At 36.6% G+C, this 72,089-nt stretch overlaps 1 protein-coding gene across 1 annotated transcript; it reads left to right on the top strand.

Annotated features, from left to right (window-relative positions):
* The first annotated feature begins 22,878 nt into the window (after positions 1 to 22,878).
* On the top strand, positions 22,879 to 51,523 carry ehd3 (EH-domain containing 3). Its single transcript, XM_056269078.1, has 6 exons — positions 22,879 to 23,631; positions 29,435 to 29,611; positions 32,083 to 32,180; positions 45,458 to 45,870; positions 49,621 to 49,785; positions 50,317 to 51,523. The coding sequence occupies exons 1-6, from the start codon at positions 23,405 to 23,407 to the stop codon at positions 50,842 to 50,844; spliced, it is 1,608 nt and encodes a 535-aa protein (XP_056125053.1). The 5' UTR covers positions 22,879 to 23,404; the 3' UTR covers positions 50,845 to 51,523.
* The last annotated feature ends 20,566 nt before the right edge of the window (positions 51,524 to 72,089 follow it).

The following is a 72,089-nucleotide window of genomic DNA, read 5'->3' as shown; positions in this document are numbered from 1 at the left end:
GGGTCCGCCCGGACATAGAAATTGAGCTTAGCGCCGTCGTGACCGTCCGCTTTGGGTAAGTTACACTTTGAGTCCGCCGCGGTGTTTGGGTACGCGTACTCGGTCACACAATAGACTGCTCTACTATGGCAAGCCGTTTTAACTTTTATTCATTTCTAGGATATGAATCCTTGATCTCAACAATTCAATTTTCACTAGTTAAAATTATAATTATTGATATTAGGAATAATATTTCTACTAGTAACAACAATGGCAATTCTTGATATCAACATTTACATTTTCACTAGTAAAAATGATAAAACTTGATATCAACAATTGAATTGCAACTAGTAAAAACTATAATTCTTAATATCTGTAATTGTTCACTAGTGAAATGTCACCATAGGCTGCCATTCAAAATCAATTGTTGATATCAATAATTTATTTCTTACTAGTTAGAATTTCAACTTCACATATTAGAAATACAATTCTTACTAGTAAAAATCTTTATTTTTGATATCAATAATTCAATTTTCACTAGTGACAATGTTCATTTCTGATATAATGAATGTGATTGTTACTAGTAAGAAAGCCATTTCATATCTGAAATAATATTTATATCAGAAATACTTTTTCAGATATCAAAAATGAATTTTTTTACTAGTAGCAATTCAATTGTTATCAAGAATAGATATTTAGATTAGTGACAATTTAATTCTCTCCCCTGAACTAGCTACAACAGCCTTACTTTACAGTGTGTAAAGTATGATGTAAACAATAAGTACCCCACATCATCTCCAGACTCCATCTGGAACTTGTAAACAAAATAAATGCATCTAGTGCATTTATAGGAAATACAGCATCTCTGTGTTTGTAGCACTATGTTGTCATGTTGATGTGATCATGCCCTGTTCCTTTTTTCAGGACATTTCAGGACGAAGGTTCGTACAATGATGTGCCAGTGGGGATCCTCTGCCATGAACAGGAAACATCACTCCACACACACAGTCCCTTCACCACACTGCATCTTCAGTGGGAAACATTATGATGGATGTTGAGAGCCTGCCCCAGGCCATGTACATTGTCTTCGGACTTACCTATGCACTGCATCTCAACTACCCAAAGTACATGGAGAGTACATGGAGAACACTTTAGATTTTATTCAACAGGTACTTCTGAACTTAGGGAAGACTGATCTGAAACCTAAACTTCAAACACTCAAGAATCATCTTGCAATGTAAGATCCAGCATCTCCTCTATGGTCTCTAGATGGGTATCTACTGTTTTATTTAAGTTTATGTAAGTTTTATTTTTCACCCTTATTCTGTCGCACACATGCTTTTTTATTTTATCCAGAGAAACATTTTTTGTTAAAGGAACTCACCAACTTTTTGGGACTTTAGCTTATTCACTGTATCCCCCAGAGTTAGATGAGTCCATACATACCTTTTTCATCTCCGTGCGTGCTGTAACTCTGTCTGACGCACCCACCGCTAGCCTAGCTTAGCACAAAGACTGGATGTAAATGGCTGCAGCTAGCATACTAATCCCAATAAGTGACAAAATAACGCCAACATTTTCCTATTTATATGTTGTGATATGTGATTTGTATAGTCACAGTGTGTACAAATAACAAGGTCATATGATACACAGCACCCTTATAACCATATACATACTGGGAACTATATTCTCAGAAGGCAAAGCCCTGCTACTTGGGCGGAGTGATTTGCTTGCAGCACCTGAGAAGCCCCGTGGTGAGGAGCAGAGAGTTCTCTCAGAGTGTTGCGCTAATCACTCCACCCAAGTAGCAGTGCTTCGTCTTCTGAGAATATAGTTCCCAGTATGTATACGGTTATAAGGGTGCTGTGTGTATCATATGACCTTGTTATTTGTACACACTGTGACTATACAAATCACAACATATAAATAGGAAAATGTTGGCGTCATTTTGTCACTTATTGGGAGCAGTATGCTAGCTGGAGCCATTTACTTCCAGTCTTTGTGCTAAGCTAGGCTAGCGGTGGGTGCGTCAGACAGAGTTACGGCACGCACGGAGATGAAAAGGGTGTGTATGGACTCATCTAACTCTGGGGGATACAGTGAATAAGCTAAAGTCCCAAAAAGTCGGTGGGGGTGGGGGGGAGAGAGAAAGGGAGGTATAGGTGGAAGGGAGAGTATGGGCTCTCCATACAGGTATCTACTCTTTTTTTTTTTCACCCTCCCGTTCTCTTTCATTCTCATACACTTTTTTGTTTTTCCATGGACACATGACATTTGTTAGCCTATTTGTAAATGTTAAAGGTTTAGTTCACCCAAAAATGAAAATTATGTCATTAATGACTCACCTTCATGTCGTCCCAAGCCCGTAAGACCTCCGTTCATCTTCGGAACACAGTTTAAGATATTTTAGATTTAGTCCGAGAGCTTTCTGTCCCTCCATTGTAAATGTATGTACGGTATACTGTCCTTGTCCAGAAAGGAAATAAAGACATCATCAAAGTAGTCCATGTGACATCAGTGGGTTAGTTAGAGTGTGTTGAAGTATCGAAAATACATTTTGGTCCAAAAATAACAACTACGACTTTATTCGGCATTGTATTGTCTTCCGGTTCTGTTGTGGATCCGCGTTCAGTGACGCCGCTGACGTGTGTCTGGTGCGCCCGTGTATTCGGGTTCAAATAAATATGGCTGGGCAAAAAAATGCAAGTCTTCCTCTGTGTGGAAATCCTTAGACATGTTTGCGAAGATTGTTTTGTTTCCAGCGTGCGTCTCCCTCAGACTGTAAACGAAGCTCGGACGCACCAGACACACGTCAGCAGCGTCTTACGTCAGCAGCGGCACTGAACGCGGATCCACAACAGAACCGGAAGACAATACAATGCTGAATAAAGTCGTAGTTTTTGTTATTTTTGGACCAAAATGTATTTTTGATGCTTCAAAACATTCTAACTAACCCACTGATGTCACATGGACTACTTTGATGATGTCTTTATTTCCTTTCTGGACAAGGACAGTATACCGTACATACATTTACAATGGAGGGACAGAAAGCTCTCGGACTAAATCTAAAATATCTTAAACTGTGTCCCGAAGATGAACGGAGGTCTGACGGGCTTGGAGCGACATGAGGGTGAGTCATTAATGACATAATTTTCATTTTTGGGTGAACTAACCCTTTAAGCTGCCAGTGTTCAGCAGGGCTGAGTTTTATCTTGCCAGTTTGTCAACCAAATATGCAGTACAATATTGTAATGATTGGAGGTAAAGACGAAGAGACTTTTTTTCTTTTCATGCCATCACTGAGGAAACTACACACTAGAAACCTATTAGGCCATGGCTTTGTTTCTGTTGTTGCTGAAAAAAGACATGTTCAATAAAACATTTTTTTAAACAGTGTAACGTTGCAGTTGTATGTATGTATTTTACATGGCTCTATTGATTGAAAGCTATTTTGAGTTTCAGGAATTTAAAAGTTAAGTTGGGTCAGTTAGAATATACAATTTAGTTGAATTGGTAATGGAGTAATGCTTACTTAACAAGCTGAGTTAAATAAATGGGTGGGGAATGATTGTTTAAACTAAGTATCTTCAGTTACTGTAACTCGGTCATTAGTACATTCAACTTAAATGTTCTATTCCATTCCATTATGGACTTAAGTACATTGAACGTAATCCACTTCACTTATTCAACTAATGCTTCATTACTTAAAAATGTTAAGGCAACGAGTTACCTTGGTTTTTTTAAGTAGATTCTACTTATCCGGGTTTACAGTTGTCCTTCAGCCATTAAATGCTTTAATAGGGCAAAATCCGTTTATATTGCAGTTATCGAGATGCCACTCCTTATTTATGAACTGAAAGGTCCATTTTTACTAATTACTATTTTGTGATTTCGCCAACACTTTCAACCACAGTGACACAGTAGCTACAAGGATAGTCTGCCTAAAGTGACATGAGATGGATATACACAGACATATATATTGTCTTTGGTACTAGTAGAGCTGACCTCAGCTGGACAATGATACAGCAGAATTGAACTCTGTTTGCATCATGGATCATTATTTTACTTTTTATCCCTGTAAAGCTGGTTTGAAACAATCTGTATAAAGCGCTATATAAATAAAGTCGAGATGACTTGATTCATACACAAGCTGGATGCATAATCTGCTTCAAACCGTAGAAGACATTTCCAAGTTTTGTTTCCTAAATATCCACCTCATCCGGCGCTCTTTATATTATCTGTCTTATAAGTCCTGTTACTATTTCGATTTGAGAAACCGCTGGAAATTATTCAGTGCATGAGTGATTCATTCGCGAATCTGGCATCGTTTGAATATGGTTTATGAAATATTGCAAGGGTATTTAAGGGTATAGGGGGCAATTTTCGGACACAGCCAGTAATCTGTTTGGCTCCTGAATGAATCAGTGTTTTTGAATGAATCGGTTGAATGAATGATTCGATGACGCACTTGTTTTGTTCCTTGTGATTCAGTGTTTTGAATGCATCGACAGAATGAATGAACCAGATCGGTCTCTTGTTGCCACTTACCGGTGTAACTATGTAACCTGCAGAATGTGTCACTGAAAAGTCCCCGCACTTATCCACACTACAGTCTATCGACTGGCTAAAAAATGATGCAATATCCAAAGAAAAAGTATAAGTAAGTAAATTTCCCACTTTATAATTCTAGACTGGGCTAAATCAAGCACATGTTTGTGTATTCACTTGAATTGGTGTATTAATATGTGAGTTATAAGGGATATAAAGAGAGAGACATCACAAATAATGAATGAGATCTATAAAATACGCAGGCTCATGCTCGTCTTGTTGACGCATTCGGATCATCCTAGTGCTCATTGATTTACTCTTTAGTTGTGAAATCAAGCTGAACAGACCATGGGGCAGTCTGACCAGCCCATAATAACCAAGGTTACAGTCTGAGCTCAGACTCACTGCGAGGTCATGCGAGACAGATTTGATGCAATGACCCATATCATTTATTCTCAATTAGGTGCAATTAAATACAGCAACAATCTTAAGTGCTTGTGTTGAACTACGCAATTTAAGTTGAACTAAGAACAACAACTACAATGCAATACTGTTTGTATAAGCTATTTTCTGATCAATGAGAAATGAAGGAACTGTGTTTTGTTGTATTATTTTGTATGGAGATAGCTTGAATCAGCTACAGCAATACTAGTCAAAATAGTTTTAAATATAAAACAATATAAACACAAATATACAAGTACTAACACACATAAAAAAATGTACAAGATGATTAGATCAGTTCAGTTACTTTCTTCTCCTGCTCCTCATGCCATCTGAAAGAGACGATTTCACTATCTATTCAGATGCTCAAACAGTGCCCATAAAGAAATGTCAGAGTCAATAGGGATAATAGCTCCTGCCTAGCTTAGATTGATCAGTTTAATTATTCATGCAGCTATAGCTCATGACATGAAAAAGATGTGGTGTCAATAGAGCTTCATTGATCCGCTGAGCTTCTTAGCTGCTGACTGCAGCAGAAACATTATTGTGCGATACTGCAGCATTGTACCTATTTTTACATTTTGACTGTGCGTTAATGCATCGTATGAAGCCATACACTTCATCTGACTTTTTAATGTGTTTTGGGACTGGCACGGTACAGAAGGAAAATGTGAAAATGGATTTCTCCTTTTTGGACGTGGATGTTCATTATTCTCCAAATGCAGGCCAAAATATTGGCTTTGATTGCCTTATTATACCTCTAGAAGTATATAGCCTCAAACACATGCATGCTTTCTCCTGAGCTCACAATGGGCCAATCCACAGCAATATACATTCTTAAGCTGTACTTGATAAATCTATGCATGAATTCTCAATAATTATCCTATGAATCCCATGCCGAGAAACTTTTAAAGAAAGCTATATAGCAACTCAAAGTGAGTTATTAGGACATGTGTATATTACATCACTGCTGCTGTTTTAGATTTATATTTGCTAGCCTATCTTGGTGGAAAAGCAGTTACTGCTGCATGGCAATAATAGCAAGGAATGACATTCATGCTCTCAATAATGAATTGGCCCGGGAAAAACTCTCTCTTTTATTGTAGACGCACTTACAGGGGAGAGAGTGAAAGAAAAGACTGTCTGTCTGCACATGTTACAAAATGATAGAGGGACTATTTATAAAGCAACCATGCTTGTTGAATATAGCAACCAAAACAGTGTAAGCCTATAGGTTTTTTTTTATTTTACAGTGTGTATAAGCTCCTGTGAATATGAGATGATGTGATTTAAAATAATCTTTCACGCTTAAAGGATTGTTCACACAAAAATGAAAGTTCTGTCATCATTTACTCACACTCACATCATTCCAAACCTGTATGACTTTCTACTGTGAAGCTGTGAAGCTAGAATGTTGATTGTGTGCTGGTCTCTCTTTTTTGCATGCACGTACAATGGGGACTGGGGGTTTTGAAGCTACAAAAAATATTATTTAAGAGGTTGAAGTAGACTTGTGAAATAAATGAGTTGGATTTCATGGATATGAAATATAGATGAAAATTGAAATTGGCTACTATTTTACTTGTACATTATCCTAAATATGCAGGCGCAAGTTGCATTTGTATGAAACGAACGCTGAGTTTGCGATGACACCACAAACCACAACCATCCAATCAAGTCCCGCCCCACATTTTTTCTTGTTCGAGAAGCTGTTTCACTCTGATATACATCACAATAGGGAAGAAAAGGCTATTGCATTTTCTGTTATGCTGATTTTTAACAAAAACATTCACTCAAAACACACCAGATTCAAACACAGGTCGCCAGCATATAATTCCATTGCACACTACCCACATTTCTGGCCTGTCCTGATATTTTTATCACTGTTATCTGGTCACCTCATGTGGCCCACTGATCATTTAGAACATCACCTTCTCTATCCTCAATTAGAATGTCATCCATCATGGCTGTAGCACCAAATTCCCACTCCAGTCAGAGAGGTGACAAAGAGCTGAACTGTGCGAGAGTGCCTGAGTGTCTGACAGAGGGACTCACTCCACATGAGTGCACCTGACTGGCAGTGGCAGGACGTCACCTTTAATCTCTTTACTGACAAAACTCAACAACAGCTCATTTGCATCATGCTACATCACATACAGAATGTGTTGATATTAAGAGTTCAAATTGTTTATATAAAAACGGTGTATTCTTCTGTGAGATTGCTTGCATTGATTTAGCTCCTCCATTATTTACAGGTGTTTTGTCTCTCTCGGATGAAGCTGTCTTGTTCCGTGTACGATGAATTAATCTGCCATTCAAGCATCATTCATTCACTCACATTTCACATGTTCTTGAAAGCAGAAATTTTGCAGACATTAGTAACAATGACCAAAAACATCACACTTTAAACAGCCATGAAAGGTAACCCTTACAGACTTAACCCAGCTATCAACTTTGGATAATTTTCTGGCAGGGTTCTCTCAAAGTTATGAACAAACTTTCTTACAGTAACGTTAACAGAATGTTCTTTTAAAGTTATTTGGTATTAAATAATGTCCTCAAAACATTAGCACAAAAAAAACATTATTTATACATCATTCATGGAACCTTTTTTTCCCTGAAACGTTTTAGTTGGACATTCATCTAATGTTTTTTTTTTTTTTTTTTTTTATGTTATAGCTACTTGTTACTTTTGAATGTTCTCTGAAAATTCTGAAACATCCCCATAATGTTTGCAAAATTATAAAAATGGAATCTTCTCTTAACGTTTTGGCTCTAAACCATTTTAACATGAAGAAATAACATTAATGGCAACATTATCATTCTTAAAACATTTTGGTTAGACGTTATTTCGATGGTCCACTTTAGACAGTCTACTAACTAACTGGACAACATGTCAACTAACTCTCATTAGCAGACTGTAGTTAGGCTAGCGTTAGGTGTTAGGGTTCAGGTTAGTAGAATAAGTAGTTGCAAAGTTACTTATAATCAGTCTGTTGGGGAGCATCAAAATAAAGTGTTAGCAGATATGACTGTCTACTAATACTCAACACTCTAGTAATGACTGATAGTTGACATGTAGTTGCAAGTTTAGAATGTCTAAAGTGGACCGTCAAAATAAAAGTGTCGAAATTTTTGTTAGCTGGGAAAGACTTGTATGCATTTCAAAATCAGTCATGTCTGGCAGGATTAGGATGTGAATCTATACACTAAACCAGTCATTTCATAAGTCATTTCTGCAGTTATTAGTCTGCAGGCAGAGTGAAAAGGCCTTCAGATAAAAACTGAAATCTCATCAACCACTAAAGAAGCACAATAAGATCATAATGTATCCATCTAAAAGGCAATAGAGAATTTAGCGTAATAAAATCAGTGTTATTTCTAACATTGATCTTTTGCTGAAAGTCAGGCAGGAAAATCGGAGCCACACATGCAGCAGCAGGCGTGCACGGGAAGTGATTCTGGACATCGTGGGAACACTGAATTGCCTTAATGGCCGTAATAATGTTCAGCTATTAGCATAGGGCAGTAATATTTGATACAGGCCACACATTTACAGTGCTGTTTAATCCTGCTGCGCAGTGGATGGCAGTGCTTTGATTGACCCACTAATATGCCTGTGATTCTGACCCACCTGCAGTTTAGTCCATCAGTCCATTAGCTTGCTCACCATTAGTGATCAGGCTGGGTGACTTTCACATCTCACTCTGTCCTCCTTTCAAACCCTCCATCACTCCCACCACCATACATTTGCATGCATATTATGCCTTTTTATCTTATTTTAACCCTTTACTCACTGTGCATTTATTTAGTTTTTTGTCTAACTTCTGATAATAGAGTGTGAATGAAAAACTAGCAGTCCTCCCAGAAGAAATGTTATTGCTTTACATGTTGTTTGCATTGCTCAAAAGATGTTTTATTCAAAGTCAACATGAAACAGCATTCACAATACACAAATAATCCCATAATGTGATATATTTCTGTGTAACAGGATATTACATGAGAAAAGAAATGTAGGGTGGGACTTGATTGTATCCACTAGAAACTGATTGAATAATGAAAAATAATAAGAGCACAGTTGTGTCAGAGGCAGAGCAAGATATATTTTGATTAAAAATAATATTTGATTTGATTTGATTTATTATACACATGATTCCTTCACAAAAGGCTCAGGAACATATATCAAAGAAAATAGTTAATCAAAATAAAGTATTTTAGTTTTGTCTTATATTTCTTCTAAAATCCCTTTAGGAGAAATAAAAGAGACAGTTGTTGACAAATCTAGTTTAGTCACGAAACTCTGGAGGGTGCAGAGTGATCGTGCTTGACATGCAATCTACAAGCAATCACATAATTACTGAATGGCACAAGCTGATTGGCCTATGTTGATCCTGCAGTCAATGAGAGTCAACATTTAAATAGTCTGGTTCATTGTTTGCTGTGAGCTAGTCCTGCAATGTTGATTTATTTTATTCTTGTATTGTATTGTATCGCTGCCATACTAGGCCACTTGCCTAGGTATTGTATCTGGAATTATGTTGTAGACTGAATTTTTGATTGTATAACTGATTGTATCCTTGACCCATTGTTTTGTCCTTTATGTGTAACTTCTTGTTGTCTGCACCTTAATGCTTTATCTTGGCCAGGTCGCCATTTTTAATCAGAATGAGTTCTCTATGTGCCTACCTGGTTAAATAAAGGTAAAAAAATAAAAAAATATTTAAAAGCGCTATCAGAGTTCCTGTAATGCTGGTAGCAGGAATGAAGCAGAGAGTGAATCCAAACGCAAGCACTTTAATAATCCAACACACAGGTAATCCAGGGTAAACGCAGAACAAGGAACAGCTACAAGCAAACATTAAACAACAACCGACAGCAAACAACTGAACCACAGGGGTTTAAATACACAGACAAACAAGCTAAACAAGATAACAAGGGGGCGTGGTTAATAAGAGACACCTGGGGAGACTAATAAACATGGACGAGGAACACCTGTGGACACTGAGCAACAACATAACAAAAGACAAGACACATGGCAGGCTCACATGACAAACAGGGAATCACGTGATATACAAGACAAAGAAAAACCCACACGTAACAGTTCCTCTGAAATCCTCCACCTCCCCCAGCTCCACCTGCCTAGATCTGCTACAGGATTTCTATAACTATATGCAGCAGCAGCATATCTTACAGTATGCCAAAGTAGAGCTATAAAATTCAAGTAGACAATCTGTGACTGAGATAATTTGGTTTAAAAATCATTTGAATACAAAACGTTGATCTTGCTTATTTTTCATTGCATACTTCAATATCTTGGCAAATCTGTGCACAGTTTGAGACACTGATGAGGTCTCATCTGAAACAATGACTGGGGCGTTTGAAGTCTTCTTTTGGTTTCTGTAATCTGCTGTCTGTGAATGCTGTCTAGAAGCAACAATTGAGATATTACTGTAAAGAGATCTCATTTGTGATATTTCTTTTCTGACTGGATTACCCAGAGCTAGCCGCAAAACCCCCAACATCTGATATGGTAAATAAAACATAATTTTAACAGGATTGAAAAATACGCCTTGGCGTTTATGCTATTAAACACTCCACTGTATGGCTTAATATGTGTGTATAATTGGATCCTTGTGGAGCCACTCAAACTGTTAAATGCTCAGAATGAGCTGCCAGCCCACATCTCAGCTCAAGAGGAGAGTGAGAGAATTTTATTTCTTTTTTCTTATCGACAGTAATGCTACACAAGCATGAAATGTTAGGAAATTGGACGTGTGACAAAAGCGCACGAGATAAATGCAGGATGGCAGATTCTTGAATTTAAGTAAGCTCTATTTGTGATACCACTATATACAGATCTGCCCAGATAATTCAAGAGTGAATTGGCACAAACAGGTAGCAGGTCTTCATAGCCTCGTGGGCTCCACCAAAGTGACAGAATCACACAAACACACGCTAGATGCTATGCCTGGCGAACTCATCAAGATGTATGACAGATTATAAATCAAGTCTGCGCGAGCTGCCCCAGAGATTTAGGCCTTAAATATGATAAGACAGATGGAGCATTGCACTCCCTAGGTATATCCACCTCTCTCTGCCACTTTATGAGACTGTCTCCTTTCATTGTTCCCTCAAAATTTACTCGGACACTTTCTGCGGTTTTTCTTGAGATTGCATTCCAATGTTTATTCTAAGGCTGCATTAAACGAATGGTTCATCCAAGAATTACAATTATGTTATCTCATCCTCATTATTACACGGCACATTAGAATTCTTGATTCTGATTGGTCAATTACTGCATTTCACAATTTCCTAATTCTTGATGTTGTCCATAACACTGGACTGTACATCACTCTGATCGCCCTCAGATCACGCTGCAAACTTGCACTTTCTTGTTTCATACAAATGCAGCTCCATCTAGTGTCATTTTCACAACAATCAGTTTCACCATGAAAATTACTGTAATATTGCTGCAGCATTCATCAATTTTTTTATACATTGAAATGGATTTTTTTTTTTTTTTTTTTTTTTTGGGGAAGGTTTTAAGATAATAGGCCTATACAGGTAAATAAAATAACTTAATCTCAAATTAATATTTTATGACCATGCATTTATTCATTGTGGGTCATGTAATACGATGGAAAATGGATAAATCTGGTCATTGTTGCAAGTGAGTTTTGATATGTGCATTTTGGAAAATGTCTCCTTTTGTGTTTCACAGAAGAAACTAGGTAATAGAGGTTTGGAAAAATGTTAAATTGAGTAAATAATGACTTTTATTCCTTTAATAACGGCCAACTTACTATGATATAACTACCCAAGAAAAAAATGATAAAAGCACACAGTGGATGTTTTTCACATTAACCCCTTGATAGGCAGGGATCACTGGTGATCCCGGATTAGTGTTGTTCAAAATTCATTACTTGTCAAAACATCTCACTCTTACTTGATCTGGACGAACTCAGCATCATAAGAAAGGTTGAAGTCTACAGCTTCGATGTTTGACCACTGTTTATGATTTAACTGGTTTGCAGTGATATTAATTTCTTAATTTATGCCAGGAGTGCAAAATAATTAATCTGTAATGTTCGTTATTTTGAATAGAAATCATCACTCATAAAACATTAATTCTCGTGTTCTCCGGTTTATTTGTGTTCAAATACATACAATATACAGCATCCGCCAGGGCTATTAGTCCAATGGTGCGCATATTTGGAGAAATGATTAATAATTATCACATGCTAGTAAAATATTTCTTCATAAAGAATAACATTTCTATTCATTTACCACTGAAATGTGCGATCTAAAGAGCTCAGACAGCGAACGGAGCGAGATGTGTGTCTTCTCTTCCTGAATCGCGTCACATTTGACCTCAAAGCTATATCATTCGCTGTACAGCTGTCAATCATCTCACGTGGTCCAGCGTGACCTCTTCTGCATGACGCGTCATGTGTACACTTCCTCATACTGGACATCCGTGATAACAAAGCGAAACTGACATTAGTAGTGGGAAGTTCGGATCATTTTACTGACTCGGATCTTTGAGTCTCGTTCAGCAAAATGAACGAATCTTTTTTCGAGTCATTTCGTTCATTTCAGCATAATATAATTAAAATGGCATGTTAAATATCCCAACACATCTAGAACTTACGAAAATGTTGATTACATTTGTAAAAAGAATAAAAATAAATTATAGGGTAATGCAGCCAAAGCCAAATTATAAGAAACCGAAATTTTTACGAATTGATTAGTTGTTGGGTTTTAAGTTCAGGCTATTGCAGTCTGATTCTGTTAGTTCACCTCACCTCCTCATCCGAGACGTTCTTTCCTTTGCAACTTCATATTTATCAGGTTTGTTCTCCTCCTCTTGTGTCTCGAGACGTTAGTTGTCGACTCGTCAGTGTCTGACTCTGATCTGTCTGCTGGGCCGTGCCGTGTGTGATACAGCAGGGCCGGAAAGTAGTAGTGGGAAGTTCGGATCATTTTACTGACTCGGATCTTTGAGTCTCGTTCAGCAAAATGAACGAATCTTTTTTCGAGTCATTTCGTTCATTTCAGCATAATATAATTAAAATGGCATGTTAAATATCCCAACACATCTAGAACTTACGAAAATGTTGATTACATTTGTAAAAAGAATAAAAATAAATTATAGGGTAATGCAGCCAAAGCCAAATTATAAGAAACCGAAATTTTTACGAATTGATTAGTTGTTGGGTTTTAAGTTCAGGCTATTGCAGTCTGATTCTGTTAGTTCACCTCACCTCCTCATCCGAGACGTTCTTTCCTTTGCAACTTCATATTTATCAGGTTTGTTCTCCTCCTCTTGTGTCTCGAGACGTTAGTTGTCGACTCGTCAGTGTCTGACTCTGATCTGTCTGCTGGGCCGTGCCGTGTGTGATACAGCAGGGCCGGAAAGAGTAATGATTAGTTCATCTTCGAGTCTCGAGTTCGGGTTCGGCCGGGTCCGAGTCTTTCGTTCTTCCTGTCAGTCCCATAGAGGCTATGCTGTCAGTACCGGAAAGAGTAATGATTAGTTCATTTTCTTCGAGTCTTCGGGTTTGAGTCCTTCGTTCTTTTGTCACGTGACCGCTGGTATCTCGCATCAAATACAATATTAGATTCGTATTATTGACTGCGTCTGAATGTATATTGTTTTATATTTAGGAATTAAAATACAAAATATGTGAAATAAACATTATCTGAAAAATAAAAGTTCCATCTTATTATTGTCCCTGTCCGTTTCTTTAAATGTTTCTTGTGCATCTGTGGTGTGTTTTATTATATATTATACATTAATTAACTACTATTATATTATACATTAACTACGTGCTTGTTTGTAAAAAGGTTGTGAATTAGTAGGCTATTCAATACGGTGACAAGTCACGTGACAAAAGAACGAAGGACTCAAACCCGAAGACTCAGAAGATGAACTAATCATTACTCTTTCCGGTACTGACAGCATAGCCTCTATGGGACTGACAGGAAGAACGAAAGACTCGGACCCGGCCGAACCCGAACTCGAGACTCGAAAGATGAACTAATCATTACTTTTTCCGGTACTGACAGCATAGCCTCTATGGGACTGACAGGAAGAACGAAAGACTCGGACCCGTCCCGAACCCGAACTCGAGAGAGATGAACTAATCATTTCCAGTACAGATTCAGAAACCATATGTTGCGCAATGCGCATGCGCGATCAACACAAAATGAACGAATCACTCTCTGAGACAACTCGGTAGTCCCGAGTCATATTAAAGATTCGTTCAAAATGAACGAATCGTTCATGAACGACACATCACTACCGGAAAGAGTAATGATTAGTTCATCTTCGAGTCTCGAGTTCGGGTTCGGCCGGGTCCGAGTCTTTCGTTCTTCCTGTCAGTCCCATAGAGGCTATGCTGTCAGTACCGGAAAGAGTAATGATTAGTTCATTTTCTTCGAGTCTTCGGGTTTGAGTCCTTCGTTCTTTTGTCACGTGACCGCTGGTATCTCGCATCAAATACAATATTAGATTCGTATTATTGACTGCGTCTGAATGTATATTGTTTTATATTTAGGAATTAAAATACAAAATATGTGAAATAAACATTATCTGAAAAATAAAAGTTCCATCTTATTATTGTCCCTGTCCGTTTCTTTAAAGGCCATGGTGCAGGTTAAACACCACTGTCGATTAATGGGTACATAAAGCAGTTAAGATATGTATATAAAGTTAGAAATGTCTCCAAAATTGTGTTAAAGTCCAGTTTTTGACGTTTTTGGTTAGTAACGGTTATTTTTTTACGCGACTCGGCGATGACGTCACATGAGGTAGACGCAGGCAGCGGCGCGCTTGGTTTAGTTACAGTTCTGATGGTTCACAGCCGAGGAGATCGATGTTCTCGTCAGGGCCGTAAAATAAAGAGAAGTGACATTGGGCCGGGGATGGGACAAACCCACCCAAATTAGCTTCGGTTAAACATGCACATAATAATTTGGGTAAATGTGTACGCTTTATGCCTATTTTTCCTATCGTCATGAACACAACAATGATTTCACTCGTGTTTAAATAGTTTTCCTTATAATAATGTATCATTTGCAAAAAGTAAAATGCATCTGTGTAGATGAGAGAAGATGAGAGAATCATCTACAGTGTATGCGCGTTGTTCATTCTGTATTATGGCCAAGCATGCGCGCTTAAAATAGCATCTGAATGTACGCGCTAGACCTAGACTTTAGACTAGGTTAGGGTGACCAACAGTCCTGTTTTCACGTCCTGTCCTGGCTGGGTTTTTTTTTTTAATTATGAAAATGTCCTGGTTTTCAAAACTTCTGGGAAAGATCAGCTCTAAAGCAAAACAGATGGGCAAACAAGGAGAATGAGGAAGAAAAACAGGATAAAAAGGAAGACTAAAGATACATTTTGTTAGTTTGTTTTTGTAAGCTTGTGAGAGCTATTTTTGTTAAATTTGGAGGTATTTCTTTTAGTTATTTCTTATTTATATATTTATTTTTCTAATACAGAAGAGACATTATTTCATTCATTCAAACCTGTAATAATTATATTTTTCTTTTTCTAATACAAGAGACATTTCATTCATTCAAACCTTTAATAAAACAGGCTCTGAGAAGGCTATCTGAATTTGTGTCTTGTAATATAACCATTTTCTACAGAGGAGGCATAGGCTACTTTAAATATACTGAAATTAATAAGGCATCGAGTAAATTTCGAGTTTAATTTGAGTATCTGTTTGCCAGGCCGAGTGTCCTGCTTTCACCTCTATCTCCAGTGAAAATGTTGTTTGCAAACGTAGCTGACGACGAGTAGGCTGGTCATGTCTTCAATCAGTGTGATTATTGTTGATAGTGCTAACTAGTTTTCCTCATGACTGTCATTGACACCGTCAGGCTTACCAGGAGAGGGAGTGAGTTGTGGGCGGTGTCGTCCCATGGAAACTGTGGTGGAGAGCTTGTGTTGTAGGGAGGTGAGCGCGTTTTGGTTGCTGGTCGAGGACCTCACCCCGCGCCCAGCAGTTGTAACGTGCCTAACGCAGCATCCTGGATATGAGGCATAATGCCTGAATCCATTTGTGCTACACATAGCATACTCACACTTCATGCAGGATAATGCTCCCCTTCAAGCCAGCACGCACGAGTATGTTCATGGTTTATGTTTACTTTACCTTTTTATTTTTTACACTGAGTCCTTTGAACAACAGCTATAGGTGACAGGAGATGTGTTGCATACACAATAAACATGCATCAGAGACGTTTCCAACCTACTTACAGAATTTAAAACTTAAGAATCTTTCCTACTTATCCCTAGGCAATACCGGTACACTGCGTACAGGCAGGCTATACGCTGGCCTGGGCTTGGAGTTTTAGGCAGGAGTATAAGAAGCCTCTCGTGTGGTTTCAACCATCAGACAACAATTCCAAAGTCGTGACCAGACCTATCAGGGCTTTCAATCGCCTCGTTTGGATCAAAATGTATAAAAATAATAATTGCTTATTCTGTTGTGATCGCCCAATTTGCCCTCAAAATGTTATAAAGTACACAATTGTGTGTGTGTGTGTATATATATATATATATAGTTTATATTTACCGAACATTACTGCAAATTTGTACATGCACACTTATATTTTATGTTGGTTGTAATTCTGAACAGACCGCCTCTCCAGACCTCTTTGCGTGATCACGAAGGTAGGCTAATGGCTGAATCGGAATTTATAAGCAAGATCACGGGAATCAATAGCCTAAGAAAAAAAGTAATGATTTTGTGCAAAGTAAAACCAAAGCAACAGCACACAAAGAAAAAAAAAACATGCAGAATGCAGGAAACCACCACTAAATGAATACTTACAACTAAATCATTGGACTTGTCTGTGGAAAGAAAATAATGTGAAATTAGGTTCTTGTAGTGTGACTGCCGGGCTAGGTAGAGGCTGACGGCCTCCTCAGGAACCTGTTTGAAGGATGTGGCGATGGGGGCGGGTGCATCAGGACAAACTGGCGCTAACCTCTCAAAGAGCTGCAGGTGAATTGGTGTAGCTTTCCCGAAGGGCCTTCATTAATGATGTTGCATAACCTGCAGACATAATAATAATACTGTATAAAGATCATTGACACTAATGGAAACACATGAAATTGTCCTACATATGAATTATAGCAAACATAAACAGTAAACAGAATGTTACGAGATTGCCAGGGAGATTACAGTACAGTGGACCCTGATATGCGCTACTAAATGTTTTAAAAATACATAAAAGAAATTCAGAACATATTTGATTATTTGAATGTTACAATTAAATGTTTACACCAATACTAGTGGTAATACATGTGGTAAAGTTACATAAACTCTACGAGGTAGTGAATTTACTGAGAGGTAGCTAAACTCTGAAGTGAGAAGTGGATAAACTGTTTCTGACATAATTTCAGCGGTGGGTAAACTGCGTTTAGCCTCCACTACAGCCCTGACGACACGGTCACGGTCAAATGTGAAAGAGAACCGTAGCAGTCTAACACAAAAAAAGCAAACACACGATTGCGAAAGCCGCTTGATGATCATCACCACTGATCCAAACACTAGCCATGAAGCTTTCATGACGATATGGACATTTACTTCAGGGCAATTTTGTTTTGGCTCAAATTCGTGAATCACGAAAAATGCTCTTCTAATGTCAGAGTGATCGTGCTTGTAGTGGAGGCTGTGTCAAAGGGAACACGGTAGCTATACAAAATACACACAGAGCTAGCTAACACGCAGCTTGTAAACATTAACGTTAGCATGAACTTACCGTGGCAATATCTCGCTTGCGGCAGACGGTGTCTCTCGACCTCGGGACAGGGCAAGCAGAGAGGTTTGCATTCACAGACGGCACGGCGGTAGGAAGTAACTTAGCCATCCTCTCACTCTTTAAACTAAGTGAGACCATCTTGGCATCCCCTGCGTGGTAAATTAATCCTCCTCTTTGAAATGCGCGCTGCATATTCTCGAGTAGGCGGCGACAGAGCTAACTTAGCTGAAAAATCTGCTCGCCTAATCTTGACAAATTGCACCCAGCTTCGGAAGCTCCCTTTGTCCTTGGGGAAACAATGGACCCCATGTCCAGTTTTGATAAAGTTTTTGCACCCGCCACAAACACAGTAATAAACCATTTTGTCTACTTATTATCTAGCTTACTCTTCTCTATCTCTAAGCTGTTATGCTATGCTATCTCTCACTATCTATATATGTTATGCTTATGATATCTATCTATCTATCTATCTATCTATCTCGATATATTTACTTATCTGACACTGTCACTCTTTCACTAGCTACCGTTAGCTAAGTTACTACTCGCGGGCTTTCGTCTGTTGTCCAACAGCGAGTACCTCATGTGACGTCATGCAATGCATTGTGGGAGAAATTAGAATCCTCGCTAGGCTAGTGGTAAATGCTAACACATCACCGACTTTTCCGTATTATATTTCTTTTTTGTAATCCCCTACAACATAAAATACAAAGGATAACTGTTTAAATGTTTATTACCAACTAGAAAACTGGCAAAAAAAAAAAAAAAAAAAACCTGCACCATGGCCTTTAAATGTTTCTTGTGCATCTGTGGTGTGTTTTATTATATATTATACATTAATTAACTACTATTATATTATACATTAACTACGTGCTTGTTTGTAAAAAGGTTGTGAATTAGTAGGCTATTCAATACGGTGACAAGTCACGTGACAAAAGAACGAAGGACTCAAACCCGAAGACTCAGAAGATGAACTAATCATTACTCTTTCCGGTACTGACAGCATAGCCTCTATGGGACTGACAGGAAGAACGAAAGACTCGGACCCGGCCGAACCCGAACTCGAGACTCGAAAGATGAACTAATCATTACTTTTTCCGGTACTGACAGCATAGCCTCTATGGGACTGACAGGAAGAACGAAAGACTCGGACCCGTCCCGAACCCGAACTCGAGAGAGATGAACTAATCATTTCCAGTACAGATTCAGAAACCATATGTTGCGCAATGCGCATGCGCGATCAACACAAAATGAACGAATCACTCTCTGAGACAACTCGGTAGTCCCGAGTCATATTAAAGATTCGTTCAAAATGAACGAATCGTTCATGAACGACACATCACTAACTGACATCTCTTCACCCGAAACAAGGAACTAATAAATGCACGATTGAAATATTATGTGTTTTGTGTTTGATTTTCGTGCGATTTGGGGTTTTCATATCAATACAGAATGTTTACAGAATGCATATGCTAGGAAATGCTAGCCCATAGCTTCATCTGAAATGCTAAATATAACATATTTCAAAATCTTTTCATGACTTGAAACCATTTTAATCCGCGACCGGCATATGATACAAATACTAGATGTTGTTTTAAAGTGAACTTTGAATAAAAGTGTAATATTAATACATTAAATTGTGTCATGTAGCTCGAGGCTACTTGTGCTAATGCACCTGCTTGCAGAAGCTATTCCATTTCATACAATCATTTAAAAATAATAATAATTCGCATTTAAAGTTCCAAGAATTGTTTGTTTTCTAACAAGACTTAATATAATAGATGGATTGATCATGTAGGGTGGAATCAGAGAGGTTTAGATGGCCAATATAGGCTATAATGGCTGAATTCAAACAAAAGAATAAGGATAAAAGAATAATGAAGATTAAGTCTCATACCGGCATAGGTGTGAAAGGTTGGTCGATTAAATGAAAAGAACATGAATGGGCCAGTTCTCCTCGCCAGACATTAGTCAGAGACTGTAAATGGGTGTTTACAGGGCAATAAAATATTTGATGAGAATCTTATATTAGCATCCTATAAAACTTCTCTAAACTCTCTCCTGACATGGTTTCACAATAGGCTTAATAAAATGCATAATTTTAGAAATATCATCCTCAGATTTTAAATGAAGCATGACCACAATTGTGGCTACACTTTAGTTGTGGTTTCAAGTTGCTATCCTAAATTCACATAATATTTTTATACATTTAATAAATATGTTCTTAATATTTGTTGTTTTTGTTTTTATGTTTGAGCTTATATATCTCAATATTAATAACAGTCTGATTAATTTTGAGTCTTGAAATGTAAACTCTCAAGGGTTGGCTTTCTAAATATATGTTGGTTATGTGTCTATTCAGAATGACTTAAGAGCAGCAACCTTTTTATTTTGGGTATGTCATGAATGCTTCACTTGCCAAAATTGGGGCCGACTAGTAAGGGGTTTTAAAGTGATAGTTCACCCGAAAATGAAAATTCAGTTATCATTTACTCACCCTCGTCTCATTCCAAAACTCTTTTTTCTGTGGAACATAAAAGAAAATATTTTGTGTATGGGGTAATCTGGCCATTTAATGAAAGGCAATGGTCACCAAAACTATTTAATTACCAACATTCTTCAAAATACCTTCTTTTGTGTATCATAGAAGAAAGAAAGTCATACAGGTCATACAGTGAGTAAATGAAGACAACATTTTAATTTAGGAGTGTCTTTGATACTTGTATAGCTTTGATACTGTGCACATTCCTGCTGAATATAGACACATTCAAAGTGCTAAAGGGGCAAAAGTCTTCTTATCATACACAATTATTTTGCTTTGATCGTCCATTAGGCAAACTACTGTTGTGTCACAGTACTACTGTACAACAGTTGGCTGTTGTAATGGGATTCAGAGAGCAACATGAACAGCCCCAGGCCTTCATGCACATGAAACAGAGCTTAGCAGAAGTGTGTCTTTGTATCTCCTCTGTTGTGCTTCATCAGCCACTAACAAGGACATGTGGAATACAATACAGGTCCTGAAAATTAAATAGCCCAGTTTCAATTATCTTCCTTTTTCAATCATAAAAAGTCAGCCCCTCATCTAGGAAAACGTGTCATGGTTGTTTGCTTCCATGTTCCTTTAATCAAAAATACAAAGGAGAGGAACTTGCTTCTGCTCTCTATGACCAAACTACTTCACAGCATATTACATCTATTATCTGACTCTGTCTTTTAACTCACAAGAATGTAATAATAATATGATCTGATTACAGCAGCAGTAGCAGTTTGTTTTCATTAGTTTCTCGAGTAATCCTATGTTTTTGTTCTCGACTTGAATTTAACTTTGAAACGCAAGACCAAACCCGTTTGTGTGACTGAGAGAGACATCTAGTGGTAAAAGCATATAGTCACACTTTCCACCCTTTTATGTACTTTGGAAGTGTTGATGTATTAAAATTTCCAGTCTATGAGGGTTGACCCAATATATTTTCGCTTAACTTTGCTGTTACATTACATCAGCATATTCATCCACAGCTTTATGAATTGGACAGTGAGTGTCAACAAGTGTTGTTATCAAATTGTTATCATTATACAATGTTTATTTGTGTACAAACATTTTAGAATAATCACTCGAAAAGGGAAAAATTAGAAAATGTATTAACATCAACAGTCACCTGTTATTAGGCTTTCGAAGTTAGTGTTTCGTTTTCTTATTGCACCATCTAGTGGTGTGTTCTATTTACACGCTTATAGGTTTAAAATTAGCATAGGTACTAGCACTTAAAAACGCGATTTGATAAACATTTCTTGTTTTCTATTTCCTGTTTATTTAACGAGTTTATGCTTTTTAAAGTGATACATTTAAAAATACATTTCTATAGGCTTTCTTTATTGTGAAAATATACTTTTAGTATAAAAAATATTTACTGAATCCTCTTCCATTCCTCTGAAGTATGTGGTACCCTAACTATGCTGAATATTACCTGCAGGCTTATCTTCTTTTAGTAGCTATATTTAATTCACTACAGTCTTTGGGCCCACCTCATAGTCTTTCTTGAAGTTATTACAATCAACACTGAACTGAACATAGGATAGGCCTATAGGCATATATCATTGTCACATTCTTGGTTTGTTCTATTCAACACACGTGAAGATGTACGAATTCAAAAGTCTTCAATAATCAAACCAGAACGCAAGAGGTTGCAGGATAATAAATACACAGGAATACAAAATAGCATAAACACACTCAAAGTAAAGACGATAACCGACAGTAAAGCAAACAAGGGGTACTAAATAAGACGCAGGTGTAATAATAAACCAAGGAAATTAACAAGGAGATTAACAAGACTAAACTGCAAGGAAACACAAGACACAAACGCATGAATGAAAACAATGAAATCTAACATAACCCTGACAATAATATAGGCTATAATATATGTAGCCTATATATAATTTGATTATAGGTGAGCACTGAAGAAAGCAATGTGCTGAAAATTTTGCTCATGATTGTCTAGTTTTTAATTCACGTGCACTTTTATGTAGTTTATAAAATAAAAATATATTTTTTAGACTTTCTCCAGTCTGGATCTAATTCAGTGTGTGGTTAGCAATTTCTTTGTTTGTCAACATTGACTTTTTTTGGCTCTACACATCTGAGGCAAAAGGGATTTTTTCCTATTTTGAGCACAATAATTTGTTGGAAAGGCTTGCCACCAGGTGGACATTTTCAACCACACTTGATTTACCTTTACACATTAGAAATGCGAATATAGCTAGTACAGTATGTGTATGAGATGTTATGATTAAATTTAAGTGCTGATAAATAATGCTCTTTTTTGTTGTATTTTTAACCTATTATTGAGATTTAAGTTTTTTTAATTTCTTGGAGATACATCCCACGGTTTACTATTATATTATATTATATTATATTATATTATATTATATTATATTATATTATATTATATTATATTATATTATATTATATTATATTATATTATATTATATTATATTATATTATACATCCTTGAAGTATGTTTTTATTTACCAATCATTGTACTGATGTAAATAAAAATCTCTCTGGAGGAAAGCAGCTGCAGTTCCAACCATCACCATCCGCTAGCATGGCGCTGCATCCCTGACTGAGCTCCTGTGCTCTGGGTGGGGCTTTGCCAGCAGTGGGGCATTTCCTCCAGTGTCGGGTTTCTCCAGCGCACTGGCATTTAAATCTGCTGCAGTGGAAAGCCTGTGGACGCCTGTCATCGTGAGTGAATCTGCTCCGCTGCAGGATTTCGCGCTCGTTTTCTTTTCTCTTTCAAAATTCCAACACTGTGTCTATTGCGTTCGCGGAGTGATACATTGTTGCGTCTAGCGGCGCGCGCTTTTATTCCAACAAAGCCTGAATGAAAGGCTGCCTGTTTTGTTATGTTTTTGACCGTGACATGTACGCAGAATATTATATAATGCATCATATTTTGTAAATATGGTCTAGTCTTTTGTGCATTTTGTGTCGTCAGTGGCCTAGAGACTAGGGAACATTTTCCATGGACTCTTAAATACATCTACGTCAGAAAAAAAAGTCATTCATTTTAATACTGCTCGTTTGTGCATATTGTGATATAATTGTCCAAGGAAAACAGAAATAATCGTGTAAGATTGCATATTCTCGAATTGCACCATGTTCAGCTGGTTAGGAACCGATGACAGGAGGAAGAAGGATCCAGAAGTCTTCCAGACTGTCAGTGAAGGACTCAAGAAGCTCTACAAAACCAAACTGCTTCCACTGGAGGAGCACTACAAATTCCACGAGTTTCACTCTCCCGCTTTGGAGGATGCAGATTTTGACAATAAACCCATGGTTCTCCTGGTGGGACAGTATTCCACTGGCAAAACCAGCTTCATAAGGTATGATGTGTGTTTTGGCTCCTGTTAAACAGGTGCTGGTGTCCTGAGCACTGTAAGGACATCAGCCAGGAAACTTTATAATAATGTTTATTATTGTTATTCATGAGAATATATTTTAATAATTATAATAATATAATATTTAACAGGATACATGTAAGATTATTTTGTGTGTCACACACCTATTTTTTGTGAAAGATATATTCAGGACTGAGAAGCTCACAACAACGCGTTGCAGTAAAATCTGAAAATATTCCTCATTTATAATTTATTATAAGTCATCTTAAACAGCACCACTTAAATATTTGGTATATATTTAAATAACTTTCTCAATTACATTTGCAACATCCAAAACCAGGTTTTCAAGTTCCATGTCAGATGCCTTACAATCCTATAAGCCACAAAATTCAGTCATACAGATTTATCATTCATCTGTTTACATGAGAATTTCTGTTCATTGAATACAGATCTTGATGTTACATGCTAAACAAAGTTTAACATACTATAATTTTAGCTTGGACAGACACTGTTAACCTGTCAACAGAACAGGCCTGGCTCCAGCTCTAAGATGTATCTGTAGGACACAATGCCGCTGCTGTGGTGTGATGCTTGTCTGCGGGGTTATTTAAAGCTTTCAGGTCTAAAAAGAAATGCAACAAACTACTAAAGATCACCAGGCAACAAGAGACACTTCCAATGACTCCAGCATTGCCATAGTTACTTGTTGTCACTAATAGGTTCTAGAATGCAGAAAAGTTTAGAGATGGAAATGTGGATGGAGACACACCAGTTATCCATTTGAAAAGTCATTATGTGGTCATTCCAACATTTTTAAGACTAACCTGAAGATGATTCTGATAGAGAAGTTAAACGAATAGCTTAAAGTTAGTACTTTGTAAGCAAGTGTGATATTAGGCCTAACAGTTATTTGAGATTGTGTAGGTCTATGCAAACATTATGAATTCATTAAGCAAGTTGTAGATTTTTTTAAACAATTATATAATGGTAAAATTTTATTTGAATCAACTTTTCTTCTAACTGTAAATGATGTTCAAAATTGAGGTCGGTAAAAACATTTTTTTAAAGAAATTAATACTTTTATTCAGCAAAAATGCATTAAATTTAAATGACAGTATAGACTTTTGAAAAAAAAAAAAGTAGAATAAATGCTGTTCACTGGAACAGCATTTATTATGAAAAAATCCTTGTGAAAAAAATGTATTACGGTTTCCACAAAAATATCAAGGTGCACAACTGATAATAATATGTTTCTTGAGCGCCAAATCAGCATATTAGAATGATTTCTGAATTACCACGTGACACTGAAGACTGGAGTAATGATGCTGAAAATTCAGCTTTACCAGAATAAATAAAAAATGTAAATGTATTAAAATAGAAAAGTTATTTTAAATTGTAATATCTCAAAATATTACTGTTTTTACTGTATTTTTTAGTAAATAAATGCAGCCTTATGTTGACCATAAACTCCTTTAAAAATGTTACCAACCCCTAAACTTTTTAATGTTAGTGTGTATATATTTTCTGATTCATAACCCCATCATAAAATGTAATGTCATTGGCTATAGTTAATTTTAATAACATAATCTGGGATTCTTTGAATAACTAGGCCATGTTTGTTCTCGAGGTGAGTCTTAAATGTGAGAGTGAGGTATTGTCCTGCACTAGCAGTAACAAATGTGCCTTCTCACTTTGGCTCTGGCTCTCTTTCCTCCTGTGCATTATTCATAAGGGTCGTGAGAGCCTCAGTGGACAAAGTGTCTGTTCTGCTGACTGCATACATAACTATGAAAGAAAATAAGCTCAACTTTCTCTGTATGTTTCCTGAATGTGAGAAAGCCCATGAAACACTTCATCATAATGTCATGAGGGGTTTCATGCGTAACATTGAATCTTTTCAACATGGCCGCATATACAAAAGTGGTGGTGCTCACTTTGTTTATAAAAATTGGTGGAGATACCTCTGGTTTTGACATCACAAAAGTGAAGCTCATGAATGTTATGCACAAACTATTTAAGATCTACTGTTTTAATAGATACATTATGTGATGTATAGACCAGGGGTCTCATTTATAAACGTTGCGTACGCACAAAAGGCGGCGTACGCCGCTCTCTACGCAATAATTGGTATTTATAAAAAGCAAACTTGACGGTAAAATGTGCGGTCCTTCACGCAAGCTCTGACCCAGGCGTACGCACAAAAACGGGTGAAATGAGAAATGGCGACACCGTCGGCAGATGGAAGAAACACGTGAAAGTGTGTGAAACTGTAGACCGTTGTGTAATGGCAATACTGCCTCTCATAAATAACACGAAGACTTCACAAAGCAAGTCTTACAATTAACAGCCTACACGAACACCCGTTTGATCGATCTGCAACAGAAATGCAAATTAACACATATTTGCAAAAAGAAAAGTGAAATATGTTCTGCAATAATATTGGCATGTTATACAATTCATCCTCATAAATAAGATGGTAAACAGAACGAAATAATGTACAAAACTGATATTCTCGCTAATGTGTCTATAGATAGATAGATAGATAGATAGATAGATAGATTATTTGTCCACTGGGGAAAGTTGTTTTCATAGTAAAAATGTCTTTATCAGCCACGGAATCATGGTATTCATGCATATGCCTTTAGTTTGTTTTATTTTTGATAAAATAACGTATGACGTAGACCTATGTCTCAATCATTCAGAAAGCTGCAAGAAATTACATTTGCGCTGAACTATTTCCCATTTCCAAGTAGATTATAACCGACATCTGTAGCTTGTCATTTCTTTTTTATTTCGGCCACAGTCCGAGGTTGTGAGGCTACAGCACTTACGGCGTCTGCAACCTTTTGCCACTCAAGTGCCTTTTTGGCATTAGTAATGCCCACACTGTGCCCTCCAAACAACATTTTTCTCCTCTTTTCCACCTCGCCAACGATAACTTCTACTTCACATTGAGTGAAGTTACGTTTTTTTGATTTCCTCTCTATGTTTGCCATGATTTCGCAATCGATGAATATTAACTTATGGGCGTTTCACGGACTATTTATGGGCAACTATGGGCGTGACATGAAGCCGCAAAAGCTGCGCTACATTTAGAATTGATTGTGATTTATTAAGGGAAAAATGCGTAGGATGTGCGTGCGTGCGCACGGTTTTATGCCGTAAATGCTGTAGCCTCACAACCTCGGACTGTGGCCGAAATAAAAAATAAATGACAAGCTACAGATCTCGGTTATAATCTACTTGGAAATGGGAAATAGTTCAGCGCAAATGTAATTTCTTGCAGCTTTCTGAATGATTGAGACATAGGTCTACATCATACGTTATTTTATCAAAAATAAAACAAACTAAAGGCATATGCATGAAATACCTGCATGAATACCATGATTCCGTAGCTGATAAAGACATTTTTACTATGAAAACAACTTTCCCCAGTGGACAAATAATACATCTATCTATCTATCTATCTCTCCCTAATTATCTATCTATCTGACTGACTATCTAGCTATATCTGCTCCGCCAGACGGACACATTGGCGAGAATATCAGTTTTGTACATTATTTCGTTCTGTTTACCATCTTATTTATGAGGATGAATTGTATAACATGCCAATATTATTGCAGAACATTTCACTTTTCTTTTTGCAAATATGTGTTAATTTGCATTTCTGTTGCAGATCGATCAAACGGGTGTTCGTGTAGGCTGTTAATTGTAATACTTGCTTTGTGACGTCTTCGTGTTATTTATGAGAGGCAGTATTGCCATTTATTTTACACAACGGTCTACAGTTTCACACACTTTCACGTGTTTCTTCCATCTGCCGACGGTGTCGCCATTTCTCATTTCACTCGTTTTTGTGCGTACGCCTGGGTCAGAGCTTGCGTGAAGGACCGCACATTTTACCGTCAAGTTTGCTTTTTATAAATACCAATTATTGCGTAGAGAGCGGCGTACGCCTTCTTTTGTGCGTACGCAACGTTTATAAATGAGGCCCCAGATCTTTAGAGTATTTACCTATTTTCAAATTAACATTTTAAACGTCAATGATAAGATAACAATTTAAAATTTCTAACATCATTTAAACAACCATATCAATAGCACATAGTTATTTTCCAACATAAAATGAGTTGTGGGATTTTGTTGGTCAGTGGACAAACGCATAGATTAGCAAGTAACTTTTTGGGTAACACTTTACAATAAGGTTTCATTAGTTAACATTAGTTAATTACTTTAGTTAGCATGCACTAAGAATTAATAATACTTCTACAGCATTTATTAATCTTAGTTAATGCTCATTTTAACATTTACTAATACTTTACGGAAATCAAATGTATATGTTAACATTAGTTAATGCATTGTGAACTAATATGAACAAACAACGAACAGCTGGATTTTTATTAACTAACATTGATAAATACTGTAACAAATGTATTGCTCATTGTTTGTTCATTTTAGTTAATACATTAACTAATCTTAACAAATAAGACCTTATTGTAAAGTGTTAGCAGTTTTGCTTTGAGCACCAGGGTATCCATATTGCAATTCACCCTAATGTATTTTTTTTTATTAAATAAACTAAAATTAATCAATTGATCAATGTAGCTGCCAAAAAGTTAGGCAATATGTTTTAAATGTTTTTTGTAATCTTATGCCTAAAAACACTAATTTCCAATTTAAAATAAGTGTTTTAACATAATTTATTCCTGTAACTGCAAAGCTGACTTTTCAGCATCATTACTCCAGTCTTTGGTGTCACATGATCCTTCAGAAATCATTCTAATTAGCTGATTTGGTGCTCAAGAAACATTTATCAGTTGTGCACCTTAATATATATATAAATTTTGATCAATTTAATGCATCCTTGCTGAATAAAAGTATTAATTTCTTTAAAAAATAAATCGTACTGACCCCAAACTTTTGAACAACTGTGTATATTTTGAGCCAGGGAGAGATTTGTTTGAATTGTTTTGTGATTTCACAGGGTTACAGAAAAGCGATAGATAACTTCCTCTGTATTAGATACACTGGCCTTGGCAAAACATCCAAATGTCGCCAGTGTTCTGTTGACACTCTTGTGTTACTGGCATAAACCGCAGCTAATAAGTTCTCAGCTGAGGCCAAGTGTCCTCAAACTCTCATTTTGACCTACACTGTATTCCAAACAGTCTCAGTGCCATCACATGTCCACAGCAGGGTTTGTTTGAATGACTCTGTGCCGAGAAGAGTAAACATTATTTTAGCAAACTCACATTCTTTATTAGAGTGTCATCTTAGCAGTGTTCCTTTAACAGCAACGGAAATCATCTGAATCATGTGAACATGGTCTTATCCATTACGGAGATAGATCCCTAAGTCTGAGAACACATTGGAATTTTGGGATATTTTCCCCCATTTAAACATGGAAGTAATCTAGGCTTTAGAAATTTGACTAATTTAAAAGAAAGAAAAATTATGACATAAAATGCTTGACATATTTAAGATTCTGATGTTTAAGAGGCTGTTGTGGCGACCTTGATTTATTGCAATATTGAGGTTATTCAGTTTTATTTCGATTTTTAGAAAACTGTTTGCTCTCCTCTCAAATAAACTGTTTCTTGTTTTTCACTGGCACGTCTCTTAGTTGTTGAGGACTATTGCATCTTTGAGCCTACATTCAGTATGAGTAAAATACTTAAGTACTGTTAAATTCAGATACTCTTAGACTTTTAAAATGTTTATTTTTATATTTTTTACACACATGATAATGTTCAATAGAAGTGTTTTGATCTAAATGAATCTCTTTTTATAGATATCTCCTGGAGCAGGACTTCCCTGGTATGCGGATTGGTCCAGAACCCACAACTGACTCCTTCATAGCAGTGATGCATGGCAACATGGAAGGACTAATTCCAGGAAACGCACTGGTTGTGGATCCCAAAAAACCCTTTCGGAAACTCAATGCCTTTGGCAATGCCTTCCTTAACAGGTGGGATAAAAACAATATAATGTTTTATTTTAGTTCTCATGTTTATTGAAATGAACAGTTCAGCCAAACTTTAGAGCAAAACATTTAGAGCTTTTTTTTATTGAATGTAATGAGAACAAACCATGTAATAAAAGTATAAACAATTAAGGACATTAACAATGGATAACAGAATTTTTAAACTAAAGGATGGAAGACAAAATAAAACACACACACACACACATATATATATGCATACAATGCATACAATGATACAAAATAAAGAATGACAAAAGAATGTAATTAAATTACGCTACATTCAAAAGTGTTTTACAATTTCACAGTTATTACTCTTTTTTATTATTTTATTATTAATTGTCATAATTAAGTAATTCAAGTATAATGAAGAACAGTATTACATTTGAGTATTGTTTACATTTATGAATAAAATATTTTGCCAATAAAATTATTGCATTTCCTATATATTATATATTATAAATACAATATCAACTATCTAGTACTATATCACACAATGTTGGCGCAATATCCAATTCAGTGTTTGAAGCAAGGAATTTTGAAAGATCAGACCAAAATTTTTTTGACAAAGAAATTCTCTGGGGGTGATTAGTTTTCCTGCCTGCAAAACGTTTCTTATAGTTAGTTTTATTACTACATTTTGGGTCATAAATCTTCAACTAAAAAAATTGTCAGAAGTAGCATGATCCTCTTGACTCATGATGACATCACAGAGGGGGCTGGTGCTAGGCAACATTCCTCCTCTTGATTGAGTTTCCTCATGTTGTCTGATCCACTGACCTCCAGTCACATGATTACGCCACAGACAGACAAGAGCTCAACAGCATATTAAGCAGGCTGTCATTTACAGTCTGAAAATTACTCAACAATAAAAGTGTGCATGATAGAGTGACAGTTCTTTATGAATAAATCCCTATGGATGCAATCGCATGCATGTGATTATTTGTGCTGCTTGTGCAAGTGGTCTGTGCTGCACTTAGTAGTCTGAGGGTTTGGCAGGCTCCGCTGCTTGTTGTGCAAATCAGCAGAAAAACTCTTGAGAAAATTGTCTCTTTGCCTTTTGCAATAGCAAAGTTGCATATTTTTTAATTAGTCTCATGCAATTCTGTCAGAAGACCAGCAACACACACTTTTTAAGGGACAATTCACCCATAAATGAAAGTACTGTCGTCATTTACTTAACCGCATGTCAGTCCAAACCTGTATGACTGACTTTCTTCTGTGAGAAGATAGTTTGAAGAATGTCAATATGAAAAACAATGGGGACCAAAACAATAATGACCTCCATTGTGTGGACAAAAAAAAAATTAGTTTGAGTTCCACAGAAGAAAAGAATGACATGAAGTTGAGTAAATGGTTACAGAATTTTTGGTGAAATTCCTCTTTACCATATGTACTGTCTTTGTGCAAATACATTTTCTCTTCACAGTTTGGTACAAGAAGGTAGTAAACATGCTCATGTGATATTACTTGGCATGCACCCTTTTTGGCTGTGGGTTTATGTCATTTGAAATGCTTGAGACAACTGCCCTGGTTTTCAGATATATTTTTAGATATGTATATCATTTATGAATTCACAAATAGCAGCAGCTCAGTGTACATGTTGTAAACTACTGCATATAATTATACATTAAATTATTTGACAATACAAGCAAGACCGCTACAAATATGGTTATTTTGCAATTACAATATTTTATATATATATATATATATATATATATATATATATATATATATATATATATATATATATATATATATATTAGTAGTTTCTCATATTAAATAAAACTCTCCAGCTTAAAATGTTCATATTTGGCCTAAACTGCTAGATATTTTGTACTTGCGTGAGGTCTGGTGCCAGATGTTCAGTAAATCTTCATGCTAGAATGTGCTCTTCAGTACTTTCAAGTTGTTTGTGTCCAACTTGTTCTAATAGTAACTGTCAAAAGAAGAGCAAATGATTTTAGGAACAAGTTTCCCTAGCCTGAGGTCCTTAGCGATTCACTCCAAAACATGACACAATTTTTCTGGGCTTAGTTCACACACTATAAGCCACAAAAGCCATGCACAACATTTTGGCTTGCTTTTAAAGCATCTCAGGGCTGACATTTTTACTCAGGCTATAAAAATGTAAAGTCTTACTTGCTTTTTATGTTTTACCATGTCCAACTTGGTCAAACTGCAGGGGTAAAATAATGGTTTATGGCACTCTGCTCCATATCTATGCCAAATTACTGCAACTTCACAGTTTTGGATATTTAGGACTTTTTAGTTGAGAGCTTGTTGAGCACAAGCTCAAATCAAGAATGAAGCATAAAACTGTAGAAAATGGGATGAATATTTTCACTTTAAAGAGAGAACAAGCACAAGCTCAAATCAAGAATGAAGTATATAAGTGGGATGAAGAAGGATTGCAGTGTCGTTGAGTGTGACTCCTGTTTGTTTGGGTTGGCCTTCAGGTTTGTGTGTGCCCAGCTACCCAATCCTGTTCTGGAGAGCATCAGTGTGATTGACACTCCAGGAATCCTGAGCGGAGAGAAACAAAGGATCAGCAGAGGTAACCGCCTGCCAAAATGCATAAACGCACATGTGCGCAAAATAAAAATGTCGACTGACCCAGGAGCAATTGTATATACACTACCGTTCAAATGTTTGGGTCGGTACATTTTTTTTTTTTGTACTGTTTTTGAAAGAAGTCTCTTATATAGCAAGTTGTTCAATATTTTTGTGGAAACCGTGAAACATAATTTTTTTCAGGATTCTTTGATAAATAGAAAGTTCAAAAGTACAGCATTAATTTGAAATAGTAATCTTTTGTAATAAAGTCTTTAGATCAATTTAATGTGTCCTTGCTGAATACAAGTATTTAAAACAAATCTTACTGATTCCAAACCTTAGAACCGTAGTCTACATGATATCAGATGCATATGCAGTTTCTCCTTGGCTTCCCCAAAACTTCTCAAATGTAATTAAGTTGGATTTGCCAAACCTTAATTTCATTATACATGTTTGTACTGTTTTCTTTTTGCAGGAAATAGTCAAATATTAAGGGTTGGAGTAAAGTTTATCATTTTACACATTAGCAATTCTAGATGTAATAGTTTACTATTGTTTTGGTTGGTTATACCAGTCCTAGAATGTTTTCAAAGTACAACAGCATATCAAGATCATGTGATTTAAAATGTAAAATTGTAATACTTGTTCTTGTTTTCCCTGTGACTGAAAAAGTCACAACTGAAAAAGATTTTCCTTAGGAAATTCTAACCATAAGACTTGATCTTGAAATGTTTTTATTATAATTGTTTCAGTATTTGTCCATGATTTTCTCATGAAGAGTAACAGCATGGGATGGTGTATTGTGTAACCGAAGTTTCAATCTGTTTTTAATTGTGATGTGTTGAAAGTCCTTGAAAGAACATGGTGAGAAGAGGCTTTATCAAGATGAAGGGTGTTGTTTTGGCTTGTAAACTGTAAGGACATATACACAATTCAATGGCCTCAAAGCAGGCCTTATAGTGTGAAACTAGTGCATAAAACGTAATAGATAAACAAACAATAGTTTTGCACCAAAGGGGTTAAGTTTGCACCAAATATTATTTTCATCCACAGCTGTATTTGTATCGAGGAATGGTTGGTGTGTGTGCTTCTTTTCGTTCTCTGGTTTGCTACTTGTAGTGATGGATAACAAGTTTGGCAGATATTTTGATACTAATTTGGTTTTATAATAAGAAAACACTGAAAGCCTGAATATTTGTCAGAAAGCATTGTCGGATAAATGACGGAAATTTCTGTCAATGGTGGCGAAAGAGTTAAACAGTTGATAGGAAAACTACCTTATGTTTAAATGTTTGTACAACTCTCTATCTGAGTGTTGATTATTAAATAAGTTTGATTAATTCATTAATTCCGTTTCGGTTTTCGGCCAAGTGCTTCCTGAATTTTTGGCCCAGAATTTTTATTTTGGTGCTTCTCTACTTTCATATATAAATGTTGTGACATTTCAGTGATATAAAAGATACTATACATACAGTAACTTCCAGTTAAATGACTGTACAGATAGCCTTGTAACAACAATTAGCACATGGTTACTTCATCACTCATTCACAAAACTCCATTGCAGCTGAGGGGCCGTAGTATTACCACTGTGCTTCCTGGCATCAGCACTTTTCATTTTACCCAGTCACCGCACTGAGCCTCACAGACCGAACTGATACGCCAGAGGATTATAGACACTCATGTTTCTGAGGCCTGAGCCAAGAGCTGGGCTCCCCAAGGTCATTTCAGATGTGATTTCAGAGAACAAATATTTAGCAGCCCACATTTGTGCAGAAAGTAGTAAATGGTGGTTTAGAGATAGTCACTTGACGGTAAAATTAGTCGTCATCTGATACTTGAGCCTCTCTAAAAATGACTTGTACTACTGCAGAACAGAAGTTCAAGCAGAAGTGTGTCATTTCTGTGCCTATAGAGGCACCACATAGATGATAGATGCACAGTACTAGTGTATACATTCAATACTGCCTACTATATTTCAAAATATCATGTGAAACGGTATGCATTATGTAATAATAATCATTTCAAACTGAGGAATGCTACAATGTTGTCATATTACATTTGGCGTGTTGCAATCATCTCAGAAATGAAATCTATTTCGCATGCATCTGTGTTTGTGTAAGAAAATGTCTTAACTTTTAGTCGATCAAATATTGGGTAGGGGATGTTATGTTAATAGGATGTTTACTGGAAAAGGAAGGTCAAGCACATTGCATTGTGGGATACAGTGCCTAATGACCTATGTAGTGTGCTTTGGTTGAATACTCCCCATTTTTGGCAAATATACTCCAGATATCTCTATATACATACTTTTTTTTATTCTGTACATACACAGTATACACTACCATTCAAAAGTTTGGGGTCAGTACTTTTTTTTTAAATTAAGGATTTAATAATTGTATTCAATAATAATCCTTTAAATTTATCAAAATGGACAGTAAAGATTTATAAAAGACTTCTTTTTCAAATAAATGCCATTCTTTTGAACTTTTTATTCATCAATGAATCGTGAAGAAAAAACAATGTATCATGGTTTCCAATGTTTTCAACATTGATAGTAATAGGTAATATTTCTTGAGCATCAAATCAGCATATTAGAATGATTTCAGAAGGATCATGTGACACTGAAGATTTAGCTTTGCCAACACAGGAATAGATTACATTTTAAAATATATTAAAATAGAAAACAGTCCATTTTAAAATTAATAATATTTTATACTATTACTGTTTTACTCTGTTTTTGATTAATACAGCAGTGATGAGCATAAGACTTCTTTCAAAAATGTTTTACAACATTTAAAAACATTTAAAAATGTTACCGAACTCAAACTTTGGAACGGTAAAGTGTACAGTAGTATGCTATTCACAGTGTTTACAATCAGTCGACAAATTAAGTACTTGCAGTCTTTCTTAGGTAAACAGGGAAAAGTATTTTAACATCAAAATAATTATATGTTTAAAAATAACAGCACTAGTATGTGGTGCTAAAAGGGTTTTAAATGGACCGATAATGATTTTGCTGTGTGCTAGTCTGTAGCTATGGCTTTAAAGAGCTATCGATTGCAGTGAACACGTTGTTGTTGAGCTTTTAAAGTTGCCATTGAATTGTGGATTGCGTGATTTGGAGTGTTCTCACACATGAGTGCATGTGATAAGAGCAAGCGGCTTCTTGCCAACTAATGGCACCTTTACACCAAACTGGATTCTGCTTCATTCACAGCATTAATCTAGTGTTTTGCGATCAAGCTTCCTGCTTGAACATGAGCTGCTAGAACAGTTATCTCTTTCACTTTCTCTCATCGCCTGTCTTTCTCTTTGTTTTAGGATTGAGAATCAAGAACTGGGGCTGGTTGCATAAACCACTAAGATCTTCTTTTTTTTCTTTAAGATTGCTCATAACTTTTTTTTAATCGGTTACATAAAAATGTAGATTGGCTTAATTTGATACTGAAAAGTAAGACTGAATGCCCATTGACTAACTGCTAAGTGGTCCATACTAGATCTTAAGACACTGTCTTAACATGATGGCTATGTTTATACAACTCTTCATAAAATTTAGACTAAACTGCTCGATTCATATGGACTAGTTTTATGATCTCTTAATGAACTTTTTGAAGCATCAAAGTGTAGTTGTGTGGAGTGTCAGTGGAGGGACAGAAATCTCTGATTTCTTTAAAAATATCTCAATTTGTTTCGAAGATGAACGAATGTCTTATGGGTTTCGTTTGATGACATGAGGGTGAGTAAATGACACTTTTTTTTCCCCCATTTTTGGGTGAACTAATGCTTTAAAGAATCAGAGTCACACCCAGATTTGTTAAATTAGCATCCCTGCTGTCTTCTTTTTCTCTCTCCAGAAGTCTAATTTACACGTCAGTGTGATGGTTGTATTTAGCAGGACGTAATGAGAAAATGTCTGTCATGTGCCCTCTGTTCTTTGATTATGTCAAGCGTGACTGTGGAATTTCTCCCGCAGTCTCACATGAGATGACAGTGAGGAACGTTCTCTCTCATATTCATGACTACAGGCAGCTCATTTCTCTTCTTCCTGTAGACGGTGGTTCATATGCACTCAATTAAATCAGTAAGCCAAGATGACTGCTCTGTGAGATCTGTTTGTGAGGAGGATTTGGCCAGGTGTGTTCAGCCAGGTGCATGTGTTTATGTTTATGCTCGCTGTGTGTGTGTGTCTGTAATTATAGCTGGTCTTATTGTCTTTCTACTTAGCCTTGTCCCAGACGGCACACCCACGGGCCTTTCATGGTCGTCATTTGATAAAGAAATTTTTTAAACGCGCACAACATAAAAACAGGCTGAAACTGTCAGGTCTGATTTGCTTTCTTGCACTCAATTCTGTAGTGTTTATAAAGAGCTTTACAGAAGATATACAGTGGGTCCCAAGAGTCTGAGACCACATTAAAAATCTGGGATTCAGAATCAAATTTAAACCTATACATATTTAAAACATGATGACATGATTTGATATAAAATTGAAATAAGAAACCTAATAAGATTCAACACTAAATTGGGCAATTTATATTTCTTAACTTACACTTTCAGTTTGACTTATTATGCTAGTAATATCATTTGTAATGGGTAAAATGTTTTAACATAGAAAAATACAAAATAGAAGCATTTTCACTTGAGATCTTCAACTTGTGGACCCCATTGTACATGTCGAGAAACATTTACATACACTTTTTTTTTTAAAAGTCTGTTATGCGCACCAAGGCTGTATTTATTTGATCAAAAAAATAAATACAGTAATATTGTGAAATACTTCAAATTAACATAACTCTTTTCAATTGTATTATTTATCCCTGGGATGGCCAAGCTAATTTTTTTAGCATCATTACTCCAGTCTTCTGTGTCACGTGATCTTTCAGAAATCATATTCTAATTATGCTGATTTGCTGCTCAAGAAACATTTCTTATCATTATCAATGATGAAAACAGTGATGCATTCTTTTCAGGAGTCTTTGAAATAGATTAAAAAGTTCAAAATACATTTTTGTAACAATGTAAGTCTTTACTGCCACTTTTGGCAATCTTAATGACCCTAATATATAATCATAATTTGGCTGGATGAGATGAACTCAGCCTTTTCCTGACAGCACCTGCAGTATCAATGTCAGAGTAACCTTACTGATGTAAAGTATAGAGCACCAGCACTGAAAGATGCTTCCTCACCCAGATGACTCCATTAATTACGTCTGAACAGTTGTGACAACCATCAGCACTTTTTAATGCATCCATTACAAGAATGGCATCTCGCAGAAAGCATTATAAACTTTGTCTGACAAACCCTGACACAGCATAAAGTATATTCGCAATATAGCCGACTATGCAATGATACCAATGTTAAAGTGGTATTTTTGTATGTGTGTGTGTGTATATATATATATATATATATACTTTACACATTTTTAGGTTGTGCAATTAAAAAAAAAAATGTTTTTGCAATTGACAAAGGAAATATGATCCTAGTTACTCCACTGCTTAGAGAGTCATTAGTAGAGAGTGGCCATTAGCTTCATCATTCAACTTTTCATCACTGTAATACTGTAGGACCCCTTATCCCTTTCTCCCTCCTTCTACTCCATATTCAAGTGTTTGGCAGTGCAGCGTGTTTCTGAGCGTGCAGCTGTAAGGCTCTATTGACCGCTTGCCAGCGCTGCTCCCAAGAGTAGCTTTATCATTCCCAGCTCTCCTCTACCTCCACCACAGTCAGGTGCTGTGAAATAGACCTTTTTTCCTTCAGGAAATACTTCCTGCCAAATCCAATCACTGGAGTTCTGTTGTATTATATTTTCAGCTGACTGAGTAACAGATGAGAGTGGCTCCGATGTAGGTTTGTAGATACGCATTGGTCACTTAAATTGCTCTGTTTGTGGTTAAGGTTTATTTAATGGCATTAGTGTTGTAATAGAATGCTGTGTTAAATAATGCCTTGGCTCTGGACCACACAGAGCTCAAAACCACGCACCTGATGCTGTTTGTCTTTAATTAGAAAAAGGTTAGGGGCTCAGATTGCAACAATATGTGAAACACCTTGTAGCCTACATTGAGATTAAAAAGTCTTAATTTGACAAACATTTTTAAATTCCATTGACTTCATTATTGAATAATGTAAATTTAGCATTAAACTTGCTGTGAATATGTTTGCCATTTAGTCGCATCAAACTGTGTTCGAAATCGCCCCCTATACCCTCATTCACTATTCCCTACATTACTCCAGTAAAATAGTCCACTTGAAGGAGTGAATGATAACGAGTGAGTGAATTCGGACACTGAGTGCCCCGGAAGGGCTGCCGCTTTTGCATAGTTTGTGCTTGCTGTTTAATAATTAATTGAAACATAGCAAACTGGCAGCTCCACCAGTAGTAATGAAAAGATCTATCCTGAACTCTGTCATGGAAACTAGCATGTATAAACTGTAATTAAACAATTCCTTCCATCCATCCATCCATCCATCCATCCATCCATCTTCTTCCGCTTATCCGGGGCCGGGTCGCGGGGGCAGCAGTCTAAGCAGAGATGCCCAGACTTCCCTCTCCCTAGACACTTCCTCCAGCTCTTCTGGGGGGACACCAAGGCGTTCCCAGGCTAGCCGGGAGACATAGTCCCTCCAGCGTGTCCTAGGTCTTCCCCAGGGTCTCCTCCCAGTTGGACGCGCCCGGAACACCTCCCTGGGAAGGCGTCCAGGAGGCATCCGGAACAGATGCCCGAGCCACCTCAGCTGACCGCTCTCGATGCAGCGGCTCTACACTGAGCTCCTCCCGAGTGACCGAGCTTCTCACCCTTTCTCTAAGGGATCGCCCAGCCACCCTGCGGAGAAAGCTCATTTCGGCCGCTTGTATCCGGGACCTTGTACTTTCAGTCATGACCCAAAGCTCATGACCATAGGTGAGAGTAGGAACGTAGATTGACCGGTAAATCGAGAGCTTCGCCTTGCGGCTCAGCTCTTTCTTCACCATGACAAACCGGTACATCAACTACATTACTGCAGAAGCTGCACCGATCCGTCTGTCAATCTCCTGTTCCATCCTTCCCTCACTCGTGAACAAAACCCCAATATACTTAAACTCCTCCACTTGAGGCAGGAACTCTCCACCAACCTGAAGTGGGCAAGCCACCCTTTTCCGACTGAGGACCATGGCCTCGGATTTGGAGGTGCTGATTCTAATTAAACAATTTAATAATCAATTAAAAAGGAATTTATACCTGTATGATATTGTTTGGAAAATGGATGGATTATTGATTCAGCTGCAGCGCCATCTCCTGGTGAGTCGCAGGAACTCATTCACTGCGCGAATCTCACAGTGCATTATGGGTATTCTCTAGCCGTTGAGTGTACATCAGTTGTACACTTGTTATTGTGGTGCTTTGTGGGATTGAATGAGTGCACTCAATTACTTCCTCAATGGTTTCGGACACCACTACAAATGGCTGTCCCTTCAAATAGTGCCCTATTTAAGGGTATAGGGGGTGATTTTGGACACAGTCTTAGTGTAGTCTGATTCACAAACAAATGATTCTTATGAGATGGTTCTTTTCAGTGAATCAGTAATATCCAGCACAACCAAGAGTCTGAGTCATGATTCATGAACAAATGATTTTTATGAGCTGGTTCTTTTTAGTGAATCACTAACATCTGGCACAACCAATGTAGTCTGATTCATTAACAAAGGATTCTTATGACCTTGCTCTTTTTAGCGAATCACTAACATCTGGCTCGTACATTGTAATCGGATTCATAAACAAATGACTCTCATGAGCTGGTTCTGTTTAGTATATCAATAATATCCAGCACAACCATTGTTGTCTGATTGTGAGTCGCTTATTTTTTTGCGAATCAAAAACATACACCACAACCAGTGTAGTCTGATTCTTGGACAAATCAGTTGGATCTCTTAATGTATATAGTTCAAATGTTGGGTTACCAGTTTGAATCAGTCTGACTTTCACTGAACTGAATCCATAGGAGCGGCTACTGAATCAACATCTTAACTGAACTGAAATAAATCATTAGTTTCAGTGATGTCTGTATAGACATTGTCCATTTGAAATTATGTTTTTATGATTGTTTTTTTGTTTGTTTGTTTTTTATTGTGCATGTTGTATGATTGACATTTTCAGCATCTTCCTCAGTTCAGGACGTTGCAGTGTAGAAATGCAGCACAGCATCAGCCAAAACCATTATCTTTTATGTCCCTCTACCCCCATGTTTTTTTTTTTTATCTGTTCATTCCAGACCGTATTTCTCTTTCTAGTGCCATTAACTACCTAAACTTTCACTTTTGTCATTCAAGGAAGAATTTGAGACATTTCAAATTAAAAGTCTATCCTTTTATTCCCTGTGTTACTGTAATTTGATATCTTTGTATCTTTTTCTTCCCATGAACAGTTGCTACAGAAGAGGGCTTTGGTTATAGCAGCCTGCATAAATGTCCGTATGGAGGTATTGTAGATATTGCCAAACTACTGTTAACACCTGCAGCTTATTACGCCAATGAAGTTCCAGCACTCCAGACGTGCTGTGAAATCACAGGGCCTCCTGCGATTAACACTCAGATCTGTCCCTCTTCAACAATATAATCACAGCTGTAATGCCAAGCCCAGTTTCACCGCTGTTATTGTCCTGCTCTCAATGACACTGTCTCATGTGTCTGTTACTGTAGATGTTGTCTTTCTTAGATCCTTGAGTTTGCTAGTCTCAGTCTGAAGTTATACAAAACTGGATAGAGATCTATAAGTTGTTTAAAAGAAAAAACACACTATTGCAGGTGACAATAAAGCCTCTTCGTGTGAAACTGCCAAATCGGAAGGGATGGTCCACCCCATTCCTGTAGGCATGGGATCTTCCTGTGGAAGAAATGGTTATGTCGGCCATATTCCATGTCACTGATTTGAAATATTAACACACTAATTCCTCCCAACAGAACTGCCGACTTTGGAAATATACTCTTTTTTTCGATCACGTCGTGCCAAAACCCTTTGGGTATAAAGGTGGTGCACTGGCAGTGTAACTCGCACTAATCTGGATCATGTTACAGAAGATATACATCAGAACAAAAGCAATGACAGATTGACCTAGCTCAAAAGCAAAGCTTGGTCAGTCATTGCCTTTTCTCCTTTCAGAAAAAAACTTAACATTCCAGGTGGAATATATTACAGTTATTCATAAACCTTCATATTGTTTTCCCATCAAGTGTGTCCTAAATGGTAATTATTGAAATAGTAGAGCCAAAAACCTAAAATATAAAAATAAAAGCTAATTAAAAATATTAATTATAAAAACTAATATAAAAAAGTATATACTATTATTAAGAATATTTGAAGTATTTATATAATATTTATAATAATATTTTGAATATGCTTTTATTTAAAATTTGAATTTTAGTCTCTTTTTATTAGTTTCTGTTTTTTTAATTATTTCTACATAGCTTTAATTTTTTATTTGTTTTAGCATGTAATGTAGCATAAATGTGGAGTGAGGGGACAAAAATAGATTTTTTTTCTAGTTTATGAATATCTGTTCGATGTTTTTCTTCTGTCAGTGTAAACTTTATATCTAGCAATATTGTGATTTTCTTGTCACAAGCATACAGTGTCCTAACCGGTTGCAATGGAATAGTAATTTGTCTGTCACTAAAAGCAAACACTGCGCAATAACAATCTCCTGTTGAGGCTGATTAGGACACAGTGGTGTGGTTTGATTCATTTGAACTGTATTGCATTGGCATAACCCGTTTTTTTTTTATTCATCAAAACATCCTAGAATTAAGTCTTTTTTTATCCTCTGTTGCATTGCAGCAATGCAAATGGATTTGGAGATATCGTATCATGCATTACAAGAGACTAATTAAACCAGAGCATTAGGTTTCATTTGAAGGATTCTGACCCCTTTCAAAATCTCAGCAGCTAGAAAGTTGAACGTGCAGTCACCCAGATAATGTAAAAGCTAGTTTTACACTCCTCCATAAGAGTCTGCAGCTTTTAAAGTGCCCCTATTATGGATTTTTGAAAATGACCTTTCATGTAGTGTGTAACATCTCTAAGTGAATGAAAACATCCTGCAAAGTTTTAAATCTGAAAGTGCACCGTATATAAAGTTATTGTCTTTCAAAAGTAAGAGTCGACTCTGAGTCAATGAAATTGTTTGTTTTTCAAACGAGTCCTAAGCCGTTTCGTTGTGACGTCAAGACGAAACATTAGCATATTGCCCGCCCACTTATTGCGCACGCAGACACCAGGGAAAACTTGAACCTCAAACCGACAGCTGATTCCCGTGGATACTGGATAGCATCATGTTGAGAAGAAGCTGTGCTCTACAATGTGAAGGTAAAGCCAGTTTTATTCACTGCCCAAGGACGAGCTATTTAAGAATCTAGTGGTGCAACGGATCATCATTGATCCGTGATCCGTTCGGATCAATATATTCGGTTCTGCACACACGTGATCCGCGGATTGATTTATGAAAGAAAAAAAAATTGTACGCATGTTCAGTCCACACACATCTCCACTGCGTGGTCATGGCGAGCGGAGGAACGAAGGAGCTTGAACGCCCCGCGTCATTTAAATCCCCTGTATGGGAGCATTTTGGCTTCCCTGTCAAATATAATGATGACGTAAAGAGCTTAGTGGATAAAACCGTCACTGTAGATTTGTTTTACCAACGTTTATGTTACATCAGTCATTCACGCTAGAGCTTGGCTAATGTATGCACTGTTATTGATACAGTTTACACATGTTCACCGCAATAAATTAGAAAAATTCTCGGTAAATAAGTACAAGTAAAATATTCGGTTTGTTGATGGACATGCACTTGTTAATGCTGATGGTGAGGAATTACAGTTGCAACATCTCATAATGTACCTCAAACTGAGTAGTGTATCACCCAGAAACGTCCTGCTCGAGTCGTCCTTCCGATGGAGGTTCAGGTTGAATAACTAGTTCTTCCAGAGTTTAATCAATTACCATTGATTAGGTAAAATCGACGTTATTGTTCGTTACTGTGTTTAGTTTACGGTGTAGGATGCTTCAGGACAAGCAGAGCTGACGTTGTTATGGCAATGGACGTTTTTGTTTTCGACACGCGCTGTACGTGGTAGACCAATCACAACAGACTGAGCTGTCTGGCCAATCAGAGCAGAGTAGCTCGCGAAAAGGAGGGATTTAGAGAAATTGATTCATCTGACGAGTCGTTTGAGAATCATTGAAAATGTGATGTGCAAATGTATATTATGAGAAAATGAAACAGTTTTTTGACCTTTGATGCATGTAAACCTGTTGTAGGAGACTCCAAAACAACATTAGGAAACTTTAAAATAGCATAATAGGGGGATTTTAAAATGAGAGCCAGACTTAAAAAGGGTCATTCTGAATCATACAGTTGGGCTTTTGCTATAAACATCTTCAGTACTTGATGTAGACTTGACTTGATGCCTGTTAATGCATGTAGTGAATATTACAAGTAAAACAGTGTGTTTATATTATCTTAAAAAAATAATGTATATAATTTAGACTGACTTTTAACCCGTTTAATCCCACAGGTCACAATTGTGACCGCAGCTTTTTTCTTATTTCTGGAAGCTCTTAAAATGTTTTTATTGACTTTGGGCAAGAAATTCAACTTTTGAATGACAAAATAGATTGTCTTGATTAAAATCAATTAATGTCATGTGACTAGTGTGAAAGGTCACATGACCAGATCAGTTCACTTTCTGCTTGCACATCTAGAAGAAGATGTCTTCCTCAGACTACTATAAAAAGTAGTATATAAAACATCTTAATTTGCAAATAGAACTATCATATTTTGTACATATAATCTTTAAAGGGTCTACTACTGATATATTTTGAGAATTATACTCCTGCATATATATTTTGCTCGTTAGACTTGTAAATTTGTTTACGGTCACAATTGTGACCGGTAGTATAACACAGTGCTTCAATTGAAAACAGAGGTATTGGCAGGTTTTGGCAGGTTTTGGCAATCCTACACTGAACATGCCACACCTGTGAGGGGGATGGATGATCTTGGCAAAAGAGAAGTGCTCACTAACACAGATTTAGACAGATTTGTGAAGAATATTTGAGAGAAATAGGCCTTTTGTGTACATAGAAAAGGTCTTAGATCTTTGAGTTCAGCTCATGAAAGATGGGGGCAAGAACAAAAGTATTGCGTTTATAATTTTGTTCAGTGTAGTGATGAGTGTCCCAGAAACGGTCAATGTGCTGGACCTTCTTGACGTACGTGACCCCCTTCCCCCCACCCCAAATTGAAAGTGACTGTGATAGTGATGGCTCAGATAGGGAGTACCAGGGTGAAACAGCCCATTTGCCAAGTAGACTATTGAATGGCGATGCAGAGGTGAATTATCTGGAGGACTGGGCAGATGTTCATGAGAACCAATTGGTGTGCCCCACACATGACCACAAACAACCCTTTCTACAACGTACGGCCCATCTTCAGTGCACTGAATGAGTGAACACACATCTCCCTGAAACTGGCCTAGGACAGGGCCCAAGTGTAGTCATGGTCTAGCCCATACGGGTCTAGCCGAACAAGCAGAAGTTCCTCCAGGGTGTAACTTTGTACATGACAACCTTTTCACCTCACTAAGCCTTCTTCATGAAATGACAAAACGAGATATTGGATGTCTTGGCATGAATTGTGTCAATAGGTCTAATTGAAGAATTTGAATGAATTTTGACTATGTTGTTTCCCACCGGTCACTATTGTGACCCGAGTATAAAACCTAATATTTCACTAACTTAACCAACATAAAATCAAAAAAGGCATAATGTTTGAGTGTTAGGGAGGTCTAAGGAGTAAAATGGATGTACTCAAGTTGCAAGAAAAAATTTGGGATTAAACGGGTTAATATGTAAAAGGCATTTGCTAATATTGCATAGTTCATCTAAATACATCATTTACTTTTCCGAAATATTCTACATATTGCAGCCTTGGTTTAAAATGAATCATCATCTAGCTGTCCTCTTGAATGGTGGACTTACTGTTTGACTCCAGAGAGAGCTGCAGAAGCCATTAACTGCCAGACATTAGATCATAAAAACCACAACAGGCCTGAGCATTTTAACGATACTTGGAAAAGAGTCAACAGCTTCAGTGCTATTGAGTGTCTAACAAGGTCATTTTACCCATTGTGATTGGCCGGCTGCCTCTCAGCTCTCATGCTAGCATCCATGCGGTACAAATGCTTTGTGAACCATAGATATTGGACAGGATATCAATCTCTTTTCCAATCTCTCCTTCAGGCTATGACTTCGCTGCGGTGTTGGAGTGGTTCGCCGAACGCGTGGACCGCATCATCCTGCTGTTCGACGCCCACAAGCTGGACATCTCGGACGAGTTCTCTGAGGTCATCAAGGCCCTCAAGAACCACGAGGACAAGATCCGTGTGGTGCTCAACAAGGCCGACCAGATCGAGACGCAGCAGTTGATGCGCGTCTACGGCGCCCTCATGTGGTCGCTGGGGAAGATCGTCAACACACCTGAGGTGATTCGTGTCTACATAGGCTCCTTTTGGTCGCATCCGTTGCTGATTTCAGACAATCGCAAGCTGTTTGAGGCAGAAGAGCAAGACCTGTTCAAGGATATCCAATCGCTGCCCCGCAACGCCGCCCTTCGCAAGCTCAACGATCTGATCAAGAGAGCTCGTCTGGCTAAGGTAAACTTTTATTACTATAAAAGTATTTTTTTTTTACAAACAATGTTTTTCAACAGCAATCCGCCTCCTAGATATAACTGTAGCTCAGGTAGTCAAACATAAAGCTGTCATTTAAAAGGAAACTGAAACTCTCTTCCGTCGGTTCATTTACGTCTGAAATCCTTTATTATCCGCATCAGTACAAATGTTGATCAAAACACAAGGGCCAGGCCAAAGAGACCCGTTCTGGAAGTGGACATGTTAGGGAATGTCAGTACTAGTCACTTATCAAACTCCATTTAGATCTCCAGGTCCAGTCGGATGCATTAAAAAACATACTTTAAAAGTAAGACCCACCTGAGGTTTTATCTAAGTATGATACTGAATTTAAACATGTATTTGCATTTAAACATTGATAAAAGCATTATAATATAACCATTAGTATTTTCTGGAAATTACTTAATAAAGTCATTTACTGATTTTCATGTCTCTCCGAGACGTAGAACAACATATGGTCAACAATCGTTCTCTTATAAAGCAGCGAGCCTTTGGAACACTCTTCCAAACAAAATTATCTTATGTACAAACTATAGTACATTTACACGCCTGACCAAACAGTGGTTATTATCAAAGCAAACCTGTACGCACTGAATGACTGTGATATGAATGATGTAAACTGTGAATGAGTGAGTGATAGTTTCCTGAAGTAGAGTGTTTTTTTATGATGCGAGTGAAGTAATGCTTCCATGTATTAGTTTGTATATATTTTATGAATTTTTGTAAGTATAACATCAACCTGTCCAGGGACAGCGGGTGGAAATTAGCATTTTTTGCTATAACCTGGCACATGACATGACTAATGTTTTTTTGTGCATTGTCCCTGATCAAATAAAGAAATAAACTAAACTGAACTAAACTCCAAACTCATTAGCTGTTATTTTTCCTTGGAGCTCAAAAGAATACATTTGAAGAATCTTTTTATGCAGCTATTTGTCATATAATAGTTACAATAGTGACCATGGCTATGAACTCTTCTTGTATATGTGTAGATTTTCCTTTTGAGTTAGACAATAATGTCAGAATGTTCATTTTTGGGTGAACTAATCCTATAAGTTCCAAACTCTTGATGAGTTCTGACTTCTGAACCGAACAACTACTGAAACCAAAAGCTGGATATGGCTAACAAACTGCTTAATGTTTGGCAAGCAAAATTTGTCTGAACGGAAACAAGTCTCAGCACTTATGCTTTTATAGTGTTGATGTTCAAACGGAAAATATTTGGTGTGTGATTCAGAATAAAAGGTCTGTTACTTCATTTATTCAGTTAACATGTTGCTGTTCCAACGTGTTTTTGATGTGGTCCAGCATATATAGCTCTAGTGTAAAAGTAATAGCAGTGTATACATGCATTTTGTGTGTTTACAGGCATTTTGTCTGTCTGAACTTGCAGACTTTACACAGTAATGAGGACATTTTACAAACTGTACTGTCTGCTGATGTGGCTCCTTGATGTTTGGCTACGTTTTTGATCAAGACTAAACCCAAGGGTTATAAAAGATACTGGTTGTGCAGGAAATCACAGCGAAACTAGATGAACAAATGCAAAGAAAGTCCTTGACTTTGACTCAGGGGTCAGTGATTAGTTGGAGATTGTTAGATGTGCTGAAAGATACTGAGGGATCATGAGTCAAAATGCCATTCCCCATAAAGACATGATTATAAATGACCTTGAGTGATTCAACAGTCTTCCTTGCTTTAATTACAAATTCTAAATCCAAGTCAAGTCAATGGAGTTGGACAAAAACTACGATAAAACCTGTTGGAAAGCATCTTTTGCAGCGATTTTTGTGTGAGAATATCAGTGAACACCCCAGACCACTCGGTGAGTTTCACGTCTTTGTAAACTAAAGTTTAATGCGTTTTATGAAGGATTGTTCCTGTGCACCTATGCAACCATTGTGGAGGTGGGGGGTGCTACCACAGAAACCGAAAATTCTCGGGCCAGCAGCATGTGTCCAAATTTCAATCTTAACCGTTCTATTTCATCAGAAACGATCTTAAAACAGGGCTTTAAGTGTAAAATACCGAACTTGTCCTTTAACCTGTTAACTGTCAACCCCCCTTTTGAGCATTAATCTGAACTTAAACTGCTAAGTAAGTGTCTTCTTTAAAAAAGAGTGCAAACTTGGGCCTGTATTCCAAAGCATTCATGAAGTGCAAACAACCATTTATTGCAGAAGTGAACGCACTTCAAAAAATGAAAGGGTAAAAAGTTATATAGCCAATGTACAGAACTAAACATTTTTATTTTATACAAAATATATATATATATAAAAAATTGGACTGAAATTACTGGAAAATCTAATCAAATTAGATGTTGATGTCACAAAAATTGAGCCTGCTAAATGGTTTTAAAGTACCATGGTAAAGCAATGGCTGTCACAGATAAATTTTTGAGTGTTTATGCTTTCGAATGATAATATAAATATATATGGGTAGGTTTAAGGGTGAATTAAGGTGCAAGAGAATGGTCAATAGTGTAATTATAGATTTATTTACTGAAATTAATTACATATGTAAATACATGCAGTTATATTAAAAAATATAAGTACAATGTAAAAATATGTGTGTACACAATAAGTTAAAATTTTAAATGTTAATACACATGTAATATAAAGAGGGACCAGCATTATTTTTTTTAAAGCATATTACCTTTTTAATTATTACAGTGTTTATGTATTAGTTTGACAGCCCTAGCGTTTTTATTATCTTTTGTCGGCTGCTGTAATGGCCAGATTCCACATTAAAACAATGTTTTTCAACAGCAATCCGCCTCCTAGATATAACTGTAGCTCAGGTAGTCAAACATAAAGCTGTCATTTAAAAGGAAACTGAAACTCTTACGTCGGTTCATTTACGTCTGAAATCCTTTATTATCCCCATCAGTACAAATGTTGATCAAAACACAAGGGCCAGGCCAAAGAGACCCGTTCTGGAAGAGGAAATGTTAGGGACTGTCAGTACTAGTCACTTATCAAACTCCATTTAGATCTCCAGGTCCAGTCGGATGCATTAAAAAACAACATTTATGTTTTGTCTCTGTCCCTCACCCTGATCATACAGATGTGCTTCCCCTCCTGTCATCATTTATACAGTCACCTTCCTTCCACGCTGGAGCCAGGCCCCTCTCTGCCACACATGACGATTTATTTAGTAGCTTGTGTATTCTTGCTAATATTCAGCTTTATAAGTAACGTTTTAACACATGTTTTTTATCTATAAAGGATATACAATCTAACAAAGCCTGTTAAGAACATTTTCAAGTCATATTTCAGACTAAAATCAAGAATAAAATTTAAGCCTGTTTTAGTAATATTTGGATCGACCATTCAGTCATTTTAAATCCAAGCTTGATTTAGCTGCATTTAAGGGCTGCTACTATAAATGATAAAGAAGAAAAATGTATTAATAATAATTAATTGTTTAATATTAAGAATTCTCCATGATAATTCCACATTCCCCCCTCCACATAAAAAAAAATTATTCATATTGTGAAAATGTCACAATAAAAAAAAAACGTAATAGTCCTAAAACTATTAATTTATTTATGAATTAATGATTTTTTTATTATACAGTATTGAGTTTCAATCATTTATTTAATGTATTTTATTTATTTTTGTGAAATACAAACTAGACATGCTCTTTCTAACTGTAGTCTACTGATGCTTGCTTTATAAAATTACAAGGAGCTTTGTTTTTGTGCTCTCACAGGTCCATGCATACATCATTAGCTCCTTAAAGAAAGACATGCCCTCAGTCTTTGGGAAAGACAACAAAAAGAAGGAGCTGATTAACAGCTTGGGCGAGATCTACAGCCGCATTGAGCGAGAACACCAGATTTCCCCGGGAGACTTCCCTAATCTTAAGAAAATGCAGGTAAGGTCAATCGAAACAATAGAGACTGATTCAAGAATGCTTAACTAGGACTTTTAAAAGGTCTTTCTCTAGAATCATTTGGCACATTTCAGTACACATTAAAAAGCAGCATTCATTTTTCCACATTTCATTCAAGCCCATATGACTTTTTTAAATCAACAAAAGCAATAGAAATGCTTCATCTTTGGGTGGACCTCTCCAAACCTGATTATGTGTCTGTCTTATAGTTAAAAATGACCACTTGAGTAAGAATGCAGTTTATATAATTGATGCTTTTATAAAACAGCTCTACAAACAATTGAATCTTGAGTCATTTGCGTTTCAGACAAAATTTGGCCAGTTAGTTTGTATGTTTCTTCTCCGCCAACACAAAACTATTTTCAAAAGAAGCCAAAGCATCAAGGTATTCATATTGTCAAGCAGCAACAGCCTGTCTGGAACAGAGTATGTGAGGGGAGGGGAGCTGTTTTACCCTAGAAGTATCAACAGATGTTGACAGGATCTTTTGTTACATTCTTTCCCGCTGAATAGGATCAGCTTCAGGCACATGATCTGAACAAGTTCCAGCCTCTGAAAATGAAGCTATTGGACTCCGTGGATGACATGCTGGCTCACGACATTGCCCAGCTTATGGTTCTGGTACGCCAGGAGGAGACGCAGCGCCCCAATCAGATGGTGAAGGGCGGCGCCTTCGAGGGCACTATGAACGGGCCGTTCGGACATGGATATGGCGAGGGGGCCGGCGAGGGCATTGATGAAGTCGAATGGGTGGTGGCACGTGACAAACCCATGTATGATGAAATCTTCTACACTCTCTCACCTGTCAATGGCAAAGTGACTGGGGCCAATGCCAAGAGGGAGATGGTGAAGTCCAAGCTGCCAAACACTGTGCTGGGTAAGATCTGGAAGCTGGCTGACATTGATAAAGATGGGATGCTCGATGACGAGGAGTTTGCCTTGGCCAACCACCTGATCAAGGTCAAACTAGAAGGTCACGAGCTTCCAAGCGAACTGCCTGCTCATCTTGTGCCGCCCTCCAAGAGAAAGGTTACAGAGTAAGATTGAAGCGGCTTGGAACCTGGATGGATTTTGGAAAAGCGAATAGTGTGCATTTAGGTTGCAGTTGAATTATTGATGGCTGGACAACCATTATATAGAAAAAAACAGTGACTTCGTTGAAATGTGTGGTTTATGCTTCAATTGCAAGAATGGATTTGAAAATGATCCACCTTTTCAACTATTTTGACCTGTGTATGTTTTTTTTTAGTTTAGTTTAGTTTTTTTTTATAAACAAGTCGTACTGTCTGCAGTGTTTAAAATAGCTTTCAGATTTTAGTCATATTTTTATGCCATAGTTTCAATTTCATCTTTTCAGCTATCATGACTCCAACACTGTGTCCTAACCAGACGTGTTGCGATAAAAGATATTATATGTAAAACAGCACATTTTGTCGATCGCTTGGTTGCATTTCTGCGACATTGTGCTGGCTAGCTTCGCCCACAGTGAAATCTCATTGGACCTACTTCACGTAACTACATTAAACATCAATGTCAATGATTGGTTGTCATTGTGTCATGTTGCATAGCTGTTTCGCGTGCCGAAGAATTACTTGTCGCTTGCGTCTGGTAAGGATGTGCTAAGATGCTTTATCAATATATTTCACTTTCATGTTTAATTTACACTACTGTTCAAAAGTTTGGGGTCAATAATATGCTTTTGAAAGTATCTTATGCTCACCAAAAATAAAGTAAAAAAACCTGTGGTCAACGCTGAATTGTTCAGCATCATTACTCCAGTCTTCAGTGTCACGTGATCCTTCAGAAATCATTCTAATATGCTGATTTGATGATCAAGAAACATTTCTTATCATTCTTAATGTTGAAAACAGAGTTGCTAAATTGTTTGGGGAAAGCGAGATCCATATTTCAGGATTCTTTAAAAAATAGAAAGTTCAGAAGAACAGGATTTATTCGAAGTTGAAATCTTTTGTGACATTATTAATGTCTTTTAATGTCATCATTGCTGAATAAAAATATTTTCTCTAAAAAAAATCTAACTGACCCCAAACTTTTGAACGTGGTGTATATCAGACTGATCTGTGTCTCAGGTGGGATGTGAGACATCAATTACTGCAGAAAAACATGAATTTTATTCTGAATCTTAGTATCAGTTGTTGTTTTACATGCACAACTGGTATAATGGAACGAGTAAAGCAAAATTCCTTTTATAACTAGGTGTAATTGTATTCTCTTCTTGTTAAGGCGGCATCTTAATGAATGCGAGTCCTTTCTAGCCTGACCAAGAGACTGTTAAAACTGTATAGCCGTCATGTCAGAAGACTCAATGTTTAGTGTTTTGATGGACCCGTAGAGCTAGTATCCTTGTCAATAGTATACTGTATATGTTAATGCTTAACATATCTAAACTAAATTGGGTTATATTAGTTTTTATGTAATTCCGGTCTGAATTCCAAAGAAAAGAAAAAATAGATTGACTCTGCGAAACAGCTGTTACACTTTATTCAAATGATGTGAATGAGAGTTTCTACATTCAAATGCTCATTGAAAGAGCAGCGGCTTTGGATCTAATATGTATCAAGTCCTATTACTTTATTATATCAGCATTTAATGAACTCTTTACCTCTCTATCCACCCCTTGAAAAGCAGTTATCTAGAGCTGTCACATTTTCTCCTGCAGATATTTAGGATCTGAAGGTAAATTGATAGGGTTTTATGCACTGAACTAAATGGTCTTTAAAGTTATAGATCACCCAAAAAATGACAATTCTGTCATTATTTACTCAACATAATGTATTTCCAAACCTGTATGATTTAAATACTGTGGTTGACAACAAAAGGAGATCTGCTTTTTTTCTAAACAAGCCCCATAAAGTGTCATAAAATAGTTTGATACAGCTTATACACTATATTCCATGTCTTCTGAAGCAAGTGATTAATTACTGAAAATCGCCATATTACGTACATATTGTAATTTGGCATGTCATGATTGGTTATGAGGCACACTGACGTGTTTGGCATCACAGTGCCATTAAAGGGATAGTCCTCCAAAAAACTAAAATGTTGTCATCATTTCCTCACCCTCATGTCGTTTCAAACCTAATGACTTACTGTCTTCTGTGGAACATAGAAGAAGATATTTTGAAAAATGTTGTTATATAAACAGTTTCGGTTCAGATTGACTTCCATTTTTATATGGACGAAAATACAATGCAAGTCAATGGGAACCAAAACTGTTTGGTTATCAACATTCTTCAAAATATCATATTTTGGGTTCAGCAGAAGAAAGAAATACAGGTTTGGAACAACATGAGATAAAAAAAAATATACACATTTTGATGGACATGATGACTAAATAATGACAGGATCTTTACTGTGTGTACTGTTCCTTTAAATCTGATCTGCTTTGATTTGACTGCCCAGTTGCTTATGTGAAATATCTCCACTGATTCCAACAAAACCTCTAAGCCTGTTTAGTTTGATGAATTAAACCTAAAATCTGCCTCGGTGCCTTGAGACACACCCGCCTCAATCAGATTTGTGACATTAGAAATGTATAAAGCACATTGTCGTATTCTACAATACCATTACATGCTAATAAATTGAACTGACATTTCTTCCAAGACTTTCATTAATGCTCCATTTACAGTTTGATGTGAGTCTCAAATGGAAAAATTCCAGACGTTTTGCACATCAGATTTTTTTGGGCCATAAAGTAGTGTTGTGTATTTCTGTGTTTGACCAAGTATGTACATGTATTTGGGTGCAATATGGTTTGCAAATGTATTATGAAGTAGTTTGTGTACGTGTGCTTGTGTGGAGCACAGATGCTCTGTTGCTCATTGTGTTTTAACCAGTGCGGACAAATTATGTGAGACACTACTGTTCAGGGAGGTGGACATTATTCAACTAAATAAAGATCAAACTCATTTAAAGGTCTTTTGTGTTCAGGTTTTTTTTGTTTGAGTCTCGTTACATGTCGACCTAACTATATTTATACTAATTTTGTTTTGGAGGGCTCCTACAGTTGGTTTAAATGCATCCAAAAAAATAAACATTTACATTTTCTCATACTTTGCACCACCTCATTTCTCAAACTGTCTGAAAACGGTTCGTTTAAAGATTCAGGGCCCTCTTTTAATGATCTAAGCGCACGGTGCAAGTGCACTTAGGGCGTGTCCTAATCCACTTTTACTAGTTTAACGATGGGAAAAATGGTCTCCATGCCAGGCGGTGGTCTAGAAGGGTTGTCTCTATTCTCTTCATGAGTAATGCGTGTGTTTTGGGCATTACGTGCAATAAACCAATCAGAGTCTCATCTCCCATTCCCTTTAAATGCCAGTTGCACTCGTGGAATTTGATAGTGGAAAGACTGAACGCTTCTCCAGAGAGGAAACGGATCTGCTCGTGCGCGAGGTTAAAGCGCACAAGCAGACCATCTATGGGACAAGCCGGATTCCACCATATCTTTATGTACACAATAATAATATTTTAAATTGTAATCCGTTTATTTTTAATATTTGGCTGGTTTGTGTGCTGCAGCGTCCCTGTGTGTGTAATAAGCAGAGTGTACGCGCGTGTTGGACCCGGCGCATATGACTAACGCGCTCTTTAAATAACAAAAAACACATTTCATTTGTATAGAAAGTCTGGCCACTCTCCATTGACAAGCGTTAACTTCCTTGAAGGCGGGTACTCTGTTGAAGTTTAAAACTCTTGGATCTGCCCAGAGTCACTCTGGATCTGCCATAACCAATCGCTAACGTTTGGTCGAGACGTATGTCTACAACTCAAACTAGCGCACCTCAACGTCATCGTTCTCAGCCACTCCCTCTGTTCGGTGATTGGACCGGCAAAAAAATGATCAGAGAAAACCCAAGAATATACAGCAAACCCAGACGTAGTACTGAAGGAATATGAAAATTGGGAGAAACTATATAGGAGGGCAGAGCCAGGCTAGCAGTTTTTTTTCAGTTGCCTCAAAATAGCAACGCACCAACAATGCGGCCGACGCCCCGAACACACCTCGTTTTCAGACCAGCACGCCCATGGGCGCACAAATAGGCGCAAATGCATTTGCTATTTAAACAACGTGGCGCAGGATGTGAAATTGATAACTGCGTCGGACTGAAACTAGCAAAGAACAATGGCTCTGCATTGTGCCGGGTGTATGATAGGGCCCATAGTCTTTCTAAACTCCTCCTTTCCGCAAGCTTACTCTGTTCTGATTGGTCAGTCTGTTGTGATTGGTCTACCGCTTACAGCGCATGTCAGAAATTAAATGCCTGTTACCATATCTTAATTTCAGCTCCGGATACTTCCTCAGCGATGAAAACAGCATGTTGTTAAATTGTTACGTTGGTGAGTAACAGGAAGTGAGACAGAATAGATTCTTTCTTTTAGGAGGCAATAACTATGCAGACCCTTTACCTTCACAAACAGCTATATTACACACTGCATGAAAAGTAATATCTGGACATGCATAATAGACAATAAACAAACAAAACCAATGACAAAAATAGTAAAAGTTTTGAATTAATTTTTTTTTTTACTTCACAATGTACAACTACATACCTGCAGTAATAATATTCCTTCAGTTTTCCCAAAACATTTCAAGTCTGTCTTTGTCTAGAAATGGGATAGACAGGTCATATGGATGTACAAAAAAACATTGGTAATCATGCTAAACACAGGAACTCCCGGTGGAGACAGTACATAATGTTTTCTGCAGATCCTCGTCCTGCATTAACAGGGCCGTCTGCATGAGTGATGGCTTCCTGTTTGTTGCATCATGTATTGTATGTCCTAGGAAACGCAAGCACAGGGTGGATTCTCATTTGGACATGTTCTTGACAGCAGGATATGATAAGCAGGGAACACCTGACCCTTCCTCACTACCCGTCACGGAATATTCTCTCCAAGTGATGGAAAATGCTCACTTAAGGACAAGCTACAGGGGTATGGGGGAAGTATGTATAAGATAATCAAACTTTGCATTTAAAAAATAAAATAAAATAAAAAATTATATATATATATATATATATATATATATATATATATATATATAAACCACAATACAGAAAATGATATCCACTACTGTTCAGAAATGTGGGGGTTGGTAATATTTTTGAAAGAAGTCTCTCATGCTCACCAAGGCTGCATTTATCTAAAATACTGCAAAAAACAGTAAAATTATTAAATATTATTACAATTTACACTGTTTTCTATCTTAATATACTTTAAAATGTCATTTATTCCTGTGATGGCAAAGCTGAATTTTAAGCAGTCAGAATTAAAGTCTTCAGTGTCACATGATCCTTCAGAAATCATTCTAATATGCTGATTTGGTGTCAAGAAACAGTTTTGCTTTCTAATATTTTTGTGGAAACGGATAAATTATTCTTTGATTTATTTAAAGTTCAAGAGAACAGTATTTGAAATAGAAACATTTTGTAACAAATACATTTTTATTTTTCAAAATAAAATAAAAATGTGTCCTTGCTGAATAAAAGTATTAATTTCTTTCAACAACAAAAAAAATACATTCTTATGCACCCCGAAGTTATCTATCCAGGCCAGGTGATCCCACCACAAGAGCTGATCAATACCATCTGCTGGGAGTGACCAGAAAACCTACCGGTATGCGATTATAGGATTTATGTTCTCATAAACATACTGCAGATTCATCAGGCATGTTTGCCAGGTAAAATCTAAAGGGTGTTGGAACAGTGTGTTGTGGACTGATGAGACAGAGTTAGAGCTGACTAGCAGCAAAACCTGACATGTTTGGCAAAAAGCCTTTGGTTAAAAGTACCTCAGGCCATCTGTAATGCTTGGTGATGGAAGCTTTATGGTTTTGGGCTGCAGTTGTGCCTCAGGGTCTGGCCAGCTCGCCATCACAGAGTCAACCATGAATTCCACACTGAACCAGAGAGTACTTGAGGGGAAAGTCAGACCATCTGTCTAAAAGCTGGGGCTGAACCACAAGTGGACATTGCAAAAACAAGACAATGACCAAAACACTCAAGAAAAGCCACAAATGAATAGCTCAAAATGAAGAAATGAGCGGTTATGAAATTATCAAGTCAAGGTTTACTTCTTTTCACAGCAGAAGTTTTTACAGTAAGACTTTTGTTAAATATACAAAAATAATGTTTTTGCCCTATACTCATGGTAAACAACTTAAAACAGGAATGTAAAATCAAATCAGCAGGAAGTCTGTTGCACCACTGATATGTATTTTCTGTGATAAAAAATAAAATGCATCTGACTGAAATCTTAGTTTAAGAATCAAAAATAAAAAAGTACTTATTTCACAAACAAACAAACAAATAGATTTGATTACACCATTGATAATCTTGTCATGCGATAATAAATAAGAGAATACCACTGACTGACTGAATCCTTTGTTTAACCCTTTGATGCACAACATGGGTCTAAATAGACCCGACTGAGTTTTAATTTTCTATATCTTTGCAAGAAATTAATTTCATCATTCAGTATTCCAGGTATTCCTCAATTAACTTGTTTTTGATCATCACAAATCCTTATTTTTATTTTTACTTTCTTACTTTTTGAATAAAAATAGTTTTTGTATCACAACCCTTCTAATGCGCAACATGGGTCTAAAAAGACCCGTATTCATTTCCTATGTTATTTCAGTGATGGCTGAGTGTTTTCTTTGCTGAATCTTTAAAATATATGTATTTAATCATTTGTTATTCCAGGTATTCATTAAATATCTTGTTTTTGATTTCCACAAATCATTATGTTTATGTTTCCTTTCTTACTTTATAAACAAACACAGTTTTTGTATTTCTACATCAATTTTACATACATGGGTCTAAAATGACCCGTATTCATTTCCTATGTTATTTCAGTCATGGCTGAGTGTTTCTTTGCTGAATCTTTAAAATATATGCATTTTATCATTTGTTATTCCAGATATTCATTAAATATTGATATTTATGTTTTCTTTCTTACTTTATATACAAACAGAGTTTTTGTATTTCTACATACATTTTACATACATGGGTCAAAAATGACCCATATAGAAACCTTTGATATTTGCACATATTTGCAAGTAGGAACATATTTACTGCATAAATACTATTACTATAGTATTGTTACATAATACTATTCACCTGCCACACATTTCACAACTCAACACTGCTGCTTTTGTATATTTGATGCAAGTCTTATTTTATTTTAACCACAGAAAATATTTGATATTTTGTAAAAGATAACTGGACATAATATTTAAATATGGTTACTTGACCATGAAATCCTAGTGAGAAATTACTTGTGAGAAAGAGAAACATATCCAATACTATGAGCTAGCTAGCTGTCGACATATTCTATTCTAGCTAGCTAATGTTAGCTACACTAAAAAAAGATGGGTTTTTAAAGGGGAACTCAGCAACTCTAGCTATTTCTTCGCTGATTTTCACTTTTGTTGTCGCATGTTTTCTCAACGAGCTCCCCCTACAGCTGTGGGACGTATATTTCACAACAATGTTGTAAAAAAACTCACTTACGGCCCCTCCTCCCCCTTTCTACCGCTGCTCATGTGCATTTGTTATTATCGGAGCCGGCCAACTTTATCGTGTGGAGCTATACCGAGGTGGGTAATACATCATACACATTGAGGGCGGCGTGTGTGTTTATGTCGAATTGCCATAAAGCATTTTGTGTTTCTCACTCGTTCTCGCTTCTCACAAGACTTCCTGTTTCCAACTTACTGGGACGTTAGTCCCCATGTTGCAAGGTTGGTTTTCCGCCTAGGAACGTTGGGGGGAGCAGGGAAAGTCACCATTTTCACCAGAACAATTATTAAACCATCCAAATGATTTCTAAACGGTTTCATTAAGTTGAAATAGTTGCCAAATGCCCCTTTAAAGCTTATTTACATGTAATAGGCCTAAAAGTTCTATTAAGAACCGTATAGTCTTGAATAAGCCATTATGTTGAAATGGTTCGATGTGTTAAGAGTTTAGGGTCCTTTTTTCCCCGCCTTTTGATTTTAAAATCTGTAACTGTCAAAGCCACCTGAAATAACATAGGAAATGAATACGGTCATTTTAGACCCGTGTATGTAAAATTGATGTAGAAATACAAAAACTGTGTTTGTTTATAAAGTAAGAAAGAAAACATAAACATAATGATTTGTGGAAATCAAAAACAAAGATATTAATGAATACCTGGAATAACAAATGATAAAATACATATATTTTAAAGATTCAGCAAAGAAACACTCAGCCATGATTGAAATAACATAGGAAATGAATACGGGTCATTTTAGACCCGTGTATGTAAAATTGATGTAGAAATACAAAAACTGTGTTTGTTTATAAAGTAAGAAAGGAAACATAAACATAATGATTTGTGGAAATCAAAAACAAGATATTTAATCAATACCTGGAATAACAAATGATAAAATACATATATTTTAAAGATTCAGCAAAGAAACATTCAGCCATGACTGAAATAACATAGGAAATGAATACGGGTCTTTTTAGACCCATGTTGCGCATTAGAAGGGGTATCCATAGCTTGCGCATCAAAGGGTTAAGAGTGCCTCAAAATAATGATAATAAAAATAAAATAAAATGCCTAATTTCATAAACAAATAAATAAAAAAAGAATAATGAAACCTTTGTTTAAGAGTCAATCAAATTAACCTATAGAAAAAATAAATAAAAAGTTATTATTTAACAAACAAATAAATAAATAGATTTGATTGTGCCATGGATATATGTGCATGTCATGTGATAAAAAAGGAATAGGCCTCTCTGACTGAATCCTTTGTTTAAAGGTTGGCCTACTTTTCTTGTTCAAAATTAACCAAATTTAAATAATGAGTCAATACATCATCAATCCTTCTTCCAAAACGTGGTTTTGTCTTACCCTGATTCACTACTATGGTAAACTCATTATAAGTTATAGATATTTTAGACCTGATGGGATGGTTTTCGCGGGGAAACTGCGTGCATAGATCAGTCACCCGTGCGTGTCTCGTCATATCCGTAAATAGAGGAAAGTTACTTTGACGCGAGAGAAAGCCAGAAAGGTTGACATGGAGCACGCGAAATCTCCAACCTTATACAACGAGAGTCAAGACTGACTTGGCTTTTCGGAGATGACGAAAACTGAGGGATTTTAATGTAAAAGCTACGCAGAGTTTGTGTTTTTATTAGGTGAGTAAGGTATTTTATTGAACAGATAAATGACCATGTAGCACTCTAACAGAGTTCATTATGTAGCTCTATGCTGAAATTTATTTTCTAGGAAGTAGCCTACATTTGTTGGGTATAGCTACAGTGACATCTTCAGCTATAGTCAGCTTGAGAACCTTTCAATCTAAACTGGTAATATCTCTTATTTTATGAGCAGTAGGATAATTCAGCCACAGTCATGCAGAGCCGAAGCACAGCCAAAACAATGTTCTTCCGCACAATACATGCAGTGTTGTTTTTTAACCGCTAGGCTAGAGGGACAAAAGTGTATCTTTGAGAGTCACTCAAAATAACGATAATACATTTAGTTCATAATAAATAAATAAATATCCCCTGACCTTGAGTTCTTCCCCATGTTGAACCATGAGAGGAAGAGGAAGATTTTCATGATTCGAAAGCTCTTAAACATCCGGCGCTCTAGATAAATCCCTCAGGAAGAGGAACACTCCATCACAGCCGGTTAGGGACACCACGTGAATCACAATACTAATATATGCTATTTGTGCATGTGAACCTGAGTGGGATGTGTGAGGTTGTGACATTAAATGCTTAAGATTTTACAAGTGATTACATAACATTCATTAAAAATAAAAACTTTCCAACACGCTACATTAAAAATGGCTTTTAGAGTTAATATAGACTGAAATTTCCAGATTGAAAGGGAAGGCAATATGATACAATATTAAGTGTTCTCAGGGAGATGCATGACAGTGAAAATAGCAGCAGGAATTTAATCATTTTCATTTTGACAGAACAGTATATGGTTTTCAGAATAAGGATATCAGAGAGGAGGATATACTGTACAGAAATGTGAGCGCTTGTTATCAAATACATGCAATGCTGATAAGATCATCCATAACTAAAAGGAATGTAGCTGTAAAGATTGCCTGAACAACACAGATGGTGAAAGATATAGTAAAGATGAGAAACTACAGCTCTCACTTCTGTTCACAATTATTCCACGTTATGTAACTGGTTCCATGTAATCTTTTTGGCAACCCATGAACCCAACAACACATTTTCATCTGTCAGATCAAATTATCACATTCTAAAGTGTGTTGTACACTGGAGAAAAAGAGTAGAGCAAGAGAACATTATTGAATGTTTTTCGCAGGGTCATCGGGTTTAAAACTAGAATCCTCTTTTGAGTCTGTTTAAGTTTGAATGAGTTCAGTTATTGTAGGCAATGTTGCAGGTCAGGCCTAATTTTCTATTGGTAAATAAATAAGCCCCTCTCAAAGTTTGTGGAGCAAAAAATTGGAATTTAATTGAATCAATAATATCTAGAGACTGATATTTCAGAGAGTACAAAATGTGTTCTGAACTATTTTACAAAGTTATCAAGTTTTGCAACTCTTTACTGAAATTTGAGACTATTTTTGTATTTTGTATTTATTTTTGTTAATTGTATAATATATATATTCTTTAATAAAAAATTAAACACACAACAAAATCAAATAACATTTATCAAATTAAAAAGTAAAATAAAAAGAAACAACTCTATTAGAATTAGTAACAGTGTTACAAGTAACAGCTTTGCAGATTTATTCTAAAATAAGTTGTTGCTCAATAATACAGTTGCTAACTAGTTTGGGACCAAATGTTGGTTTATAGCTATCAATAAACCTATATTTTCATTAAATAATTAGAGAGAGAAAATGCTTGATAATTTACAATAACAGAGTTAAATGGTTGAGCAGCATGCATACATCCATAACACTAAGCTTTTGGATTAAATTGAGAAAATGAACATTTATATTTTGCTGGTAATTGTGTTAAACAAGTTTTTCTAGCATATCTAATCATTTTTACAAAAAAACAGTATCTAATGTTTTTTTTAAGTAATTGTAAATCAAAGTATTCCCTATCTGTGGAGAGTGCTGTTCACATTCCCCTTTGCCGAACTGAAAGACTGTGTCACGAGTGTCAAGGTTAGACTGTTGTACTCATGAAAGCTCACATCAAGTTGCTAATTGTTTCAGACATGAAGAGCCCTTGGTTGACAGAGCTGAAGATGAGCTGGCTGATAGTAATGCAGAGAAGTGCTGAACCCAGGGCATGAGGCCTCACGAGTTTGTTACTCAGCGCTTGGACCTGAAGACACTCTCAAGTATGTGAGGAGAATGTCTATTAGTATGCAGCAAACCTGATTAACATCTCCATGCTGAGTTAAACTCAATCTCTGGAAATTTTGTCTAATATTTGGTGTGTCTGACTCTGCTGAAATTTATCCTGGCCATAAGAAATGTCTATTTGTTGTTGTGCATACTTATTTTCCATAGTAGAGTGTGTATCATAAATGCCTGTTGATGTTCGTCTGTGTTTGTCTGTTTTGAAGAAAACCGGTCTGCGTCATACTTAACAAAAATGGTGTCACTCACAAACACCTACGGCGTGACTCATAATTGGAGATTTTTGTGAGTATTTGTCTCCCCCTAATGCATGACAATGAGTAGCACATGTAAAGCTTTGATTACAAAAGATTAATGATGCTTTAAGGGTTTTTTTCTTTACCAGTATAAAACGTTCCTAATGTACTGCTACTTGTCATATATCTAACAAATGTGTCTTTGGAAATCACACCTGTTTTGGCGATAGCCGGCCATGTTAGTGGAAAAACTGAGTCGGCAGAGCGGAACAATCTTTTTTTTGCCAATCAGAAACTAGTAATTCAGAAACGCTGTCTTGCTGAATTTGGAACCGCATACTAGCATACTACTCTTTTCATATCTGCCATAGAAAGATATGGTAAAAGTAATACGAGCAGTATACTAGCGGCACTGCACTGACTAATCGGTGTATGACATCATAGTACCACGAGAGTGATTAGAGCGATTAAAAAAAAAGAATACTAAAAGACAATCTTAGGATTTCATATAGGCACATTCATTGCAGTGCACCTGACTTCCTGGTTGCGCCACCTGACTTTTGCAACTAATTTTACATTGAACAGGCTTCTATTTGAATGCTTGTTTTAGCATTTTCCTACTTTTACATTGGTTGTTCCACCCGACATGGAAAGCACCATTGTAAATAGTTTTCTTTTCTTAGACTGTTCATTTGTCCAGACACCTGACATTTAAGATACCAAAACATATAATATTATTAATTATTTGAATGTACTGAAAATTAATTTAAACTAAAAAGGTTTTATAGAATAAAGTGAAACACGTCATGAATTTATCAAATTATTAAAAAAAAATAATAATGCACTTGGACACAAAAATATGCATGTCAATAGGGGGGATAGACTTCAACACAAGAAGCTTGTTATACCAAAGCACAGTTTTAAGCAACCCAAAATAGCTCTTTTCCATATGCAGTACAGTTACTTTTGTACGTGCAGTCTGACATTGTGATATCTGTTATTACATACTGTATGTAGTTGTTCTCATTTCCAAGTGTTTAGAAGGGAAAACACAAACAGGATGCAATGAAAATCTATCTCGCTGAGTGAGCCGGAAGCAATAATCCTGTGGGAAGAGTGGGTGAGCCTTGTCTGTCCATGGCCGAGTCCTGAACTTCTCTCCTCGGCACGGGTGAAGGACACACAAGGATAGTGTCCTGTCCGTCTTGGCTAAACGTATGACTCAACCTACTCATGCCTATCCCTAGATACCGGTAGTCACAATGGTCCATTCATATTTATCACCACCCTCATATTACGGACGTCCAGTTTTTTTGTTATTTCAATTTTTTTGCATTTCTACACATTTCCTGTTTTATCACAACTGATAGCTTGTGGCCTTATGGGAAACACTTGGCTTTGTAGTTGTAAAGACTATGCAGTGGTGTTTTAACTTTTACATAAAGTCTTTTAGCCTGGACATTTCTCTGATTTCTTTTGGAATATTTGTAATATTCAAATATTCTTTTTTGTGTAATGCACAGGCTAGAAGACATGTATTATTAATACAATTTAAGATTTATTTTCATTGTTAATTTTAAATAATAAACTTTATTTATTTTAATTGAAAATGCAAGTCACTCTCTTCCTAAACGTACAATGAAAATTCATTCAATTGACCCACTCACACGATGATAGGGTATTGCTGTGGCTCCTTGGTTTTTCTGAGTGGTGAAAGTGGTTACGTACTAGCCCAAGTCAGTTGTTTGTTATTGTTTGCCCATAGATATGGCTCAGTACCTCATAAATGTAAGTTTTGCGCAGTTTTTTATTTGACAGACAAAAAATTTCTGATCACTTTAAAAAGTATGTACTGTGTTCATGTCATATTTGATCTTTTTAAAGCTATGTATGAAACTGTACCTGGCACTGTCTTAACCATCTCTACTGTGCATGTCAGTTTGGGTGAATATCTGTTTTAGGAGATCTTCTTCCTTCTACAGCCAACCAAAACATTGGTGATGCATGATGTTCAAAGCACTTCTTCCATGAAATGTCAAAGAGGAATTTCCACTAGATGTGCAATTTTATTGCTGAGCTCACATAGAGATGTAATGCACTGAAAGACTGACCTTTGACCTTTGAGGTGAAGGCATGTGTGGAGGTTGTATAGGAATGATCGCAAAAGTCCCCCTCGTATGGGCAAAGTTCAACACATGATTTTTCGTTTGGCAGATTTACAGCTTGAGAAAACCGATGAGGTGATAAACGCAGGAAGGATAAATCAAGAAAAATATTGAAAATGTGTTTTTAGAGGAGGAGTAATCTGATATGTCTGAGAGAGATGGAAAATTATGATGAACCATTGCTGCTGCGCTTTGAGTACTTCTCAAATCTCCAGGGTCATTGTAACAGCATGTAACCCCTAAAAGCCTATATTTAGATGCATGGATGTGTAGTGTTGTCAGAAAAACACAGGTTGAAATTACTCTGTGCTTTGTCTTTTTATATCTGCGATATTTATCTAAAGCAAAGAATACAATTAGGTTGCTTTGGTCATGAAATGAGGTTGAAACATCTTCTGGTGCTCTTGTCAGGGTTTGTTTACATCTATTTGAGAGTCTCATCTCATGAGGAATTTTCCCAAACTCAGTTGAAAAGTCCCAGCTGTGCTCTCCTGGGTCAGAGCCCCTGCCCCTATATCAGGAGGAGCGTTTCAAGACTCACTGATTTGTGTGTTTGGACATGTTGTAGAAGATTGTAAAATAGATGAAGCTATATGAGAACTTGAAAGCAATAGTTCACCCACAAAATCATCTCATTAATATTTACTTACTCTCATGTCATTCCAAACAAATATGCGGTTTAAATCTGTGGAACACAAAATAATTGAGTACATAATGACAGAATATTCATTTTTGGTTGAACTATTGTGAAATTCAGTACAATATCTTGGCAATTCGTAACTATTTTATGTACAATTAATTTTATTAACTATTTGATGTACAAATTATGTACAATCTGTTTACACCCCAGTATCCTTAGGGGTGCCGCCTACTGGGCGGCAGTGGCTCAGTGGTTCATGTTGGTTGTCTACAAACCGGAAGGTTGGTGGTTCAATCCTCGGTTCCACCTGACCAAGTGTCGAGGTGTCCATGAGCAAGACACCTAACCCCAGCTGCTCCCGACGAGCTGGATAGCGCCTTGCATGGCTGCCGTCGCCCGTCGGTGTATGAATGAGAGAGTGAATGGGTGAATGTGAGGCAAATTGTAAAGCGCTTTGGTGGACTTTGGGTCTGTGAAAGCGCTATATAAATGCAGTCCATTTACCATTTACCATTTACCATTTCATGCTTACTGTTTTGTAATTGTAACGCAGGTAGTTGTTGTGGGAAGGAGGAGGCGGGAACCGGTGAACATTCAAATACTTTTATAATAAAATAAACAAATACAAAATGAAAGTAAAGACAGCAGCCCCTCACGGACGACTGCTGTCACATAACAAAACACAACATAAAATGCAGGCCTGGCCTCTCTCGTCCTTCACTGTCGTCGCTCCTCCTTTTATGCTTCCACTCCTCCGTGAGAGATATAGGGTGTATTCACACCTGCCTTGTTTGGTTCGATTGAATCGAACTCTAGTTCGTTTCCCCCCTTGGTGCGGACCTTTTGGGCAGGTGTGAATACAACAATCGAACTCGGGTGCGGACCAAACAACCGAACCGAGACCCAGCTGAAGAGGTGGTCTCGGTACGGTTCCAAGCGAACTCTGGTACGGTTCGTTTACGGTGTGAACATGAACCGACCCAATTGCAAGAAAGCACTGCGCCTTTGAGTTAACAGGCTTCCGTAGTCGGCGATTTTGGCATAATGGTTTGTGTTATTGTTCAAGTGCGAAAGAGAATTCCATTCCGGCGCGCTGTCTGGCCACGCAATACTGTTGCGCGTCTTTCTGCGCGTCGTGTGTGCATCATTGGAATGGAATGAATGAATGAGTGTGTGCATCAGGACATTCACATACAGAGCGTTCTCTTTAGTCTAATCGCGCATAGATGCAAAAAAAGCTTTTGCAGTTCATATAATGTAACGATAGTTACAATACAAGGATGATGCTGCGTTGAACTGGACAGACTTAATCGTAAACGTGAACATTGACAGCACTTGTTAGCAGTATATACAATAAGAATCTCATTATTTGAATGTGTGAACATAGCCCCTCTCTATGAATGAAAACTTTATACCTTATCCGTCTTCATATTGCGTTTGTACAGAATAACACAAAATTAGTAAAATAACAAATATTGCAGTACGAAATATCTCCATGCTGAGCCTTTTTTGCACTTCCTGATTTCCCTACTTGAGAATCCTTGTCCAATGAATGGACGACCTTAGCACACGTGTGGTTTTGTTTACAAATTTTGGTTCACTTGCAAAAAGAGCAGTGTGAAAGCGAACCGTACCAAAAAATAAAAAAATTTGGTCTGGACCAAAGCAAGTGAACTATCGGACTTTCCTGGTGTGAATACACCTATTGACTGGTGCGTCGCGCAGGTGTCGCTCATCATCAATCACGCCACCGGCCTCGCGCCATTCTCTCACAGCCCTCGGCCTCGTCCTGCTCGCCACACTAATAAGCATACGTTTTTGTATAATTCACATCATACGAATTCATACCTTGTAACATAGTTACTTTTTCCTGTAGATCAGCTTGAATTATTTTGTTTTGTCATTCTGTCATCACAACTCTCAGAGAGATTGGCATGGTAATGGACATATCGATGTTAATGTATTTGGTCTTGGCAAAATAGATCTGCTGTGTTGCAGAGCAAGTACAGAGACTTTTTCACTGCCAATACATCCACAGACATGCTGCTGCTGCTGCACATATAACACATGAAATTACCTGTGGCAGATCTAAACAGGTGGAGCTTGGGAAGGGGGAGGGTTTCTGAAATTGCTCTGCAGACTGCTAGCAACAATCAATTGCAAGTATTTGAATGTTGAGCAGCAAACATATTGGCTGATGATACAACCGCAACCAATCAGCTGCACTATGTGGATAATGATGTGATCGCAAACAAATTGAGTTAAGGACCTATCAGCCTGTGCCATCTAGAGTTTCATGACTTTGTGTGTTTTTTAAACAAGCATGTCCTTCACGGATATTATCTGATCTGATCCCATAGAGTGACTAATGCCTGTATTATCTGTCCCATGTTCTTAGGCAAATGAAGAACCAAAGCTGTACAGTGCATTGAGGCAATGATTGTCAACCAGGGACAAAAACAAACATTAAAATAAGCTGAAAACAACTAAATATGAAGATATTTCTTATTTTAATTCACACCTCCAAAACTGTCTTTAAATCGCCTGAAACAAAATAATATATGAGCTCAATTTTAAAACGGCTATTGGTCTATGGTTTGTCAGTTTGATAAACCCCTAAATTCAGTGCACAGTTGGCCAGTGACTCAGTCAATATTGGCATTTGTCAACAAAACAACTCTTATGGAGTTGTTTACCAGTCTCCGCCTCTCTTGAATTCATCCCATCACATGGCATTTTTCTAGCACATTTGTCTTTGTTCAGCGATTTCCCACATTCTGATGAAACAAAATGGGGGACGAAGGGATTTTTTTGTTGTGGTTATTTTTTGCAGGGTAACATTTTGCAAATGTCTTTCTTCTGATCTTCTTGAAAATGAGGATGTTTCTTACAGACAGTCAAAACCACAACCACATCATTTGCCTCAGTTGATCAGCAAACGTGCCATAATATTGAATGTTCTCAATTGCCATCAGTAATATTGTTAATTAAAACTAAAACTAATTTTGTAATTGAAATAATTTTGAAATAAAATTTAAATATCAGATAAAAAATATTAATTTAGCCTTGGCAACTGACTTGGCAAGAAATAAGTTTAGGTTGAAGTACTAAAACTAGAAATAGAAATAAATATATAGCTACTCTAGAGTTCTTTCTTTCATATCCGTGTATGTTGAGTCAATGACAATGCTGCAAAAGTTATTTGTCAGAGGGATCACATTTTTATCAGTTCTATCAGCTACATTTACACAACAACAATGTCCATGGTTTATTTAAAGATTCAAGATATTGTTGTCTTTTCTGGAATGCCATCTAGATTGAGTTGCCTTCTTACAATGGATGGTAAGTTTAGTTTTACAGGGGTTTGATAAGAAAGAGACTGGTCTGTTTCTCAAATGAGGTTCATGCTAAATTGATAACAATAATGCACAACATTAATGAAAAATGACATTCCTAAGACAGCACAGTGTTTCTGTCAGCAGATATTATGCGAGTAGATAAGAAAGGGGTTGAGGAAAGTCAAAAATACAACCAGTACTCTTTAGGAAGGTACATATTCCTGTTTTCCTAGGCCTTTTATCAGCTTCTTGTATCCTTTGTCAAGAGAAAAATTGCCTTTAAGCATGACAGGATGTGTAGGGTTTTTTTTAGACAGCTGTTTCATCAAAAGTGATTGATTCAGCTATGACTGTTTGACACTGAGGACTCCAGAATAATACAAGTTGGATTGATTTATCAGAAAAAAATCCCAATCAGTCTAATTATTATTTACGGTCTAAAAAAATCATACTCATGGGAGTGTTAAGACCTTTTGGAATGTATTGTATTCTTTTTTGTGAAGAAACACTATGTAGCTGCTCTCATAACAAGAGGTTTAAGGGCGCTAAATGATTTCAGATGCAATAGCGCCGCTTAGTTGCTCGTCTCCTGAACTGCCTCTTACGTGGTTCCATGATTCAAGCCAGTGAAGCTTCTTATTTTATTGCTGTAAGATATCCTGACATCTGGTTTTGATGTTACAGACTTCTCATTTGTGAACGGGATCAAAAGGTTCATGGCTCTTGGTTTATTTTTACAAGGTTTGTAAAAAGTAGTATCGGAGAGGTTTTGACACAAAAGGCTAATCTTTTTCCGGTGGCACAAAGTACACCAGCTCTCCAAAGATCAAAGCTAATAATGCGTCCAAGGAGACACTGGAAAATGCTAGCGTAGAGTTGTATAGGATGGAAAGTTTCATTTGATTGATCATTGTTTAAAACCATCTGGTGGTTTTATTCAAGGCAACAACAAAAAAACTAAAAAAAAGATTCAGTGTTTTTATTTATTTTATAATGATTTATTTAATATATATTATTTGATTGCGTTTTGTCAGGGATTTTTAAAATAAACTTCATGTGGGAGCTTTTAAAGGGATCGTTCACCCAAAAATTGTGTCATTACTTACTCACCCTCGGTTGATGGTAGCCATTGACTTCCATTAGGGAAAAAAATACTATGGAAGGCAATGGCTACCTTCGACTGTCTGGTTACCAACATTTTGTGTTTAACAGAAGAAAAACTCATACAGGTTTGGAACAACTTGAGGATGAGTAAATGATGGCAACATTTTCATTTTTGGGTGAACTATCCCTTTAAACAAGTTGAATTCTTTTCCCAAAAATGTTATTTTAGGACAAAAATATTTCTATTCATTTATAAAAAATTAATATTCAGTATTATTCAATAAGACTGAACCTAAGTAATTTTGAAGGGTCAGATCAGTAGAAATAGACCCTTAAGGTGCATGTTAGCACTCTTTTACAGTTTGTATATAACTACTGTTATTAGTAGAAGTAATAAATATTGGTATGTGTGAATACATGTACATATACTAATACATGTACACACGTATACTGGCAATCGATATTGTATTTAGAAATTTGGAATTAAATGGCATTTGACTACCAGGTAAACGTGGGGTTGAAGGGAAAAATACAATGTCAGTTCTCATCGACCTGACCTCCCTCTGTGGTTCTATTTGGAGCTCTGCGGTTTCATATCTTGCTTTTGCAAAAACCCACACCTGCTTATGCATGACTCTGGGAGGCTGAAGCTTTTAGATGGATAGATAGATAGATAGATAGATAGATAGATAGATAGATAGATAGATAGATAGATAGATAGATAGATAGATAGATAGATAGATAGATAGATAGATAGATAGATAGATAGATAGATAGATAGATAGATAGATAGATAGATAGATAGATAGATAGATAGATGGATGGATGGATGGATGGATGGATAGATAGATAGATTTGACTTTTTGTGAAATAGTATACTGTTGTTGTTGTTGTTGTTGTTGTTGTTGTTATTTTTGTGTATTTTGCTTTATATTACATTTATAGTCATGTTCTTTGCAGAGGTTTAATTTCCAATGACACTAGGATAGTAGCCTGGGAAAACACAGACAACTTCCGGCTGGTTTTACTGAGAATGGTCTGGTTTTAACCAGACTACAAGGATAGTTCATTCCCCAACCAAAAAAAAAATCTGCTCACCATCATGCCGTTCCAAACCTGGAACAACATGAGGGTGACTTTCGGTGGAACATGAAAAAAGATACTCTAAAGAACTGTTTTGTGCATCAGGGTTATTATCCTTACCTAAAACTAAAAAATAAAAACATTTCTGTTCATTGAAATAAAGCTAAAATAAAATATAAATATTAGTTAGAAAATATAAATGTTGCCTTGGCAATAAACTGAAATAAGTTTAAGTAGAAGCACTAAAATTATTAACTGGAAATAAATACAAATTAAAACTAAAACTGAAATAAAAATAAATGACACCTAAAAAAGCAATATAAAAAAAAATTAAGTTAATCTTGTCAGAATCCACTGTCCATAAAACATATTTTGCTGGACTGTAATACTTCTAAGAAATTTTTCATTCTGTTGATACTTTTGAAAAGTTTTTTAACCAAGTAAATCCAAATTTAGTTTAAAGGTTTTTAGAAAAAAAAGAATTTCATGTTTTTAGTTAAATTTTTAAATAACTAAACCTGGCTTTATAGAAGCCATATAACATATAAAATGAACATGAAAACTAAAAATATAAAAATAAAAGCTAATTCTAAATATTAATAAAACTAAAATGAAACCTAAAATAACACTGTTTTCCAAACAGTGAAAGTCAGTGGGGTCCAAAACATTGACTTTTGTTGTACTAACAAAAAAAAAATACATAGAGATATGAGATGTGAGATATTTACTTCACAGAAGAAAGAAAAGTCATACAGGTTTGGAACGACAAGGTGAGTAAATGATGACAATTTTCATTTTGGGGGTACTGTAACTTTAAAAAGAAGCATACATCTTTGAGTAGGCCTTTACAGAAACAGGTAGTCAAATGAACTCCAACGTGTGTGCATTAAGTACCAAGAACACTAAGAACAAGATGTAACAATAATTCTGACATATTTACTGAAATGATCATTATGACTTGTTTCTAGCAATATGAGTCACTAGATATCTTCAAAACTGACTACATAGTGTTTAGTAATGTTGTTGTGATGCCATGGTTTGAAACGCACTGTGTAACTAATTATTCATTTTTTCTCTTTAGACTTCCGTCTTAGATTTCACGCAGAGAAATACTTACTTGTGAACGAGGTATGTGAGACTTAATGGAGATACTGACATCTGTCAATCTTTGATGGAATTTCTCACTTCATGTTTATGCATGGTTGAAACGGGTAGGTATACATAAAGAAAAAGTGCAATGGTGTTCGAGGAGGTGATGTAATGTTTGAAAAACAAACAAACAAACTATTTGAAAAATCATAGTAAGAACCGAACAGTATTCGGATAGAAAAATGTTACTCAATATGACTTTTT

Source organism: Rhinichthys klamathensis, unplaced genomic scaffold (assembly GCF_029890125.1).
Source record: "Rhinichthys klamathensis goyatoka isolate OS25496 unplaced genomic scaffold, OSU_Roscu_1.1 h1tg000281l_1, whole genome shotgun sequence".
NCBI classification, from domain to species: domain Eukaryota; kingdom Metazoa; phylum Chordata; class Actinopteri; order Cypriniformes; family Leuciscidae; genus Rhinichthys; species Rhinichthys klamathensis.
The sequence above is the reverse complement of the archived record's forward strand: the minus strand, read 5'-3'. Positions and strand labels throughout refer to the sequence as shown.

Excerpts from the sequence above, each read along its gene's own strand:
- ehd3 (XM_056269078.1), top strand. The coding sequence starts at position 23,405 with ATGTTCAGCTGGTTAGGAACCGATGACAGGAGGAAGAAGGATCCAGAA. Across the intron at positions 29,612-32,082 it reads GGCAATGCCTTCCTTAACAG|GTTTGTGTGTGCCCAGCTAC; the intron begins GTGGGATAAAAA and ends GTTGGCCTTCAG. Across the intron at positions 32,181-45,457 it reads GAAACAAAGGATCAGCAGAG|GCTATGACTTCGCTGCGGTG; the intron begins GTAACCGCCTGC and ends TCTCTCCTTCAG.